The following is a 60,948-nucleotide window of genomic DNA, read 5'->3' as shown; positions in this document are numbered from 1 at the left end:
AGACTGATAACAAATTGGAGAGAGAGAAGAAACTAGTTTTACCATTGTTAGAAATGAACGTGCGTGCATGAGTTGAACTTTTAAAGTTAATCATTTGGGAGCTCATCGTATGTAGGGATATCTTTATGTTGGGTGTTCGTTACCCAGAGATGACCTGAATGTACCAACAGGGGTTGTTTCGATTTTGTGCTTCCTGTATTTTAGAGTAATGAGTAAGAAGGATCTGCAGATGCTGGTTTAAACTGAAGATGGAGTAATGATATGATTTTGGTCTGAAATCGAATCTTAACAGGGGAGGAGGAAGAATGAGTTATTTTTCCTATTTACACACATTCGAAAGAGAAATGTTGACGAGTAAACAATAGAAAAGGTTGCAATGTGTTGATATTAGACTGTCTAATTGTTGCAACATTTTATTATCATTACACCAATCACAGCTAAACCGGAGCGCACTCCAGCAAGGGAGATGAATTGAAAAGTTGATTTCCCGAGTATCAAATACTGTCAATACCATGACTGGAGTCGAATGGGAAGATGACATGTCAGAAGGAACAGACTCGAAGAATGAGTGGCCGCCTACGGCTTCCAGTTCACTTACATTTACGTTCAAACTTTTACATTTGACTAAAAAAGAATAAATCAACACTGGCTTCAGTGCAAAGAAACATCACCTAAAAAGTATGTTTCCGCTCCTTGTTATTTAACTGTGGAGACCTTTTACACTTTACCATCAATCTTCATACTGATCAGGTGAATGAGAGCTTTCAGTGTGGACATGGACACGGACACTGCCAGCAATGCCACAGGGATCCGGTACCACGGTGTTACCAGCAGTCTCAAAGATGATTTTATTCGGTTTCAATTTTCAACACATCTTCTTCAAACGCAACCAGAGAAACGGACGCTTCCTTCTTGGCAAGATAAAACGCAGGATAAAGTGGTTCCGTGAACGATGACTCAAACTTATGTATCAGAACCATGGTGTCTGCAACACCGTAAAATGACAGAATCCTGTTTTGATAGTCCAGGTATACCCCTATCCGGCTGAATCTCTCGACCTTGCCCGGCACTTCCACATCACCGTGCCAACCCAAGAATTCCTTGCCCGTCCACTGTACGCACCAGGAGAAATCATTCCCTGTGATGCAGCTATTGCTTTCAGCCCCTTTCCTGTCTATGCTTTTGTAAGTCATGCCGACGTAAATCCCTTCTCCGTGGATTTCCACTTCCCAGTAGCACCGAAACATGTAGAAGCTCTCGGTGCACAACACTTGCCGCCAGTGCTCAAACCTCTCGGGGTGCTCGGAGTAGGGGTGTAGCCACGGGGAAGTGTTGGAGACTTTACGGTTGCTGCTCACCAAGCGAAGATACCTGTGAGCGGTATTCGGGTCAAATACCAAGGTGGCAGCATCTGGAAATAAAAACAGATTCTCACAAAGAGGAAGGAAAATTATTTGTACCTAAAATTATTGCTACATTGCTAACTCGAGGTTAGACAGCATAAAGTAATAACTTTTCCTCTTCTGGAGAAGAGCATAGCTTTAGCTTAGTCTAGTTTAGAGATACAGCGAGGAAACAGGCCCTTCGGCCCACCAAGTCCGCACCAACCAGCGATCCCCGCCCATTAACACTATCCCACACACTCTCAGGACAATTTATACTTATACCAAGCCAATTAACCAACTAACCTGCACCTCTTTGGAGTGTGGGAGGAAACCGAAGATCTTGGAGAAAACCCATGCGGTCGTGGGGAGAACGTACAAACTCTGTACAGACAGCACCCATAGATGGGATTGAACCCAGGTCTCTATAAGGCAGCAACTCTATCGCTGCACCTCCTTGCCACCCTTTAAGGTGAGAGGGGCAACTGTTAAAGGAGATGCGTGGGGCATCTTTTTTTACACAGGGTGGTGAGTGCCCGGAATGCGCTGCCAGGGTTGGTGGTTGGGTCAGATATGATAATGGCATTTAAGAGGGTTTTGGATAGGCACATGGATATGCAGGGAATGGAGGGAGACACAAAATGCTGGAGTAACTCAGCAGGTCAGGCAGCATCTCTGGAGAATTGGAATAGGTGACGTTTGAGGTCGAGACCCTTTTTCAGACTCAATGGAGAGATATGGATTATGCACAGGTAGATAAGAGATGGTCCTGAAATCAGGTTCAGCACAGACAGTGTGGGTCTGTTCTTGTGCTGTACTGTTCCATACTCTATGTTCTGCACTCTAAGGTAAGAGTATGAAATAGTTTTGTCATCATCGTTAAACAGTCTCTAACAGTAATTAATCCAGAGACTTAAGTTCAGATCCCACCTTGACAGTTTTATGGTATTCATGTTGAGGGATGTGATTGTGGCAGGTAAAGTCAGCATTTGTTGCCCATTCCATTGTTCTTTGGAAAGAGTGGGTGTGCAATCTTCATGAACCACTGCTGTCTTGTTGGGTTGTTCATAAGTTCAAAAGTTATAGGAGTAGAATCAGGCCATTCGGCCCATCGTGCCTACTGTGCCATTCAATCATGGCTGATTTATCTTTCCCTCTCAACCCCATTCTCCTGCCACCTCCACATAACCCCTGGCACCTTTACGAATCAAGGATCTGTCAATCTGCGCCTTAAAAATACCCACTATCTTGGCCTCCACAGCTATCTGCGACAATGAATTCCACAAATTCCTCCTCACCTTCTTACTGAAGGTATGTTATTTTATTCTGAGGCTATGGCCTCTGGTTGTAGACTCTCCCACCAGTGGAAACATCCTCTCCACATCCACTGTATCCAGGCCTTTCACTATTCGAGTTGGGGCCTCCAAAATGTTGTTACCACTGAGGATGGAGACAGGTGATTTGCTTCCAAGGAGATAGTTGAGGCAGGGACTGTCGCAACATTTAAGAAACAATTAGACATGGATAGGACAGGTTTAGCGGGATATGGGCCAAACGCAGGCAGGTGGGACAAGTGTCGATGTGACATTTTGGTCGGTGTGGGCAAGTTGGGCTGAAGGGCCTGTTTCCACGCTGTATCACTCTACGACTCTATTGGAAATGTAAATCTAAGCAGTTCAACCGCAATTGAGCCAAACACATTCTATTAAACAATGGTTGAATTGAAAAGCACAGGAAATCAAAAATAATGTTTTAATGGCGAGGATGACTAACGGATTAATACTTCCGAGGCATTGCATTAAGTTTTAGCCTAACAACAACACACTTCATCCATTTTTTCCAAAGCGGAGTTTCAGTCACAAAAAGGAAGAGCATTAGAAGTACTCGGGTCAAACAATATCTTCTGTGGCAAAAGGTGTTGGTCAATGTTTCAGGTCAAGACCCTGCATTGGGACGAGGAGGGAAATGGAAAGACAACGTTAACAAATCAGTATGAGAGGAGAGGGGTTGGGAGAGAGGGTGATAGGTGGAACCAGATTGGGAGATGATGATAGGTAGAGTGATACAGAGATGGGAGAGGTGAACAAAGGGAGAAGAAACCTCGCTGGACATGCGAATGAGTGTTCGGGGAGAACACAGGTGGTGTGGGTTGCCCGAAATCAGAACATTCAATATCATTAGGTTGTATGCTACACGATGTATTCAAGAGAAAGTTAGATGTAGTTCTTAGGGCTAAGGGAATCAAGGGGTATGGGGAGAAAGCAGGAATGGGGTACTGATTTTGGGTGAGCAGTCATGATCATATTGAATGGCGGTGCTGGATCGAAGGGTCGAATGGCCTACTCCTGCATCTATTTTCTTTGTTTCTATTACACAAGCGTATTGTGAAATATTGTCCTTCCAATTTGCATCTGGTCCCTCAGCAGCAATGGAGAAGGTCAAGGCAGACAGGTTGACATGGGAATGAGAGTTAAAATGATATGCAAACGGGATCATAATAGACTTTGCAGATAGAATGCAGGTGCTGTGCAAAACGAGTGTACACTGGGCCTCACCAATGTTGAGGAGGGCACATCTTGAGCACTGAATGCAGTGGACCAGGTGAGAAGAGGTGCAAGTGAACCTTTGACACACACGGAAGGTTATCTAGGTCTCTGCATGCCGGTGAGGGGACAGATGATACACCTCCTCCGGGTTGCACAGAAAGAGTGCCAGGGAACAGTTGGGCCTGGGTGGGGAGGGATGACTGGACCAGGGAGTCGTGAAGAGAGTGGACATCAAAAAGGGCAGGAAGATGTGGGAATGAATGGGTTCATAGGAGATGTCATTGCCATGTCTATCTCTTGAGATGGAGACAAAGAGATCCAGAGAGAAAAAAGTGTCAGAGATAGTCCAGGTGAATTTAAGGGCAGAATGGAAGCTGGTGGCATAGTTGATGAGTTCCAGCAAGTAGCACCAATATAGTCACCAATGTAGCAGAAAACATGGGGTGGGCGGTGTGTCGGAATAGGCTTGCTATGGAGAGTCCCACCATGCCAACAATCAGACGCGTGCAGCTAAAGCCCTCACAAGCGTCCCTGGTACCTTTTTGAACTGTAAGAAGTGTGTGTGTGTGTGGGGGAGGGGGGGGGGGGGGAGGGGTGATTGAAAGAGAAGCTGTTAAGGATAAGTCTGAAGTCAGTTTGGAGAGGGGTCTCGACCTGAAACGTCACCCATTCCTTCACTTCCGAGATGCTGCCTGACCCGCTGAGGTACTCCAGCATGTTGTGTCTACCTGTCAAGGGTGAGGACAGATTCTACCAGGCATACTTGGTCGGGGTTTTGTTCAAGAAGGAAACAGAGGAAAGGCCTTCCTGATGGATGCTGGAGGTGGATGGAGATTGGATGTTACGTGGAGCAAGAGCAGGCAGAAACAATCAGGCTGCAAGGGCTGTCTCAGGTAAGAGACAGAAGCAGTGTGGTGTTGGGGCACTATGAGGCTGGAGGCTGTGAAGGGGAAATCTTCTAATCCAATGGGACCTGAAACAGTCCAGAAGATGATGTCCTAATATTCATTGGTAGGATCATGTCCAGAGGAATATATGTGGAGGTGTCCTCACCAGCCAGCCTCTGTCCCACACACTCCCTCTCCTATCTGCCTCCATCCGCCCATTGCGCTCTCCCCTTCTCGTTCCACCTACCAGTTTCCATTTCACCCCAGCCATCCCACCGCCCCTCGTACTGCTATGTGCTGGCTGTCTTTCCTCTTCCCTCCCAGTCCTGATGCAGTGTCTCAACACAAAAGGTTGACAGAGACGTTTTGCCTCCACAGATGCAGTTTGCCTATCTGAGTTCTTCTAGCTTTCTATTTTCTTTGTTCTAGATTCCACCATCTACAGTCCCTTTAGTCTTCAATGATTCAGTGATGTCCTCCACCAGTCAGCAAAGTGTTATGAGCAACGTTTATGGCAATAGACACAATTACTTAGTGCAAAGCCAAAGTCATGTTTAAAGATTCTTACATTTCAGGTATTTATTCACAAAATGCTGGAGTACCAGCATCTGCAGTTATTGTCATACTTACATTTCAGAAATTCATTTCTTATCTTTGGTTGTTTTTTGGCAAGGCAACGTTTCGATCCACGTATCACTGCCACAGTTGTTTTGAATCCCAGTTTATCTACAAGTACAAAAGAGAGTTACTACGTGGAACATCTATGTTTACTTAGCATTTTCTAATTATGCAGTATTCAGATGCATAGTTTGTAATGTTGCAGTTATATTAAAATCCTGCTGCCAAAGCATAGCCAATGGGGAGGTCTGGGGGCAAGACATTCACACACAGAACCAGGTGCATTAGGGAATGAAAATTGATCGAGATTGATGCCAATATTCAGATTTTATTGGGCAAAACAGTCATGGATTGCAACTGACAAACATGCACATTATCAGCAATTTGATCCGATGTTTTTCATCCCAATGTTGCACGCAGAAAACCCAATGAATGACCTTTAGATTTAGATAAACATAGGTTGGAAATTCAATTGCACAGCATTTTCTATTCCTGTGCTATGTGATTGATATATGTGAGTATTTTCCAATCGAATCCTGCCAAATGGGAAGTTCAACAATTCACATGTTGGCATCAGACATCCTTTGCTACCCAGGGCAATTTCCACTTCAGTTCTGACATCAAACCCTGTACAAAGCTACAATCTCCACGGATGGCTTCCTTGACCCCTGATGACCTGGCTTGCTCAGTCTCCTGATATCCAGCTGCAACGATGTCCTAATCACAGGCTCAAATGAGGACAGCACAGTGGTTCAGCTACTTGAGCTGCTGCCTCACAGCACCAGATACCCCTGGTTCGATTCTGACATCAAATGCAGTCTGTGTGGAGTTGTGCACGTTCTTCCTGTGACAGCCAGGGTTTCCTCCGTGTGCTCCGGTTTCCTCCCACATCCCATTTGCCCCGAGTGTGTAGGGAGTAGATGTGAAAGAGGGATAACATTGAACTAGTGTGAATGGATGATCGATGGTCAGTGTGGACTCGGTGGGCCAAAGGGCCTGTTTCCGTGCTGTATCTCTAAGCTAATCTAAACTAAACTAAACCAAAGTCAAATAACTGAAAGAGAACCAGGTGGGTTATTGTGATTAAGTACCCATTAATGTGCAGCTAAGGTCTTGGGCTTTATCACTGCCTTAAATTCATTCAAGTACAGCCTTCAGGTTCCATTGGAAATATAAAATAGCGTCGATAATGATTTTAGAGAACAATATTTTATTTTAAATGTTTTATTAGCATGAAAATCCTGTATGAACAGTGAAAAAATTGTGATTTTTAAAAAAAAGATGGAAATTGAGTATATCTTGTGGCAATGTTATTTTTCTACATGCCACATTGCTTATTTGAATGGCTGCCTGCCTGTAAAGGAGATATTACAGGCACGCAGAAACCCAATGATAATAATTGATAATAATTACAACCTATTGTTGGATATCTGCAGCTCTGGTTTGTGTACAACTGGCAGCAATGGTACATTCCTTTCCATTTCATTTCCTCAAGAATATTAAGAATTCCTCCACCCCTTTTACCTGACTTTATTTTCTCTCTTTGTGCTAGATTGTGACACTTGGGATGAGCTTGCATCTGAAAGGATAAATTGCAGTCCAGAAAACCGGTCTCTGCATGAAGCTGCGAAGAACTTGGATAAATATACGGAAAATGAATATCACCTCACAAAACTCATCTTCCAGTCTCGTGCACTGTATTCGATGTGCTGAAGAAATCAAAGAGAGGATGAGTGACCACTATGTGGAGTTCCTGCGCCCTGTCACAGTGGAAACAGTTGAGGCCAGTTCATTGGCTATATTTAAGAGGGAGTTAGATGTGGCCCTTGTGGCTAAAGGGATCAGGGGGTATGGAGAGAAGGCAGGTACGGGATACCGAATTGGATGATCAGCCATGATCATATTGAATGGTGGTGCAGGCTCGAAGTGCCGAATGGCCTACTCCTGCACCTATTTTCTATGTTTCTATGTTTCTAAACACTGAGTCTTCAGTTTCCTGCCATTTTAATTCTCCACTCCCACTCTGCCCGACCTGTCAGTGCTCTTCTGCACTGTTATAATGAACGCCAGTGTAAGCATGAGGAACAGCACCTCACCTTCTGTCTGGGTACATACAATACCATACAATACAATACAATATATCTTTATTGTCATTGTACAGGGGTACAACGAGATTGGGAATGCGCCTCCCATACGATGCAATAAATTAATTAGCTAGTCAGTATTAATTTAAACAACCCAATGAAACAAATTAGAACAGTTTTAAAACAGAATAAAGTGCAAGTAGATCTGTGCCAGTTCACTGTGCGATGTGACCATCCGGCTCAGCAGGACCAGTTCATAGCAGCTATGGCCCTGGGGATGAAGCTGTTCCTGAGTCTGGAGGTGCGGGCGTAGAAGGCCTTGTATCGTCTGCCCGGTGGTAGAAGTTCGAACAGACTGTTGCAGGGGTGTGAAGAGTCTTTGTGGATGCTGGTGACTTTTCTGAGGCATCGTGTGTTGTAGATGCCCTCTAAGGCTGGTAGCTGTGTTCCGATGGTCCTCTGAGCTTCCGATGGTCATCACAGCCATTGGAACTCATCGCTGAGTTCACCCATTTCTCGTGACTCTGTTTCTGGCTGTTTCTGTTACTGCTCTATTTTTTTCTTTTTAGCAGCACAGCGCTGATCTACGAAGCATTCCGAGAAATCCGTATTTCACTTCCTTTGAAGTACCTTTGCTTGTGTTCTCTCTTCGTAACATCTCTTAATAACTATCGACTAGATCAATTCATCAACAACTTATGCTCATGCCATCGCCAATCACAATTTATTAGAAAAGTTCCCTCTGCCCTATCCATCGCTCACCCCACTCTGTAACTTAAACCCAGCCTGCCACCTCTCTTCCCCAGTTCTTACAAAGGGTCTCAAGCGTGAAATGTTAACCCTGTTTCTCTTCCCGAGATGCTGCCTGACCTGCAGAGAGCTTCTATCATTTTTGAAAAAAACATTTTTTGGAAAGCCAGTCGATCTCAGGGGGTGCCGCACGATGGCTGCCTCGCCAACGGTCAAATTGATTGATGGAGCCAGCGCTGCCGTCGCAGCTGCGGCTTGCCTGCAGTCCGTCTGTCTTTTGTGTTTTTTGTTGTTTTTGTCTGAATTGTAGTTTAATATGATGTAGTGTTGTATGTTATGTTTTGGGGGGGGGGAGGGAACGGGAACTGTAACATTCTCTCTCCAGAACGGAGACGTGACCTTTGTTCTGTGTCGTGTCTCCGTTCCCGTTGCGGCCTACCACCGGCCATTCACCTGGGAACACCTGGGGCTCTGGTTCGCAGAGCCCGCGGCGCGGGCTCACCACCTGCGGCGCTGGCTGCCTGCGGATGTTGCGGGCGCGGCTGCGACTCGTCTCCGGAGGCTCCGGCGCGGGCCGCGTGGACGTCGGAAGCCCGCAGACCCCTGGATTGGGGCTGACATCGGGAGCTCCGGCAACGGCAGAGGCAGCGTGTTCGCCCGCCCCAAATCGCGGGGCTTGGGTCGGCCCGCCGCGGACCTTTCACCGTCCGGCGCGGCCTGAAATAGGCCTTTCACCGCCCAGCGGCGGCTTCAATATCGGGAGCCCCGACCGCCCCGACGTGGCAAATCCAACAGCCTGACCGCGGGACAAGACGGCAGGGAAGAGAAAAAGACATTTTGGCCTTCCATCAGAGTGAGGAGGGACTGGAGGAGACTCACTGTGATGGATGTTTCTTTTTGTTTGGTGTTAGTTGTGATTGTATGTGTTATTGCATTTTTATTGATTAATCTTATTGGTCTTATTGTTCAACTGCGGGTAATGTTTCATTTTACTACACATTTATGTGTATGTAACAAATAAACGACTATTGACTATTGACTGTCTTCGTCTTTTCCTTCTTTTGTGTTTTTAGTTTGTTGGAAAATGTATGTTTCAGTTTATTTTTAGTTTTGTATTTGTGGGGTGGGGGAAACTTTTCTTGTTCCTTTCCTCGATGGAGATGCGATTTTTTCCTGTGTCGTATCTCCGGCCACACTGTGGCCTAACATCGTGGAGTTGGCGGCCTCTTCTTTGGGACTTCTAGAGCTCCAACACCGCGGAGCCTGCGAACTTTTAACATCTTGGAGCGGCCGAGCCCTTTGCCAGGGTTGGCCTTTGGTGCTCCAACTTGCGGGTGCTGCGGACTTTAACATCGTGATGCACGCAGTCTCTGGTGAGAAACCGATTTTGGGGACTCCAAGCCGCAGGAGTTTCGACCATCCCGATGCGGGAGCTTAGCTTACCCTGACGTGGGAGCTCAATCGCCGGCTGTGGATGGTTCTACTCCCCCGACCACAGGAGGAAAGAAGACTTTATTGCCTTCCATCACAGTGAGTAACGTGGAGGAGCCTCTGAGGTGGATGTTTATGTCAATTTTTATGTAGTTGTGTGTCTTGTTGCTTTTTTGTTATGACTGTATGGCAAACCAAATTGCTCGCATGTTGCGAAACATACTTGGCTAATAAATTGCGATTATGATTATGAACTTGAGAGGACCATTTTGGATGGGAAATTGGGAGTGTCCTCATGATGGACACGTCATTTAGTTTAGAGATACAGCGCGGAAACAGGCCCTTCGGCCCACCGAGTCCGAACCGACCAGCGATCCCCGTACATCAACACTATCCTACACACACTGGGGACAATTTACATATACGACAAGCCAATTAACCTACAAACCTGTACGTCTTTGGAGTGTGGGAGGAAACCGAGGATCTCGGAGAAAACTCACGCGCTCACGGGGAGAACGTTACAAACTCCGTACAGACAACGCCCGTAGTCGGGATCACACCCGGGTCTCCGGCACTGCCAGTGCTGTAAGGCAGCGACTCTACCGCTGCGCCACCATGCACACATGCAATGAAGAGACAATCAGGGTGCAGGCATTGGCAGTGGGCTGGATCGTCAAAGGTTTGCTGCAGCCACAACTGTAAGATAATAGAACGCAGAACAGGACAGCACAGTATCAGGCCCTTCAGCCCACAATGTCTGTGCCGTACATGGTGCCGTTAAAGTAATCTCCTCTGCCTGCAGATGATCTATATACTTCCATTCCCTGTATATCCATGTGCCTATCTAAAAACCTCTTAAATCCCATTGTCATGTGTGCCACCAACAACACCTATGGCAGCACCAAAGATACTAGAGGAACAGGATGGACCACTCCGATGAAATCGCCTATACTGGTGTAGTACGCAAAGGAGCGGAACGTCCGCCATTTTAGGAAGCGAAACCCACCGTTCGCTCTGCCTCTCGCAGTGTAATCAGTGTTTTGGAGGAACAGTATGTGAGATGATGCCATTAAAATGCAGAATATATCTCGTCTATCAATTCACAGATTTTTGTTATTTTTCTTTTTAAATGTTTCTGCGTTTCTGCCTACTAAAATGGCGACATGACGTACTACGGTTATTAGGGTCGAGTGGTGTATCTTGCTCCTCTATTATCTTTGGGCCGCACACTCCAGGCACCCATCACTGTGTGTAAATAATCTGGCCTGCAGATCTCTATTAAACTTTGCCCCCCCCCCCCCCCCCCCTCCTCACCTTAAAGCCACGCTGTCTAATTCTTGACATTTCTGCCCTGGGAAAAGGGTTCTGAATGTTTACCCCGTCTCTCAAAACTTTATATACTTCTATCGAGGTTTCCCCTCGATTTCCGACCTTCCAGAGGAAACAATCCAAGTTTGTGCGACACAATCCAGTTTTGTCCAAGATGCAAGAAAATGTCTAACCATGTCCAACAATTTCCAGCCTATTAACAATAAAAGTAATCATCTACCAATTTATTACACAATACCATCCGGCTCTCCTGGGAAAGGGGAATAGTTAATACACCAAGTAACACTGGACAAGCATAATACTACGTGTAGCCGACAACAAATGAAATAATGACTGACCTTCTCGAGCAAATGCCTTTAGTTTCTCTGTGTAGGAAGTCTGCAGCAACTCAAGGATGTCCTCTGTTGATTCTGAAACAGCAGCGCTAATTCCAGTAAGTTTGTCTATCAGCCCGATGTACACACTAGGCAGCTTATCATCCGACAGGCTTTTCTTCCATTCACAAAATTCCTAAAATAAATTACATTCATAATACCTAATACAATGACGACTCTTCAATATGCTAAATGTATGGAATATGCATAGAATCTTGTCCTGAAATTCAGCTAGTTTAATTTGGAATCATGGACTGGATAACACAAATAATTATTTTGTGTTTTTTATTCTGTATTTCCATGGATTCCATTAATTGGGAATTAAGGTGGTGTATCCCTATATCACTGTGTTACAATAATCAGAATTTTGTTTAGTTTAGAGTCACAGTATGGAAACAGGCCTTTTTATTCCCACCGACTCAGCACTTAACAACGGTCCCTGCACACCAACAGTATCCCACATGCACTAGGGACAATTTCAGACTTATACCAAGCCAATTCACCTACAAAGTTTGGAGTGTGGGAGAAAACCGAATATCTCCGAGAAAACCCAAACGGTCACGGGGAGAAGGTACAAACTTCATTCAGACAACACCTGTAGTCAGGATTGAACCCTGGTCACCAGCGCTGCAAGCGTTGTAAGGCAGCAACTCCACCGCTGCGCCACCGTGCCGCCCCTTTCAAGAACAAGTGTTCAAGAACTATGTGACCACAATCCTTATTGACGTACAAAAACCATTCTTGAACGATTTAAAGGGAGCTATCGGAGATGCTGCTGCCAAAATGCGTCAAAGATCATCAAATACCTACGCCACCCTGGCCACGCTCTCATTTCCACCATCAGGAAAAAGGGGAAAAAGTTACAGGAGTCTAAAAATCATGGCCACCAGATTCAAGAATATCTTCTTCCCAACAACTAACAGGCTCTACACCTATAACCTCAACTATGACGTTTGCACTGTCCTTGGCTGCAATAAAGACGTTGGCTTTTTTTTTGCACTACTATTGAGGTTATTATTGATTGGGGGTTATAAGTTGCTTTAAATTGTTTATTATACATTATCTATGTGTATTGTGTCCATAGTTCTGTTATACTGCTGCAAGTAAGAAGTTCATTGTTGGTACATATGGCAATTAAACACTCTTGACTGTTGACTCTTCCTATTAATTTAGTTTAGTTTAGTTTAGAGTTACAGTGCGGAAACAGACCCATCAGCCCACCAAGTCCGCACCGACCAGCGATCACTGCACATTAACACTATCCTACACACACTAGGAACAATTTAAACTTATACCAAGCCAATTAACCTACAAGCCTGTACGTCTTTGGAGTGTGGAAGGAAACCGAAGATCTCGGAGAAAACCCATGCAGGTCACGGTGAGAATGTACAAACTCCGTACAGACAGTACCTGTAGTCAGGAGTGACCCTGGGTCTACTGGCGCTGTAAGGCAGTAGCTCTACCACTGTGCCACCATGACCTATTCTCCACTGTCAACAGTAATTTCATTCTGGTGTCAGCTTTAGAAGATTTGTGGCATTCGACAAATGCGATATCATCAAACACCTGCCCATCAAACATAACTCCAGGACTAAAAGAATTGGTTGCTGATCGTGGAATAGAGTGGTCTAAGGGTCTCCAGAGATGTTGCCTGTCCCGCTGAGTTACTGCAGCTTTTTGTATCTAACCACATAACAAGTGCTCAGGTCTGGTCCCAATTGTGAGCCCAGGCCGTCCACAATCCTGGTTTCCCTCACCTGTAAAAACTGCACTGTGTTCCTCTGCTTGGCCAGTGCTTCCACCTGCAGCTTGGTCTTTTGCAGCTCCGTGCACTTGTGCTCCAGGTGAATGCGGATCCCGTCAGCCTGTTTCAGTGAAGCATGCTGTTCGTTCTCCAAAAATTTGAGCACCTCTTTCTGTGCACTTTGGACAGCTTCCATGAGCTCACTGAACTGCTTTTCAATGTTGGGTTTCACCTCAGACACTGAATTCTAGAACAGAAAGTGCACTTAAACAAACAAACAGATCCAATTGTTAAAAATCAAGTGTCGTTAACTTGTCTCAAAGAACATGCCTATTCTGCATCTGAACGTGTGATTTGAAAGCTGGGTGCCTATTGTGAATGAACAAACGGGTTAAGATTACCCAAAATGGGTTTTGTCCCTGATACACTATCCAACGTAATAATGAAATACGCCCTCCCAACATTATAAATCCAAAGCAACATCTAAAAATGCTGGAAACCTTCACCAGAGAATCCGAAACATTAATTTATTTGTCCTCTGTGCAGATACTAATGGACTTGGTAATTGCCTTTATGTCATAGTTAGCAGCCACTTGTTCTAATGATATTGATGCAGTAATTGCTGATTGCAGCTCAGTGTATCGTGGGAGAGCCCATGTTGGTTATTATCATAATGTGAAACGGCACTAGCTTCATTACATTGTCATAAGCAACCAACAGTTAGCTGTCCATGAGTATCATGGTTGAGAGAGGACATAGGCTCATTACCTTGACAGGATGATAACAGCGTTATGAGTGGCTACAATGTTCCTAGATTCGGGAAAGGAGTGCTTGTGACGGTAGGTGGCAGAGAAACAAACTGGGTTCCTATTCCTAATTGCTGTTTAAAGCTCTCTTCCAGGATGTGTACATTTAGATTTAGATTTTTAGATTTAGATTTCGAGATACAGTGCGGAAACAGGCCCTTCGGCCCGCCGAGTCCGTGCCGCCCAGCGATCCCCACACATTAACACTATCCTACACACACTAAGGACAATTTTTACATTTTACCCAGTCAATTAACCTACATACCTGTACATCCTTGGAGTGTGGGAGGAAACCGAAGATCTCGGAGAAAACCCACGCAGGTCACGGGGAGAACGTACAAACTCCGTACAGACGGCGCCCATAGTCAGGATCGAACCTGAGTCTCAGGCGCTGCATTCGCTGTAAGGCGCCAACGTGCTGCCCAATGTGCTACATGGATGAATGTTTAGCATTGATGGTATTGGGCTTGGATTCAACACCATCCAATGTTCTTACATGATCATCATGGAAACCTCATTTACAGATAACAGTGAACTTACACAAGTGCCACAATGGTCCAATATGTGACTGCACCTTCAGGGAAAGTACAGAAGGGATGATGTAGATAATGATTCCCATATCTAGTAATATGTATAAGTTATTCCCATTATTTAATATTGGGTCTGTTTGTTCTCCTAGTGTTTGATAGTTGTGGCATAAGGCTTAACAAAGACAATCAACATCCCACGACAAATGTAAGTCTCCCATTAGGAGCACTTGATACAAGACTAAGTTTTTGATGGGGTATCTCATATGCAAATGCCATGGGTCGCGAGGTAAAACAAGGATTTTTAACTTACTAAGATGGAGGAGGAGTTATTCTGGAGTTTCTCAATAGCATTGTTCGCAACGTTAATTTTCTTGTCGATTTTTAGTTTTGCTTCCCGAAGTTCATTCTGGAATAACAATAATTAAAAATGGTAACATGAGACAAAAGGAGGCAGAAGACAAAAAGACATCGTAATGGGAACCTAAAGCATCTATTTTTTTTACTGATTAAATTTCACTGATTGTATGCCTTGTTCACAAGTTCACAAGTTATAGGAGTAGAATTAGGCCATTCGGCCCATCGAGTCGACGCCGCCATTTAATCATGGTTGATCTCTGCCTCTCAATCCCATTTTCCTGCCTTCTCCCCAAAACCCTTGACACCCGTGCCGATCAAGAACTTGTCTATCTCTGCCTTAAAAATATCGACTGCCTTGGCCTCCACAGCCCTCTGGAGGGCAATGAGTTCCACAGATTAACTACCCTTTGACTAAAACAGTTCCTCCTCACCTCCTTTCTGAAAGAGCGCCCTTTAATTCTGAGTCTATGACCTCTGGTCCTAGACTCTCCCACCAGTGGAAACATCCTTTCAACATCCACTCTGTCTATGCCTTTCATTATTCTGTAAGTTTCAATGATGTCCCCCCTCAACCTTCTAAACTCCAGTGAGTAGAGCCCAGTGCTGTCAAACGCTCATCATATGCTAACCCACTCATTCCTGGGATCATTCTTGTAAACCTCCTCTGGACCCTCTCCAGAGCCAGCACATCCTTCCTCAGATATGGAGCTCACATTTGCTCACAGAACTGCAAACGTGGCCTGACCAGCGCCTTATAGAGCCTCAGCATTACATCTCTGTTTTTGTATTCCAGTCCTCTTGATATAAATGCTAGCATTTAAATGCTATAAATTTGCCTTCCTTAATGACTTGCAAATTAACTTTTTGGGAGTGCTGCACCAGCACTCTCAAGTCCCTTTGCACCTCCAATTTCAGGATTCTCTCTCCATTTAGAAAATAATCTATGCCTTTATTCTTATTACCAAAATGCATGACTCCTCACTTTGCTCCGTGGAATTTCATCTGCCACTCTGGCCACTCTCCTAACATGTCCAAGTCCTTCTGCAGAGTCCTTGCTTCATCTACACTGCCTGCCCCTCCACCTATTTTTGCCCCTTCCACTCAACTAACAATGAACCATTCCTCATTTTCCTTTGATTTGTGTTTTCACACTTTACCCTTCCATATCTCTATGTCTCCCTCTCCCCTGACTCTCAGTCTGAAGAAAGGTTTCAACCCAAAACGTCACCCATTCCTTCTCTCCAGAGATACTGAGTTACTCCAGTATTTTGCATCTATCTATTTTTGTTAGATTGGTTTAGTTTATTATGTCACATGTGCCAAGGTACAGTGAAAAGCTTTTTATGATGTGTTTATGTTTTATTCTTAATTGTTAACTGTATGTTTGTGTTGTCATTTGTGAACGGAGCACCAAGGCACATTCCTTGTATGTGCACATACTTGGCCAATAAACGTATTCATTCATTCATTATTATATGTGATCCAGTCAACGAAAAGACTATTACAATAAAGACGTCTACGGTGTACAGATACAGGAATAAACTGTATAACATTTTGTGCAAGATAAACTCCAATAAAGTCTGTTAAAAATAGTTCAAAGCTTTTCAATGAGGTAGATGGGACCACACTCTAGCTAGTGAGAGGATGGTTCAGTTGCCTGATAACAGCTGGGAAGAAACTGTCCCTGCATCTAGAGGTGTGCGTTTTCAAATGGGAAAAGGGGAGAAGGGGGAGAGACCACAGTTGTAGGGGCTAACAGAGAATTGACGGGATAGTGTTTTGCAGAGGGACTTGCAGAGAATTTATGGGGTTAGTCTATTTAGAATTGGTGGGATTAGTTTATTTTTAAAAAGCCGTTAACTGCTTGAGAACGGGTCTGGTGAACAGTGACAAAGAACATCATGTAAACGCAAAGTTACAACTGGTAAGAACCTAGACATTATTGTGAACAATAATCCCTTCAGTGGTACGAAGGTGCTAGATACTTGTATGTCCTGGCCACCCTATAAGGAAGCCTGTTTTTCAGCAGTGTGTTCTGTGCGAAATTTGTTCGTTGAATATCCAGTGTCTTTTGTCTGCTTATGTTCAGTCGTTATTCTTCTCGTTCTAATTCCATAGTTTTTTGTTTTGTTAGTTGGGGCTGCACAGGGCGCAGCGGTAGAGTTGCTGCTTTACAGCGCCAGAGGCCCAGGTTCGATTCTCACTATGGGTGCTGTCTGTACAGATTTTGTACGTTCTCCCCATGCTCTGGGTGGGTTTTCTCCAGGTGCTCCGGTTACCTCCCACACTCCAAAGACGTACAGGTTTGTAGGTTAATTGGCTTCAGTAAAATTGTAAATTGTCCCTGGTATGTGTAGGATGGTGTTAGTGTGCGGGTATCGCTGGTTGGAGCGGACTCGATGGGCTGAAGGGCCTGTTTCCGTGCTGTATCTCTGAACTAAACTAAACTAGTTCTGATAGGTTCAGTTTTAGTTAAGGTCTGCAGATATTTTAATGCTTTGCTCTGATGCCGTATAATCGTTGTGCCTAAATAAAAAGTTCTAAACGCTAACACTGGATTCGGCAAATCATTGAGAATACAGTGATCCTACACTGATCCTTGTTTATGCTGATGGCCTTGCCGAGGCAGTGTGAGGTGCAGCTGGAATCTATGGCAGGGAGGTTGGTTTGTGTGATGGTCTGTGTTACATCCACAACTTTCCAATCATATCAAATTTTTGACCAATATGTGCTTGAATTGATAAATTCTACAGGTCACCCATCTGTGTTCTTTAGACATGGCCTATTGAGCTGTGGAATATCAGGTACAATGTGGAAAGATAAAGCTCTCAATATATTTAGCTCTAAGAAGCGGATTTTGCCTAAATACAATATTTTATGAATGAACACAATAAATGTTGTTAACAATACAAGGAAATCATGGTCAACTCCTCTACTCTCTTTACACAAATGACTGTGTGATTAAGCATAACTTTAGTGCCAGCTATATATTTGCCAATTACACCACTGAACAACCCCGGTGGTGATGAGTCAGCATGCAGGTGAGAAACAGAATACCTGGTTAAGAGGTGCCACAACAATAATCTCTCGCTCAACGTCAACATAACCAATGAACTAATCATTGACTTCAGAAAGGGGAAGCCAGGAGACCAGGAGACCAGTTTACATCAGAGGGGCAGCGGTGGAGAGATTTTTCAGCTTCAAGTTCCAGGGCATTAACATCTCAGGTGGCATGTCCTAGGCCCGACACATAGATGTAATCTTGAAGGTGCCACACCAGTGCCTCTACTTTCCTAGAAGTCCAACGAGATTAGGTGTGTATCCGAATACTCTCACCAATGTTTACAGATGTACTGTGGAAATGATTATTCACAAAATGCTGGAGTAACTCAGCAGGTCAGGCAGCATCTCGGGAGAGAAGGAATGGGTGACGTTTCGGGTCGAGACCCTTCTTCAGACAGATGTCAGGGGGGCGGGACAAAGGAAAGATATAGGTGGAGACAGGAAGATAGAGGGAGATGTGGGAAGGAGGAGGGGACGGGAGGAACAGAGGAACTATCTAAACTATCACAGTCTTACTGTGGAAATGATCCTGGTTGCATGGTAGCCTGGTTCCACTGCACAGGAATGCAAGAGGATGCAGAGAGAGTCGTGGACTCTGCCAGGTCCATCACAGGCACAGCTCTCCTCCCAAAGAAAAATATTTGCATGAGGCGCTGTAGGATAGTGCTAGTGTACAGGGCGATCGCTGGCTGGCAAGGACACAGTGGGCCGAAGGGCCTGTTTTCAGGCTTTATCTCTAAAGTCTAAAGTCAAAAGATGGCCTGGAGCTCTGGACTTATAGGAAAAGGTGGAGTGGAAGAGAAATAGGTAAGATTACAGGCTGGGCATCTGAACCAGGAAGGCATGAAGTGTGCAGGTGGGAAATAGTGTGGTTTGGAGACACAGCCACTGACCTAACCACAATGCTGGCACATTGAGACTAAGCAAAGCATTTCTGGCGCTTGGTCTCGCCAATATATAGGAGCCCACACCTGGAACAGCGGATACAGTAGATGAGGTTGGAGGAGGTGCAAGTGAACCCCTGCCTCACCTGAAAGGACCTTTCAGGGTCCTCGGATAGAGTCGAGGGAGGAGGTATAGGGACAGGTGTTGCATCTCATGTGGTTGCAAGAGAAGGTACCTGGGGAGGGGGTGTGTTAACCAGGGAGTTGGGAGGGAACGGTCTCTGTGGAAAGCGGAAAGGGGTGGAGATGGGAAGATGTGACTGGTGGTTGGATCTTGTTGGAGGTGGACAAAATGTCAGAGGATTATGTGCTGTGTGCGACAGCTGAAGGGGTGAAAGGTGAGGACTAGGGGGACTCTGCCCTTGTTGCGATTGGGGGGAGGGGGAGCAATAGCTGTGCTGTGGGGTACCGAGGAGGCATGTGTAAGGGCTTCATCTATGAAAGAAGAGGGGAACCCCTGTTCCCGAAAGAATGAGGACACCTCAGATGTTCTGGTATGGAACACCTCACCTTGGGAGCAGATCTGGTGGAGAAGGGGGAATTGGGAGTCGGGGATAGAGTCTTTGCAGGAGGCAGGGTGGTAAGAAGTGTAGTCTAGATAGTTGTGGGAGTCAATAGATTTATAATAGATGTCAGTCGATCGTCTATCTCCTGCGATGGAGTTGGCGAGATCAAGAAAGGGGAGGGAGGTGTTGGAGATAGTCCAAGTGAATTTGAGTGCTGGATGGAAATTGGTGGTGAGGTTAATGCAGCTTTGAGATGCCTGCTGAAGGTAGTCCAGGTCTGAAAAGCATTTGCAGTGCAGGCATCGCTGCTACTTGGTAGCCCATGAACTAAGTGCTCAATGAGAAAACCATCCAAACACTGCCCAATAATGCAGCTGAAAGACTAGTATCTTAGGACAGTATCTAGGACAATAATTGAAGTTGGGATCAAGAATCTGGCCAATTCAATTAATTTATACTTTATTGTCACCGGTAGCTTGTACAGTGACATACTGAGTAAAATACAAAGAGCTGGAGTAACTCAGCAGGTCAGGCAACATCTAGTGAGGGATTGGACAGGCGATATTTCAAGTCAGGACCTTCTTCAGTCTTTCTAGTGCCTGAAGAATGGTCCCATCTCAAAACGTCACCTATCTGTCTCCTTAACAGATGCTGCCAGACCTGCTGAGTTACTCCAGCACTTTGTGTTTGCTCCAGATTCCAGCATCTGCATTTCCTTGTGTCTCCAGGTTCAAATACTATCCTCTTATCTCACTCGGCCACTAAACCAGCTCAGTTTAATCCTCAATAAACGCAGCATCTGCCCCTCTTCAAACTCTACTTCATGCTCAAATCCGGAACTCTGGTAGAGGTATGAGTGAGGTTTAGTTTAGTTTATCGTCATGTGTACCGAGGTACAGTGAAAGGCTTTTGTTGGGTGCCAACCAGTCAGAGGAAAGACTATACATGATTACTATCGAGTCATTCACAGAGTGCAGATCCACGATCGATGTAAGAAGAAACAAAAAAAGAACATTCAAAAAGCTGCAGATGCTTAAGGTCTGAAACAAAAACAGAAAGCGTTGGGAGTACTCGGCATGTCAGGCAGCTGCTGTCTAAAGAGACTTTTCCAGGACTGTTTGTCAGAAGCAGCCCAACAAAACCTTCCCACCGAGCCAGGCCAGACATCCCCCATGCCCCAGAAAAGGAAGCAATAACTTGCTTTAATGAGCTGTCTTTCATAACAGTAAGATTTCCCTAAGTGTGTCAGAAGGAACTGCAGATGCTGGTTTAAACCAAAGGCAGACACAAAGAGCTGGAGTAACTCAGCGGGACAGACAGCATCTCTGGAGAAAAGGAACAGTTGACATTTCGGGTCGAGACCCTTCTTCAGATCGGGTCTGAAGCCAGTCTGAAGAAGACCCAGTCTGGAGAAGGGTCTCGACCCAAACGTCACCTATTCCTTTTCTCGAAAGATTTCCCGAAGTGTTTTATGACCTAGTTGTATAAGAAAATAACTGCAGATGCTGGTACAAATCGAAGGTATTTATTCACAAAATGCTGGAGTAACTCAGCAGGTCAGGCAGCATCTCAGGAGAGAAGGAATGGGTGACGTTTCGGGTGGACCCGAAACGACACCCATTCCTTCTCTCCTGAGATGCTGCCTGACCTGCTGAGTTACTCCAGCATTTTGTGAATATGACTTAGTTGTAATCATTATTTAGTACAAAATAAACACCCATAAAGAGTCATCAGAAAATGATGAACTGCGGTTAGGAGATCTGTGGTCAATGTTGGCGAGAGTGACAGAAATATTGCCCCTGCACTCCTTCAAGGCAGTGCATGGGATCTTTGACCCAGCTTACTAAAAAGAAAATGGGGAAGTAAATGTTTTGGACATAAACCCCCTCCTGAAATTGACGGATTCATATCTCCTCGCTAAAATGTAAAGTATTCAGTGCAGACCTGTCAGATGCACATTCCTTCTGTTCCAAATCATGTCCAAACAAATACCATTGAGGCGGAAGTCTTTAACAAAGAATAAGAAATGAAACCCAGCTGCAGTTCTGAATTACCGTTCCAGAAATCATTTGTAAAGGGAACAGCGCATTTCACTGAATGGATATTTTGTGTCATGATTTTGATTCAATTTGGATGCAGATTTCAAGTTAAGCATCTCTCTTACTACTTTTTTTGATCCACATCTACAACAGGAACAGTAATAAAGTACATATTAATTTGCACAAAGGGTGTGTAAAAAGATTAATTGATCATGAGTTAGATTCTTAAGGAGGAAGTATATTAACTTATTTCACTGGGTTTCCAGTTTTCGGATGCCAGGAATGGATTAGTTTGCTTGTCCTCCCTGTCACCCTCTCTATGTTACCACGCTCTCACTGACCTCTTTATCAGCCCTTGCCCTTGCGACGGGCATTGTCTCGTGATAAACGTGGTTCTCCACAACACACTCCTTACAGATACAGCTCTGATCATTCGTACAGAAGAACTCCAGGTACTCGTCATGCAGACTGCATTTTCCCTGTTCGATGTCTTTCATTGGGTTGATCAGCTTGTGATTCTTAAAGGCGGTGTTTTCAAGGTGAGGTCTCAAGTGATCTTCACAGTATGAAACCATGCAGGTCAAACAAGACTTTGTAGCCTTTAACTTCTTGTCAATGCAGGAATCACAGACCACTTCATCAGGATCAGGGACAACAGTGTCGCCGTGATCGTCTTCACTTGAGCTCCTGCTCTCCAACTCAGTGTTAGCTTTCTCCTCAGTCTCCTCCTGCGGTTTGCAAGTTAAATCGTGCTCACGCTCCTCACTTGGTTGCAACTCGGCCTCCTTCTCCTCACACCCAGGCTGACAGCTTTGTTCCGCCTCAGTCTCTTGCTCAGCTTGCCGTTCGGGCTCTTGTGATCCAGCAACGTCCCTCTTCCATTTCTCCACCATGCCAGTCAGAGCCGTGTTTGTCTGCAGCGGCAAGCCCGGGTCGAAGGTCTCCCTGCACTGTGGGCAGCTGTGGATGTGAATCATTTCCCAGAAGTGCTCGAGGCAGCTTTTACAAAAGTTGTGTCCACAAGATGTAGTTACAGGAGATCTGAACAATTCTAAACAGATAGAGCAAGTGAGCTGCTCTTCGAGTATGGAGGAGGCAGGAGCAGCCATCGAAACTAAACAGGAGATTAAGGCAACGGCAGCTGTGAGCTTAACCTGAATCACGCTCTCAAAGTGAACCACGCCTGAAATATGCAAGAAACAGAATGCCTGGATGTGGTTAACTCTTTCCATTCTTAGTTTAGTTTAGTTGAGAGATGCACTGCGAAAACAGGCCCTTCAACCCACTGAGACCATGCTGACCTGACTAGCCATCCCCACACACTAACACTATCCTACACACTTGGGACAATTTACAATTTTTTTACCAAAGCCAATTAACCTACAAACCTGTTCATCATCGGAGTGTGGGAGGAAACCGGAGTACCCAGAGAAACCCACGCAGTCACAGGAAGAACGTACAAACTCCGTACAGACAGCACTGGTGCTCAGGATCGAACCCGGGTCTCTGGCGCTGTAAGGCAGCACCTCTACCGCTGCGCCACCGTGCTGCCCTATGTTGACTCTGTTTTAAATGGTGAGAATAGCTCGACCAGAATCTGTGCAATAACAGGGGTGGTGTAAGAATAATAGGAACATACAAAATGAACATTAAACTGTGGCGCCCTCTATCCCATTGTACTCAACATCCAATTGAGGATGTTCCCTAGCCAATGAACAAAGAAACAAAATCAGTTTTCCTAAATGCTTTCACTTTCAATCCTGTAGTTAAAGGTAATTTTTCAAGTTCAAGTTCTGGGTCTGGAGAGGGTCCAGAGAAGGTTTCCAAGAATGATCCCAGGAATCCCAGGAATGGGTACGTTAACCTATGATGAGCATTTGATGGCACTGGGCCTGTACTCGCTGGAGGTGAGAAGAATGAGGGTGGACCTCATTGAAACGTACAGCATAGTGAAAGGCTTGGATAGAGTGCATGTGGAGAGGACATTTCCACTAGTGGGAGAGTCTCGGACTAGAAGTCATAGGCTCAGAATTAAAGGATGTTCTTTTAGGAAGGAGAATTTCTTTAGTCAGAGGGTGGTGAATCTGTGGAATTCTTTGCCACAGAAGGCTGTGGAGGCAAAGTCAAAGGATATAATTGAGGCAGAGATAGATAAATTCTTGATTAGCACTAGTGTCAGAGGTTCTGGGGAGAAGGCAGGAGAAGGTGGTTAGAAGGGAAAGATAGATCAGCCATGATTGAATGGCAATAGACAATAGACAATAAACAATAGGTGCAGGAGAAGGCCATTCGGCCCTTCGAGCCAGCACCGCCATTCATTGTGATCATGGCTGATCATTCTCAATCAGTACCCCGTTCCTACCTTCTCCCCATACCCCCTGACTCCGCTATCCTTAAGAGCTCTATCTAGCTCTCTCTTGAATGCATTCAGAGAATTGGCCTCCACTGCCTTCTGAGGCAGAGAATTCCACAGATTCACAACTCTCTGCCTGAAAAAGTTTTTCCTCATCTCAGTCCTTGTCCTGGACTCCCCCAACATTGGGAACATGTTTCCTGCCTCTAACGTGTCCAACCCCTTAATAATCTTATACGTTTCGATAAGATCTCCTCTCATCCTTCTAAATTCCAGTGTATACAAGCCTAGTCGCTCCAGTCGTTCAACATATGACAGTCCCGCCATTCCTGGAATTAACCTAGTAAACCTACTCTGCACGCCCTCAATAGCAAGAATATCCTTCCTCAAATTTGGAGACCAAAACTGCACACAGTACTCCAGGTGCGGTCTCACTAGGGCCCTGTACAACTGCAGAAGGACCTCTTTGCTCCTATACTCAACTCCTCTTGTTATGAAGGCCAACATTCCATTGGCTTTCTTCACTGCCTGCTGTACCTGCATGCTTCCTTTCAGTGACTGATGCACTAGGACACTAGGACACGGTGGCGAAGTAGACTTGATGGGCCGAATGGCCTGGTTCTACTCCTATCACTTATGATATTATGATAAAATATATAGTGGAGTCTTCTTGAGTTTAGCACCATCCTGATGTTGATAAAGAAATGGAAAAACATTGAGGAGGCTATAAATCCAACTCTTTCCTTTTTACGTTTCCACCAGCTCCCATTTGCATTTTTCTGTGGATGCTGACATTGCAATTGGGGCCAAAATCCAATTCCCCTCCCTCTCTACGTGCCTTCACATTCTCCCACATTTCATTGCAAACGCTGTCATTAGAGATGTAACACATAAACATAACTTCTTTTGGTTTTGAATGTAATTTTTCAGGCTTCATTCACGAAAGACCCCTGTGCTGACTGGAGACCACATTAAAGATTGAACCCAATATGACATCCGGACTTTCACCATCAAATGTAATATCTTATAGTCATAGTCATAGAGCATGAAAATAGGCCCATTGGTCCAACTTGCCCACAACGACCAACATGTCCCATCTGCACTAGTACCACCTGCCTGCATTTGGCCCATATCCCTCTAAACCTATCCTATCCATGTACCTGTCTAATTATTTTCAAATGGTGCGATAGACCCTGCCTCAAATACTTCCTCCGGCAACTCATTCAATACACCAACCACCCTTTGTGTAAAAACGTTATCCCTCAGGTTCCTATTTAAACTTAAACCTATGTCCTCTGGTTCTCGATTCCCCTACTCTGGGCAAGATACTCTGTGTGTGTTAGCCCATCTATTCCTCTCATGATTTTGTACACCTCGGTAAGATCAACCCTCCTCCTCCTGCACTCGAAACAAGAATCCCAGCCTGCTCAACCTCTCCCTACAGCTCAGGCCCTCAAGTCCTGGCAACATCCTCGTAAATCTTCTCTGCACCCTTTCCAGTTTGGCAACATCTTTCCTATAACATGGAGGCCCAAAGCTGAACACAATACTCTAAATGTAGCTTCACCAATGTCTTATATAATTGCGAAGGTAGACACAAAATGCTGGAGTAACTCAGCGGGACAGGCTGCATCTCTGGAGAGAAGGAATGGGTGACGTTTTGGGTCGAGACCCTTCTTCAGATTTATATAACTGCAACATGACCTCCCAATGTCTATACTCAATACCCTGACTGACGAAGGCCAATGTACCGAAAGTCTTTTTGAAACGTCACCCACCCCATCTGCCTGTGACGCCACTTTCTAGTAACTATGTACCTACTTCTTCTTTGGTCTATTAATGGAGGGGTCAAAAATCCCAACACATCTACAATTGGTCCTTTGTAAAGACATATTCTGCCAGTTTATCAGTCTGTGTACTTGCTATAACAATGGCTCCCTTGCTTTAAAATTCTCCAGATGATTACTCTCCAGATGGTTCCAGCTATCCTCCTTCGCGTTTCAAATGGCTACCTACCCTGCTGCAAATTGAAAGAGTTGAGGTATGGGCGTGAGGCTTGCTGCTTTACAGGTTGTATGAGGATGCACAGCAATCTATTAATGGCATCTATGAGTGCTCATGGACAGGTAATGTTGCTTGACCAGTGATAGGAATGTGACTTGGATAGTGTACGAGAACAGCAAAGTAGTACATGGTAGTGCACAGTACACTACCATGTACATGGTACATGTACATAGTACATGGTAGTACATGGTAGTACATGGTAGTACAAGGTAGTACAAGGTAGTACAAGGTAGTACATGGTAGTGCACGGTACATCTGATCATTGACCCTGACCCTGAACACTCACTGAATTTTTTCGAAAATCCAACTCCTCTGGCTCTCCAAGCAAAACACAAAGTGTTGGAGTAAATCAGCAGGTCAGACATCATCAATGGATGGAATGGATAGGGGATGATTCCCATTCAGGACTCTGAAGAAAGATCCTGACCTGAAACATCACCAATCCATTGCTTCCACAGATGCTGACTGACCAAGAATGATCCTGATTCGAAACGTCACCCATCCACTTCCTCTACCGATGCTGCTTGATCCTTTGGACTTTACTTTAGACTTTAGCCATGTAGCATGGAAACAGGCCCTTCGGCCCACCGAGACCGTGCCGACCAACGATCACCCCGTACACTAGCACTATCACTAGGTCTTCTGTTTGGCCACGGGCGACCGGCTCGGCGGGCTCCCCTGAATATGCAATCCACTGCGACTTCCGTTCCATTCCCATCCGTTTCATTCGGCCGAGCAAGCGACCGTCCTGGGACCGTCAGCCATGCGCGACGTCAGGAGAACATGCAAACTCCACACAGACAGTACTTGAGGTCAGGATCAAAACTGGCTCTCTGCCACTGTGAGGTAGCAGCTCCATCAGCTGTGTCATTGTCCCACTGTGCCACTCCTATCCAATGGGTTGAAATTGGACATTGGACAATGAAACTCAAGCAGTGCTTTACCCGCCAGTATCTTGCTTGAATTCACCCAGAGAGTTGGGAACTTGTGGAATTCTCTGCCACAGAAGACAGCAGAGGCCAATTCACTGGATGAATTAAAAAAAGACTTAGATATAGCTCTTGGGGCTTGCAGAATAAAGGGATATGGGGAGAAGGCAGGCACGGGTTACTGATTGTGGATGTTCAGCCAGGATCATAATGAATGGCGGTGCTGGCTCGACGGGCCAAATGGCCTCCTCCTGCACCTATTGTCTATGTTTCTATGTTTTCTATGTTTCTATGAATGTTGCAATCTTGCTCTTTAACATTCCTTGCCGTACAAAGCCATTGCTCAAAGGCCTTACCACAAGCATGCAAATTGAGCTTTGATGACATCATAAGGCTGAGATTTATTCACAAAATGCTGGAGTAACTCAGCAGGTCAGGCAGCATCTCGGGAGAGAAGGAATGGGTGATGTTTCGGGTCGAGACCCTTCTTCAGACTGATGCCAGGGGGGCGGGACAAAGGAAGGATATAGGTGGAGACAGGAAGATAGAGGGAGATCTGGGAAGGAGATGGGGAAGGGAGGGACAGAGGAACTATCTGAAGTTGGAGAAGTCGACGTTCATACCAAGGCTAAGATCCTTGTGAAGATACAGGGAACAGCAAAAGGAGGAATCACTATCAAAACACAAAGTGCTGGACTAACTCAGCAGGTCAGGCAGCCCCTAGAGATGGATGGGTAGGTGACGTGTCGGATCAGGACCCATCTTCAGACTGATCGTACTAAGGGGGAGAAAGCTGGAAAAGAGAGATGGGGGCGGGACAAAGCCTGGCAAGTGATAGGTGGCTGGATGAGAACATGGTCAAACAACAGGAATCACAGAGGGGCAGCAGAGAGAGGGGTGGTCACACAGAAGTCCCATCAGAGGGGGAACTTCTTCAAAGTGGTCCGACTGTGAGGGAATGTTGCAGTGGAGCAGTACAAGGGAGATAAGCCAGTGTGGCTCGTGAAGTAACGTGAGGAGAGGATGAGAAGCCAAAGAGGCCATTCAAGCTAAGCACCTTTCATGACGGCCAGAAGTTTTCTCCGGACTGCACGAGAGAGGTTTGGGACTCCCCTATCCCTGGGCACATCCCCCCCACCAAACGCGCTGGCATAAGACATCTACTATCAGCAGAGTCACGTGGCGGCGCCTAACGGCAGCGGCTGACTAGCAGTCTGTCCGTCTTTTTTTTCCCTTTTTTTGTTGTGTGTCGGTGTTGGGATGGTTTTTATATATATTTTTTTGGTTGTGTATGTGTGGGAGGGGGTGGTGGTGTGTGGGGGGTGGGTGTGGGGGAACTTTTCTCTTCCTCACGGCGCGGGGTGCGGCTCGGCTGCGGGGCCTAACATCGCCCGCTGCGGCTCGGCCGCTGGACTTTACATCGCCCGGTGCGGCTTGGCCGCTGGACTTTGCATCCCGGTGCGGCTTGGCCGCTGGACTTAACAGTGCCCGGTGCAGCTCGGCTGCGGGGCTTAACATCACCCGGTGCAGCTCGGCTGCGGGACTTTACACCGCTGGTGCGGCTCGGCTGCGGGACTTTACACCGCTGGTGCGGCTCGGCCGCGGGGCTTAACATCGCCCGGTGCAGCTCGGCTGCGGGGCTTTTCATCGCTGGTGCGGCTCGGCTGCGGACTTGACATCGCCCGGTGCGGCTCGACCACGGGACTTAGCTGCGCAAGGCTTGGTCGCGGGCCTTTCATCGCCCGGTTCGGCCGCGAGACGTTTCAGCGCCCGGTGCGGGGACTGTGCGGGTCGGTCGGGGACGAGCTGTCTGTCCGTGGGCGTGGGGAAGAGAGTGGAAGTTTTGTTGCCTCCATCACAGTGAGGGGGTGTTTGGAGTCACTGTGATGGACGTTTGTGTTGGGGCTATGTGTCTTGTGTTCTTTTTTTTTTTTTCTATGACTGCTATGTAGTTTCGTTCGGTACTTCGGTACCGAACGACAAATAAAGCTCTGTTATACCTGTTATACTGTTATGCGTCTCTCTTCACACAGCTAAGTGCCACTGACTTTCACACTGGGTGTTAGACAGCATCGGGTGAAAGAAGTCTGTCATTTAACATCATTAAACCTTCTTTACTGTGATGTTTGGTGTACTGTGTGGGGTGGGATGACCCGTTGCTCCTCCCGTGCAGCAGGTGGCGCTGCACAGGGTAAAGGGAGATGTTTTGTACATAGCTATCTTGGCTGTACACAGTGTGGAGTGTCCAGTCAGATTGTGGGGTTGCAGCCATTTTAGTTGTCTTGCTGCCAGCATTGAGTTACTGTAATAAAGACTTCTGTTGTACCTTGAAGACTCGCAAAGTTTCATACAGGCACAGAACAAGAACACAAAATTTTACTGTACAAAACAAATGGTTTCCTTCTGCCATTCATACCTTTAGTTTAGTGTAGTTTAGAGATAGAGCGCGGAAACTGACCCTTCAGCCCACCGAGTCCGCGCAGACCTGCAATAACCATACACTAGCCTTATGCGATACACTGGGGACAATTCACATTTATACCAAGCCAATTAGCCTACAAACCTATGCGTCTTTGGAGTGTGGGAGGAAACTGGAGCACCCGGAGAAAACCCAAGCAGGTCACGGGGAGAACGTACAAACTCAGTACCCATCCCCATAGTCAGGATCAAACCCGGGTCTCTGGCGCTGTAAGGCAGCAACTCTACTGCTGCGCCACTGTGCCGTCTAAATTTAGGACCACATTCCAATGCATTTCCAACTCCCGGTTCTGCTAAGAAAACCATAGAGGGAGAACTGAAAATCAAAACCAGGTGACGTTAAGAGTTTAATTTCTATTAGACTACAAGCTCCAGAGATTTCAAGGGTATTTCACATCTGTCGATTTAGCCTAAGATATCTTCTGCTGTGGAGCCATGAGCAGCATGCTTAATGCAAGCTGATGATTCCACATGAACGCAAAGCCAAACCTCGGCCTTAACTGATGGACCAGCCGCCAGGTAAAGGCGTCAAAGCCAAGACCAACCCTGGCCACTGCAAAACATAGTGCTTTCAAAGCTCTGTGGCACTTTGCTAGCCATGGCTAACTTCAGGGACGCGAATTGTCAATTCCACGGAATTAAATCTGTTCTAACTCCCTGCAGATTTAATGTACACGGAAATCCAAAAATGTTCTTCAAAGTAACTACTTTCTTCCTGATTCACATTGATGAATCATTCATTGTGGCAACAGACTGGCCACGGGAAGTCATTTGAAGACTATTTTGGGATGGCTTGAGGCATTGATTTGATGTATTATAACATTTCGCAGCATTCAACAGTTTGGAGAAAAACAGGTTTTTTTTAAGCAATAACAACATACTTTATGTATTACGTGCAGGGGGCATTCACAATGGGAAGGGAGGGGTTCCTAAGCAGGGTGACAATGCCCTTCTCCCCACCTCCCCCCAATTCAACCTGATGAGGTGATGCATATGTAGAGGGTTCTTTCCGACACAGAGAACAGTGAGTTCCAGGAATGCATGGGCAGAGACTGGTGAAGCAGTCACCAAGACCATTTCAGTGTCGACACAAGCAACTAACCCTCAACTACTAATTATTAATTAATTATAATTGTAATCAAACCGAGAGAGGACTACAAGCCAAGTGCTGAAAAATGGGATTAATATAGAAGGATGCCTGCTGGTCGGCATGAATGTCTTGGGCCAAATGGTCTGTTCCATGTTGTATGACCCTATGTACTTCAAGATTATGCATGCACGATCTACCATATGATGCCAAATTTACAGTTTAGCACACACCTCAGATTATGTGAGTTACAAACATGGTATAATGCAAATGCGTGTTGTTAGATGACTGAATAAATGGGCATCACGGTTGGCAGTGTGGTGCCAATGAAGACCAATGTTCCCAGGGGGCACAGACTGTGGATTGGGCAGTAATGCATCAGTTCAGTTCAGTTTATTGTTACGTGTACCGAGGTACAGTGAAAAGCTTTTGTTGCGTGTCCAATCAAAGATAGAGTGAAGGTCACCAAAGAGGTAGATAGTAGTTCAGGACTGCTCTCTGGTTGTTGTAGGATGGTTCAGTTGCCTGATAACAGCTGGGGAGAAACTGTCCCTGTATCTGGAGGTGTGTGTTTTCACTTTTGTACCTTTTGTCCGATGGGAGTAGTGGAGAACAGGGAGTGGCCGGGGTGCGATCCGTCCTTGATTGTGCTGCTGGCCTCGCCGAGGCAGCGTGAGGTGTAAGTGGTGTCAAAGAGAGGGAGATTGGTTTGTGTGATGGTCTGGGCTGTGTCCACAATTTGCTATAATTCCTTGCGGACTTGGATGGAGCTGTTCCCAAGCCAGGCTGTGATTCATCCCAATAAACTGGTATCAGTTGGATTGATGAAACCTATGCCCCCACCCCTCCTGCTCCCCAACCTCTGGTACACTTAGCTTCTCAACAAAAAGAAACTAAACAATTAACTACAAGAAAGGAGAAGATCCACTCGAGGCTGAATGACACAATAACCAAGGTGCAAGCAACAGAAAAACCAGTCTAAAAACATCAGATAATCTTGATGTACTGTTGTTCGATAAACGTATTAGGAATAGAGTGCGTGCAGATAGTTTATATTTCCTGAAAGGATCATCCTACTTGCCCTAAAGCATTCAAACACATATTATTTGATGAAAGTAAAGATGTTTCTTTCAGCCCACAAACTTTAGACAAATCTTTAATCCTGAACATTGGCATTTTGAGGACTTCCAAGTTTATAACCCTGGTTACAAATTAGGTCATGTTTAGAAATAGGTCACGCTAATACAGTGTTGTGGTGAAGTTTGGATTCTGCAGTATTCCCATTGATCCCAAAAGAGGAGCCATTCTGTCAGTCTTTAGCTGAGCCACACTTTGACTTGGGAAACAAGGGCACATCTGTCTTGGGCATCTTACAGCCACGAAACAAGCAACTGAAGTCATCTAAAAAATGCAGATGCTGTAAATTTGAAATAACAAAAGAAAATGTTAGAAACACTCAGCAGGTCAGGCAGCATGTGATCCAATTTTGGATTCAAGACAGAAAAACGTTAGGTTGTGTGAGTTAATACTGGAAAATCTGAAATGTGTTTTGCACAAGAATCACTAATCTCTGAACTGCATAGACCATATCTACTCAATCCTGTCACAGATTTTCTCAGGCCTTTGGATTCTGAAGACAACACCTGCATATAAACATTAAATTACAAAGATAATTATATAATACTGCAGAGTGTTCATCTATAGCTATAGCTACTCTGCGCTATCAGTGTGTTATCAAACATCAGTCTGAAGAAGGGTCTCAACCCGAAACGTCACCCATTCCTTCTCTCCCGAGATGCTGCCTGACCTGCTGAGTTACTCCAGCATTTTGTGAATAAATACCTTCGATTTGTACCAGCATCTGCTGTTATTTTCTTATACTATATGTTATCTACACAGAGTTTTACACTTGCCATGCCATTTATGTTAATCTAAGTATTCTTGTCCATATGTGGCTTTCTATCTCACTATCTTGAAACCACCTGCTACCATTTCCAAATAAAATGTAGATTATGCTGTACCACCAGTCTGCGATAACATCCTTACTCATCCTAGAACGAGTCGTGAATATGGAAGGTGAAAATACGATGTTTCTCCACACTGACAAAAGCACACAAGCAAAGGGGATATCAACTTGTACCAACCTTAACAAGTTCATATACCCCGTCGTGGGTTAGTTATATAAAATGGTTCAAGCCATGAAGGTAACTTAAGCAGAATACAAATCAAGGGTCTCAACCAGAAAAGGTCTACAACCTTTCAAATGAGGTTGTAGAGTCATAGTTATTGACATACAGCGTGGATGCTGCCTGTCCCGCTGAGTTACTCCAGCATTTGGTGTCTATCTTCGGTGTAAACTAGCGTCTCCAGTTCCTTCCTACATGAATGGTTAATGGAGTTTAATGCAGATAAGTGCATTTGGGAAGTCTAACCAGGGCAGGACCTACATACTGATTACAATCCTGATCTGATCTGCAGCTGGCTTCTGAAAATTCCCTGTTGAGACCAGCGGAAACTTAGTTGAGGCAAGCAAAAGGATCAGTTACTTGGTACTTGGGTCGTGCTTCCAGCTCTGTGGTGACATCTAGTGGGAGGAGGTCAAACCCTCACAGGTGGAAACGCCTCTGAAACGCATGGGCTTTGGGAGGCTCTAATGGTTAGCAACTGACATTTGTAGATTTGTGTCAGGTGCAGAGATGTATTTCATTTCTCTCAGAACCAATGTATTGATTGTGTAGAATTTTTGCAGTAGGAATACTTTGAACTACCGTGTGCAGAGAAGCAGAGCTCTATAGACCTGCAGGACAGGCTGCACCTTCAAGCGCAACATTTTCCCTTTCAAATGAGGTTGTGGAGCCATAGTTATTGACATACAGCGTGGAAACTGGCCCTTCGGCCCATCATGTCCACACCGTTCTTCAACTATACCCATCCTAGTCCCATTTTCTCCCCCCCCCCCCCGATTCCCATCAACTCCCCCCATCCCCCACATGTCATCCAGCAGGGACAATTTACAGCAGCCAATTAACCTAATGGTCGAGATTTGGGGGGAAATGGAACACCTGAAGGAAACCCACGTGGTCACGCAGACTTGTTGCCACGTGGCACAGAGAAAAACCGACCTGGCAACTATGTAATGTGGCACGTGCTCAACGTCAGCTCCCATTAAACTAAAAGCCAAGTATTGGACTGTCCGCATGTATCCACAGGTATCTTCACAAAGTTGTGAATCAAAAGTTTTGAATTCTTTCCATTCTCATTGCCTCATTGCATTTCAGATTGCTTAAAGATTAATTGAAAGCATTATTCTTATCTCATCCCTGGTATTTTTGCTAATTATCTTAACCTAGTGAGATTAACCAAGAACTCTTGCTTTCCCTTTCTCTCTCTGTCCCTCCCCCACCCTATTTTCTGACTAATTTCAATGTCCGCCTGATTGATTTTACTGTTCGTATGCCTCATTGTCACCTTCCCCTCAGCTAACAATGAACCAATCTACATTTCCTTGAACATTGTCTGCTTTGATCTGTCCTTTTCACACCTTACATGCCCTTTGTACCCTTCCATATCTCCAGTTTCTCTCTCCCCTGACTCTCAATCTGAAGAAGGGTCTCGACCCAAAATGTCACCCATTCCTTCCAGAGATGCCGCCTGTCCCGCTGAGTTACTCCAGCATTTTGTGTCTATTTAACTGCACTTATGGAGTTGGGCCATTGGAAATGGTCTGATATGAACTCGGAAATGAAACCATATATGATCTAAATGCTACGTGGATAAACATGTACTCAAATGTGTTGAGCATGACTTTGCACTGCAGTATAAATAACAATGGGTCTACTTTGATATAACTATGGTAAGTCATTGTTATATTGCATGGCATTATCCCAGACCATCCTTATATTTAAATGAAGTTAAATTGCCCAGCAATCTTTAATAGGTAATAGTTTTGCATAGGAAGCTGGAGAATTTTGATCAACTTCATATCATATCATATATATACAGCCGGAAACAGGCCTTTTCGGCCCTCCAAGTCCGCGCCGCCCAATGATCCCCGTACATTAACACTATCCTACACCCACTAGGGACAATTTTTACATTTACCCAGCCAATTAACCTACATACCTTCATTAACTTCATTCACCACTTAGGATTTTCTTGAAACTGAGAAACATATTAGGAATATAAACACAAGTTCTTTCTGTTTTTGTTGAATATCTAACAACAGGAACATTTTGATTGATTGGATGAACTCCAGAATTTACTTTAATGTGAGAACTAAATGATCACTTAACAAGGAGAGTGAGTGATAAATTGCCCATCATCTTAGCCATTGCAGTTTCGTGGCACAGTGGCGCAGCGGTAGAATTGCTGCCCTATAGCGCCAGAGACCCGGGTTCGATCCTAACTGTGGATGCTGTCTATACGGAGTTTGTACATTTTCCCCATGACCTCATTGGTTTTCTCTGGGTGGTCCGGTTTCTTTCCGCACTCCAAAGACGTACAGGTTTGTAGTTTAATTGGCTTCAGTAAATTGGAATTTATCCCTATTGTGTAGCATAGTACTAATGCACGGGGTGATCGCAGGTCGACGGGCCTGGTTCCACGTTGTACTGTATCTCTAAGGTCTAAAGTCATTATAGTTGCATCCTTCACTGCCACTGTAAAAAGTAAACCAAGATGCAAACTATTGTGGAATTACGCAGTCACAGACTTAACTTCATATCATTGAGTCTTCAGTCAGCAAGCTGGATCCCAAGCAAATAGGTGCATAAGACATGGGAACCCGAACACCTCCCCCCCCCCCCTCCCCTTGAATATGCTCCACCTTTCAATAAGATAATCCAAGATACTCCAAAGACGTACAGGTATGTAGGTTAATTGGCTGGGCAAATGTAAAAATTGTCCCGAGTGTGTGTAGGATGGTGTTAATGTGCAGGGATCGCTGGGCGGCGCGGACTCGGTGGGCCAAAGGGCCTGTTTCCACGCTGTATCTCTAAATCTAAATCGGTGATCCTTTGTCTTCATCCCACAGTTCTATCTTCCCCCAATTACCCTTGATCATCTTCAAATCTAAAATATTTACGTGCCTCAGCTGTGAATTTACTTAATAACCAAACCACCTGACTTTTTAAGGAAACTCACATTTGGAAGGTGAAGAGGGAGTGAGTGTGTGATGTCACGAGTGTGTGATGTCACGAGCGTGTGATGTCACGAGCGTGTGATGTCACGAGCGTGTGATGTCACGAGTGTGTGATGTCACGAGTGTGTGATGTCACGAGTGTGTGATGTCACGAGTGTGTGATGTCACGAGTGTGTGATGTCACGAGTGTGTGATGTCACGAGTGTGTGATGTCACGAGTGTGTGATGTCACGAGTGCGACTGTGCATCAGAAAGAGCTAATGTGTATTACTGCGGGAAGTGGATAAATGTTTGAAACAAACAATATCAGGAAATTGTTTTTAGATTATTTTGGCCTTTGTCTGTGAGTTTATATGCACTTTGAATTAAAGTCGCAATCCATCCTAAAGTAGTAGATTCAAAGTAGATATCTTTATGTATCCAGCTGTACTTCCCATGTTGTTAATTGTGGCACGGTGGCGGAGTGGTGGAGCTGCTGCCTTACAGAGCCAGAGACCTGGGTTCGATCCTGATTATGGGTACTTGTTTGTACGTTCTCCCCAAGATTTGCATGGGTTTTTTTCCGAGATCTTCAGTTTCCTCCCACACTCCAAAGACGTACTGGTTTGTAGGTGAATTGGCTTGGTATAAATGTAAAATTGTCCCATAGTGTGTGTAGGATAGTGTTAATGTGCGGGCATCCGATGGTCGGGGCGGACTCAGTGGGCCGAAGGGCCTGTTTCCGCGCTGCGTCTCTATACTAATCTTTCTATTCCTTTTAATTTTCTCAATCAGGTGTAGACAGCTTGGTTCTGAACAAGGGCTGCTGGCAGATCACCAAGTTCTATGACTGAACTTTTTAATCAGTTTTAAACTTATGTCTTCAATCATTGAAACAAATCACTCATTTCACTCATTTGATCTTCGCACATGATTCACTCACCTTTAAAGTAGGACACATCTAATCAGGCTTTCTCAGAGACTGCCCTTGGATTGGATTAGAAACTTCCCCTAATTTCCCCTGATGTACAAGGTTATTTCAAGGGGCAATTAGGTATCAACCACAGTGCTGGGTTTGGAGTTTTGAAGTTATTGATAGTAGTTTTGAAGTTATTGATAAACTGCCTTATCTTCAACATCCAAGATCACAATGAACAGTATCCTTAGTAAAGTACCACGCAATCAGTGAACTCAGCACCATCTTGTGGCAACCTGCCGCCAATGGTCTGGAGATAGACACAAAAAGCTGGAGTCACTCAACAGGTCAGGCAGCATCTCTGGAGAGAAGGACTAGGTGATGTCTTGGGTCGAGACCCTTCTTGAGTTCTGACCACCCGCAGGGGGACTGATCCCTCGCTTCAATGAAGAGCAGCAGAAGCTAAAAACTAACCCAATCTTTACTGCCCTGTTTACTTTGGTTGGAAAATGATATGTTCACCGAGTGCCTCCACTTCTGAATGGAGAGATGAGAAATATAGATGTTCATCATCTCCACTCAAATCCCATGTTAAATGACTGTCTACACAAGTGCTCTTATTAAAAAAACAAAATAAAAGGGCAAGTGGCAATGACTGTCGACACAAGTGTTTCCCTAGGGACTATTATGTGCTGCGGAATAAACCACCCAGGAAATCCCCCGCTACTGTACATCAGACTGACACACTCAGGCTCAGTGTATGACTGGCATGCCTACTGGACGAGACACAAAATGCTGGAGTAACTCAGCGGAACAGGCAGCATCTCTGGAGGGAAGGAATGGGTGACGTTTCGGGTCGAGACCCAACGTATGCCTACAGGGCTGTTGCTTACACCCTTCCGTCTAGTTGGTGTGAGATTTTTTTTTAGCAAATAGATTTAAATATGCACGCTTAACATCCGTGAATGTTAACACTTAAGATAATGCTTGACATCCATTTGTTGAGAGGGCAAGGTTGTATAAAAATCGGGTCCATATTACATCATAGTTTAGTTTAGTGATACATTGCAGACACTGGCCCTATGGCCCACCGAGTCAGAGCCGACCAGCGATCCCTGCACACCAGCACCTCGTCAGGATTGAACCCGGGTCTCTGACGCTGTAAGGCAGCAACCCCTGCCGCGATCCGGAAGGTTAGATTGTAAGGCAGCAACTCTACCACTGCACCACCGTGCCGACCCTATTTTCTTCAATATTAAAGTCGAACATGGGCAGTGTGCTACAATAAAAGAGAGAAATGTCAGCTTGCATTAAGAGAAGTTATTTTACCTCAGTGTGGACCTGTTATGAAAACAAGCTAAAAACTGTGTGCCATATATCAATAAAGTCACCATTAACACATATCAGGTACACAGGTAGGAGACAAAATAAGAATTCAGTCTGAAGAAGGGTCTCGACCCGAAACGTCACCCATTCCTTCTCTCCCGAGATGCTGCCTGACCTGCTGAGTTACTCCAGCATTTTGTGAATAAATACCTAAGAATTTAATTGTTCTGTTACTAGTATATGTGTTTGTGTACTATGTGTGTGTATGTGGGGGGGAGGGGGGGGGACTGTAAAATTGTAAATATGTGTCCCTTCCGAACGGAGACCCGACCTTTGTTTTCTGGGCCATGTCTCCGTTCCTGCTGCGGCCTACCATCGGCCCAACTCCTGGAGCTGGCGGCCTCCAGGGCTCCGGTTCGCAGAGTCCGCAGACCGGACTAACCATCAGCGGAGCCGGCCGTCCTCGGAGGCTGCGGGAGCGGCTGCGACTCGCCTTAGGCTCGGGCCGCGTGGATGCCGACATCGGGAGCTCCGGCAGCGGCAGCGTGTTCGCCCGCCCCGGGTCGCGGGGCTTGGGTCGCGGACATTTCACCGTCCGGCGCGGCCTAAAATATGCCGCGGGATATTTCTCTGCTGGGCGGGGGCTTCAATGTCGGGAGCCACGACCGCCCCGACGTGCAGCAACAGCGGCAGCAGCAGCGTGTTCGCCCGCCCCGGATCGGACTTATCATCGGCGGAGCCGGCCGTCTTCGGAGGCTGCGGGAGCGGCTGCGACTCGCCTTAGGCTCGGGCCGCTGCGGACCGTCCGGCGCGGCCTGCAACCACAACAACCTGACTGTGGGAGAAGACGGCAGGAGAAGGGAAAGACATTGTGGCCTTCCATCACAGTGAGGAGAGGACTGGAGGAGACTCACTGTGATGGATGTTTCTTTGATGGATGTTTCTTTTTTTGTGTGTTTTTGGGGTTGTGTCATTTTAATGCCTATTTAATGTTTTTATTGTTGGACTGTGGGTGACTGAATTTCGTCCAATTTGGATGACAAATAAAGCTATCTTGAATCTTGAATCTATATGACAATCAAACACTCTTGACTTGTCTCTCTTGACTCTTATTTTGTTGATTCACTAGAAGACCAGTATTTAATTCCTAATTTCCCCTGATGTACAAGGTTATTTCAAGGGGCAATTAGGTGTCAACCACAGTGCTGGGTTTGGAGTCACAGGCAAGCCAGACATGGCAAGGATAACAATTTCCTTCTTCAAAGGACGATAATGAATGCAGGTGAACTTTTACAGAAATCCAGTGGTTTTATGGTGACCATTACTGATAGGAGTTCTTTGCTACTTTCCCAATCAAGTCCACATGTGAAAGTTTCCAAGATTTGCAGCATTTATGTAGGATTCCGTCATTATCTGGGGAACTGCAAATAGAAAGGATGCCACAGTGCACTTTACAGTTATCCCTACTCCTGGAATGATCAAGAAGTAGCACCAGGATACTGTGATGAAAGATTCCCACAGCAGCATCCTACGCACAAAATGTGCTCCACCATCATCTTAGTTAGGGTGAGGTATGATCCAGCTATGGGATGATTCAACTAACTTCAGATTTAGGAGGGCTGCACTGAGCCAAATACAGGTGTGCCAAGCTTGTAGCATCATACCCAAGAAGACTTGAGGCTGTAATCGTTGCAAAAGGTGCCTCAAAGTAAAGGGTCTGAAAACTTGTGTAAATGTGATATTTCAGTTATATCTTTTTAATTTCTTTGCAAAAATGTCTAAAATTTCTAAGTTTTCGCTTTTTTATTATGGGGTCTTGAGTGTAGATTGATGATTAAAAAAATGAATTGAATCCATTTTAAAATAAGGTTGTAACGTAGCAAAATGTGGAAAAAGTGAAGGGGTCTGAATACCTTCTGAATGTACTGTGTCTGTCCGCTGTAAATGGATTGATTGTAATCATGTATTATCTTTCCACTGACTGGCTAGCACGCAACAAAAAGCTTTTCACTGTCCCTCGGTACACGTGACAAGAAACTAAACTGAATGGTTGCATCACAGCCTGGTTCAGCATCCTCGAACCAACAGGAACAAAGAAGGCTGAAGAGAGTGAAAAACATGGCACGGTCCATCATGGGTACTGACTTCCCCACCATCGAAGGAATGTAAAGGAGGTACTGCCTTTAACAGGCAGCGAATATCCAAGACCCACACCGTCCTGAACATGCCTTCATCTCGCTACCATCAGGAAGAAGCGACAGGTCTCTGAGAACTGAGAGGTGTCTGAGGGCGGCACGGTGGCGCAGCGGTAGAGTTGCTGCCTTACAGCGAATGCGGCGCCGGAGACTCAGGTTCGATCCTGACTACGGGCGCCGTCTGTACGGAGTTTGTACGTTCTCCCCGTGACCTGCGTGGGTTTTCTCCGAAATCTTCGGTTTCCTCCCATACTCCAAAGACGTACAGGTATGTAGGTTAATTAACTGGGTAAATGTAAAAATTGTCCCTAGTGTGTGTAGGATAGTGTTAATGTGCGGGGATTGCTGGGCGGCGGGCCGAAGGGCCTGTTTCCGCGCTGTATCTCTAAATCTAAAAATCTAAACTGTGACCTCCAGGTTCAAGAACAGCTTCTTCCCAGCATTTAAAAAAAACTCCAAATAAAAATGAGTAGATATTGGGCATAGGTATAAAATATGCCTAATATCTTGATATTGATTTGTTTTCTGTATATAGTGAACAATATTCACAGTGGAAGCAATATATTTTTAGGAAAACACATTGATGACATTGAATGAATGACACTGACATTGCATATCTTTGAGATTTTAAACAGGTTTTAAAAATAATTTAAATTTGTAAAGGACTGTCAGTTGTGGAACTCTCTCTGAAACTCCACACTTTCAAAATGATGGCCATTATATTCCTAATATTGCAATTCCACTTCCAAAGTTCTGCTCTGAAAATGTCAACATTACCAAATGTTATTTTTAGAACTCACTGTCAGGTTAATTTGACTAGGAATAGTTTTTTTAAAAAAAGCTATTAAGCCCACACAATTAATTAAACTGTTCTGTGCGCATCCTGTGTTTAAAACTTTGCGCTTCAGCCTGCGTTGATCAGTAAAGCAACTCTGTTTCTTTAATGCACAAGGACATGTAAAGGAGGTGGGATTTGCCAGCACCTGTGTGTGGGCACACATGTGAAAGTAATTCCTTGTAGTAGTGCAAGCTATTCACAGGGAGATGGTCGGCAATAGTTCAAAGCCAAAGGAACAAAAAGGTTACCCGTCATAAAGTGATGGCTTTTGCCAATCTTGAACTTTTATCCTTAACCCATAAATTTATGTTCTTACATGCACATGGGTGGCATTTCAAAAAATCCTTCAAAGAGATTCTGCAGCCAGTTTACATCATCTTGCCTCGTTTCCCAGTGAATAGTACGTTTGGCATTGTGCAGGCCGCAACCAATGTGCAGACAGCAAGGAATCTGCAAGGCAGACGTAACGCCAAATGATCACCTCCAAATCTTCCTTTTGATGAATGGACGTTTCCCCTCAATGACCTGCGAGGCAGAGCGAGCATGATACTGGACTAAAGAATCTGCCATTTGAAGCTCTCTTCACGAAACGCAGAAGCTTACGATACCTGCACAAAATGGTCAAGCAAAGATCAAAGACATATTTCAGGCTTCATCTCCACTGATTGATAGGCCTGGCTTTTTAATTCTCCTCTTTTACTATTCATTAGTTCGGCAGCATGTCATTGAACCAGACAGAACAACAACCATCAAATCAGCTCTGGGCATAAGAGTCAGGTTTGTGAATTCACACTGATTTACCAGCCAACGCATACCAGTACTGCGCTGAATTCTCCCTAGAGTAGGCCTATAATGGCCCACATGGGCTGGGATTATTTGGATTACGTCTGATCTAAGGCTTTTGGAGACATTAGAGGCTTAACCCGGATTAGTGCAGATGAATGGTAGACTTGAAAGGAATGCAATCAATAATTTCACTAAATCCTTTCATCAGAATTAACAATGTATAATGGTGGCCTCTTCAAAACAGTGGGCCTTCCAAAATAACAAAGGGATAGTTGACTCAGTCAGCTTATAGCATTCATGGTTGCCCTCTCTTCTTCTTATTTTGGGAGAACTCTGGTCAATCGAACATCCCCCGCAGCCTTTAATCCCCCCCAGTCACCTGCAACAACTTATCAAATCATTGGAAACTATTTGCAATTTCGCTACCATGATATGGTTTACAGGCCACACTGTTAACAGTTACACTGTTACAGTTAACGCCACACTGAAGCTCATTTCACACATCGCTTTTCTTTATTCAACCTTCATTCACTTGCTTAATTAGACTTTCCAAATCGATGCAACTTAAAGCTTCGTTCAAAATTTATTTCAGAAAAGGCTTATTGTTTTCACAAAATTCTTGCCACATACACTAGAGATACACCATGGAAACAAGCCCTTCGGCCCACAGAGTCCGACTGACCAACGATTAGAACTAAACACCAGGGACAATTTACAAATTTTCCAAAGCCTATTATCCTACGAACCTGTACATCTTTGGAATGTGGGGGAAGCCAGAGCCCCCTGGAGAAAACCCACACATTCACAGGGAGAACGTACAAACTCTCCCGAACAGACAGCACCCGTAGTTAGGATCGAACTCGGCCACTGTGCCATTGTGCCACCCCTCCATTCTCCTGCCCCCCCCCCCCCCCCATAACCCCTAATCAAATCTTGTAGTGTCTTTGAGTTTGATTATTTTGTTGACAGTGCTTTTACATCTTTTATTGAGGGGCAGCAATCTTAAAACGAAGCAGCAGAATCTGGTACAGTAATGAATCAAGTCATACCATAAGATACCCAGCGTTCTTAAAGCCCCACTCACAGTTGTTTACACTGCAATTGGTAAACAGTAATGAGACTGTGCAAACCATAAACTGCCGACATACATTGAATAACAGTGGTGAATATGAAATTGGGCAAATAATTAGTTATATCTATCCATAGTTATAAAGTTAGGCAAAGACAATCTTCTAGAGTACAAAGCTGCAAACTGTTCTTGACATACCTGAGATAGGTAGTTCAGGCACCAATGATTTTAGTAAACGATATGTGGGTTTCAATTATTTGGTCTGGCATCTGTCTTGGTAATTGTTCAATTAACATAATTATCTTCATCATGTTGAACATCCTGCTTGCATATACAGTTCCCACAAACGTTATCATCATTATCTAATCATTTTAATGAGTAACTACCACAAGTAAAAGTACACAATGTGCTTGGCACCACTATTACATATAATGAACTCAGAAGCGGTCTTTACTTTGGTTACGTTCTAGCACTCCATCTTCTTGTGTATGTTTTCATACTGACATGCATGCTGAACTTCTTCACTTCTAACTGTTAAACTATGCTTCCATCTCTCTTCTTCTTTTCCTTTTCCGGCCTTGCGTGGTGAATCCCCCCACAGCTTTCCCATTTCAGGCCCATATTGTGGGCTCGCATGCACCAGAATATGTCATTTGCATACCAAGACCATCCGTGACACACCGCTGGCTAATGGCTGATAGAGTTATGGGGTCATAGAGTGAGACAGCGTGGAAACGAACCTATCAATCTCCTCTTTAAAAAATACCCAATAATTTGGCTTCCAGATTCCCATCTGTGGCAATGAATCACACAGATTCGCCACCCTCTGACTGAAGAAATTCCTCCTCATCTCCATTCTAAAGGTATGTCCTTTTATTCTGAGGCTGTGCCCACTGATAGAATCTCCCACTAGTGGAAACAGCCTCTCCACATCCACTCTTCCCAGGCCTTTCACGATTTCATAAGCCTCAATGGGTTACTCCTGTTACTCTCATAACCCTCGTTACTCCTGTGTTAGGACATTTCAGTTCATTTAAAATTTATACAAAGAATTGGGATGAAAAGTGTGCAGATGTGGTTGCTAATTCACCGATGACACAAAGGTAGGTAGGGGAGTAGTCTGCAAAGAGGACAGTGGAACATGGATAGGTTAAGTGAGTGAATAATAAAATGAGTATCACATGAAAAACATGAAATATAAATAAGAAACATTTTATATAAACGTTGAGAGATTGCTGAACTGAGATGCAGGTCACAAAACGATAGTTTGGCAGGTACAATAAGTAATTAGGAAAACTAACAGTCTATTATCATTTTGTCTGCCCACAACACCTGCATTCTGAAAAAAAAAAGAATAATTAGAAAGAAGTTCATGAAGAATGTGTAAACATTTCACTTTAAAGAGGCAGAGAGATTTAGGGAGGAATCTCCAGAACCTAGGGCCCAGGATGTCAAAAGGATTGCAGTCAGTGTTGGAACAATTGAACTTGAGATGCACAGAGTTGATGGAGCACAGATAGACAATAGGCAATAGACAATAAACAATAGGTGCAGGAGGAGGCCATTCGGCCCTTCGAGCCAGCACCGCCATTCAATGTGATCATGGCTGATGCCAGACATGGGGATGTGAGAGTAGATTCAATGAAAAAAACCTCAACTGTACGATTAGCTTCTGCATTAGATTTAGCATCTTAAAAGTTTTCTTGATGTTTGTTGTGTTCAAGAGCCTGATGTTGGGAGGAAGCTGTTCCTGAACCTGGGTTTTAAAAAGGTGTGGCACGGTGGCACAGCAGTAGAGTTGCTGCCTCACAGCGAATGCAGCGCCGGAGACTCAGGTTCGATCCTGACTACGGGCGCCATCTGTACGGAGTTTGTACGTTCTCCCCGTGACCTGCGTGGGTTTTCTCCGAGATGTACAGGTATGTAGGTTAATTGACTGGGTAAATGTAAAAATTGTCCCTACTGTGTGTAGGATAGTGTTAATGTGCGGGGATCGCTGGGCGGCGCGGACTCGGTGGGCCGAAGGGCATGTTTCCGCGCTGTATCCCAAAATCAAATCAAAACCTTCCATCACAGTGAGGAATGCAGGGAGCTGCTCTGGTGGATGTTTATGTTAAATTTTGTTCTATGTGTCTGTGTGTCTTGTTGCTTTTCACTTAGTATGGCTGTATGGTGACTCAAATTTCACTGTACCTTAACTGGTACATGTGACAATAAACTGACCTTGAAACCTTGATTCCGCACTGTATCTCTAAAGTAAAGCTCTCTCCTCTTTCAGGTTCTGACTGGTCTCACGGACATATTCAACACTTTGAATTTTTAATACTAAAGATCGAAAGCAGCTTTGGATCTCACTTGGATCTCACTTTGGATCTATTAATCACAGCGACCTTCATGATCTCTCTTGGGTTTGTTTTATTATTGTCACGTGTACCGAGGAACAGTAAAAAACTTTGTTTTGCATACTGTCCAAACAGATCAGATTTCACAATTGACTGTAATACAAATGTATTCGAACATATAATACAAGCACTGCCAGGGATGGTGGTGGAGGGAGATATGATAGTGGCATTTAAAAGCCTTTTAGAAACCTGGCAGGTTATAACAGCACTCAGTAGCATGTTGCCCTGTAGTTCGTGATAGTATTCACCAATAGACTTATACACCGATCAGCCAAAACATTATGACCACTGACAGTCGAAGTGAATAACATTGATTATCTTGTTACAATGGCACCTGTCAAGGGGTGGGATGTATCAGGCAACAAGTGAACAGTCAGTTCTTGAAGTTGATGTGTTGGATGCAGGAGAAATGGGCAGGAGTAAAGACCTGAGCGACTTTGACAAGGGCCAAATTGTTATGGCCAGACGACTGGGTCAGAGCATCTCTGAAACGGCAAGGCTTGTGGGGTGCTCCCGGTCAGCAGTGGTGAGTACCTACCGACAGTGGTCCGAGGAGGGACAAACCACAAACCGGCGACAGGGTGTTGGGCGCCCAAGGCTCATCGATGCGCGAGGGCAACGAAGGCTATCCCGTCTGGTCCGAACCGACAGAAGGTCGACTGTGGCACAAGTCGCAGAAAATTAACGGTGGTCACGGGAGGAATGTGTCACAATACACAGTGCATCGCACCCTGCTGCTTATGGGGCTGCACACGGAGGACCAACAGCATATTAGGCAGGTGGTCATAATGTTTTGGCTCATCAGGCAGGCACGGGTTATTGATTGGGGACGATCAGCCATGATCACAATGAATGACGGTGCTGGCTCGAACGGCCGAATGGCCTCTTCCTGCACCTATGTTTCCATAATGTTTTGGCTGATCGGTGTAAATGCTCCGTTCAAAGGAAGAGGTAGGGATAAAAAAACGTTAAATGTACCAGCAGGACATAAATAATCACATAAACAGTTTCAGAATATTCCAGCTAAGGATCATGAGTGAACCCAGCAATAGTCCCAGGCCTTGATACTGGTGTTCAAGGGAGACTGGAACTAGGTTGACATGCTGAGCAATACCAAGAAACAAGGCAGCAGAAACTGGTGAGATCCCTGTTTAAAAGTTACCGCACAACTGCATGGGCCTCACGCACGGCAGTGCAGCGGTAGAGTTGCTGCCTTGCAGCGCCAGGGACCCAGGTTTTCGATCCTGTCTTGGGGGGTGCTGTCTGTACAGAGTTTGTATGTTTTCCCCCTTTGACCGTGTGGGCTTTCCCCAGGTGCTCCGGTTTCCTCCCACACTCCAAAGACATACAGGTTTGTAGGCTAACTGCCTGGAGTAAAGATTGTAAAATTGTCCCTAGTGTGTAGGATAGTGCTAGTGTACGGGGTGACTGCTGGTCGGCATGGACTCGGTAGGCCAAAAGGCCTGTTTCTGCGCTGTATCTCTGACCTCAACTAAACTATGTTTATACTTCAAAAGTCAGAGAAATTGCTCACAGGTTGAAAGAGATGCATTATCGCTGTCATCAGTATATTTTATGTATTATGCCAAGATTATGGGCCACTGCACCGATTACACTTTGCCAACGATATATATTTTTTAAACCTTTTACTTGCTGTTTGCGAGAGCCAAGGAAATGAAAGAGAAAAACTTCAATGCGGTCGACTTGGTTTCTGGCCTCAGGCCATGAATGGCCCAGACCCTTCTGAAATACAGCTGGTTAGACAATAGGCAATAGGCAATAGGTGCAGGAGGAGGCCATTCGGCCCTTCGAGCCAGCACCGCCATTCAATGTGATCATGGCTGATCATTCTCAATCAGTACCCCGTTCCTGCCTTCTCCCCATACCCCCTGACTCCGCTATCCTTAAGAGCTCTATCCAGCTCTCTCTTGAATGCATTCAGAGAATTGGCCTCCACTGCCTTCTGAGGCAGAGAATTCCACAGATTCACAACTCTCTGACTGAAAAAGTTTTTCCTCATCTCAGTTCTAAATGGCCTACCCCTTATTCTTAAACTGTGGCCCCTTGTTCTGGACTCCCCCAACATTGGGAACATGTTTCCTGCCTCTAACCTGTCCAACCCCTTAATAATCTTATACGTTTCGATAAGATCTCCATCTTGAAACATTATGTTTCAAATTTCAAAATTCTAGAGGCAGCTTGCTTTTATTTTGATTTAAAGTGAATCTTTCACAATGTCAATCAACGGCTGTGGTTATTTTTGCTAATGAGGGTGCGGGTGGGGAAACTCCCTTTCAGACTGCCGGGACAAGGGCCTGGCTGGATAGTCTGTGTTATTCTCAAAGGAAAATAGACACAAAATGCTGGAATAACTCAGCAGGACAGGCATCGTCCTTGGGGAGAAGGAATGGGTGACGTCTTTTCAGACCCGAAACATCATCCATTATAGACAATAGACAATAGGTGCAGGAGTAGGCCATTCGGCCCTTCGAGCCAGCACCGCCATTCAATGTGATCATGGCTGATCATCCACAATCAGTACCCCATTCCTGCCCTCTCCCCATACCCCCTGACTCCGCTATCATTAAGAGCTCTGTCTAACTCTCTCTTGAAAGCATCCTGAGAATTGGCCTCCACTGCATTCTGAGGCAGAGAATTCCTTCTACCTGCCTGTCCCGCTGAGTTACTCCAGCATTTTGCGTCAATCTTCAGTTTAAACCAGCATCTGCAGTTCCTGCCTACACATGTATTCTGTTTTGTCAGAAGCACCATCGTTCAGATGTGACATTATGTTGAGCTGCCACTTGCTGGCGAAAAGGTTCCACAAACTGTCTGAAGAATTGTGGGGAATTCAATGATGCCTCGATCAACATTCCTCCCACAACAAAAAGCAGCGTAATTGGCCATTAACCTCACTGACATGGGTTGGATTATGCAGCTGTGTTTCCCCTTTGTTTAGTTTAGAGATACAGCGTGGAAACAGGCCCTTCGGACCACCAAGTCTGCACCAACCAGTGATCCCCACACATTAACACTATACTATACACACTTTACATAGAAACATACAAAATAGGTGCAGGAGGAGGCCATTTGGCCCTTTGAGCCAGCACCGCTATTCATTGTGTTTGGCTGAGGCCTCTGATTTCCAACAGCCACTCGTTGTTTGTGATGATGGGGATTGGAGCGGTCCTGATGGGAGGACGTGTGGTCTCACACCCTACGCAAAGCAGCCACTGCAGTACGGACATTATTATATTTGAAATGCTTCCAATGTTTCTGAGACGCGACAATATACAAAATAATTTCATAGTCGGCATGGAAATCATTCAACATTGGCATTAGAAATAAGACCACTCGGACAGCAGCAAGAGCAGATCATTCATGCTTACTTTGTGTTTCAATAAGATTATGGCTGATCTTTCACCTCGGTGTCACTTTCCTACACTAACTAACCTTACCCTTTGATTCCCTTAATATCTTAAAATCTATCACTCGGTTTTAATCTTGAGCTCTTGGGGTCAAGTTGCACATGGTTGGTCTAACTTCAGACAGTAGTCGGAAGAAAGACAAAGTTCCCAGTTAGAGACTGGAGTAGGGACCAGAGTAAATACTGTCCCAATATTGCAGTATGTAGGTGGATACAGTATACACCACCCATCCACTTGTGTCCTACGTGTGGGCGTGCCTTCCGGGCCCAGATTGGCCTCACCAGTCACTTCCGGACCCACAGTCACCAATCCTCCAACTGAAAGTGAAGTCATGGTCATCTTCGAACCCGAAGGACGAACAACAACAACAGGTGGGATAAATAACTATTCAGTCACTACTGGATGGCAGCCACAATTTACTAGCAACTTAAAGATTATTGAGTTGTGGCAGAGTGACGCAGCGGTAGAGCTGCTGTGTTACAGCGCCAGAGACCCAAATTCGATCCTGACTATGGGTGCTGCCTGTACAGGGTCTTTTACCAAAAGTAGGGGAAATCAAGAATCAGAGGACATAGGTATAAGATGAGTGGGGAAAGATTTAATAGGAACCTGAGGGGCAACTTTTCCCTTGCAGAGGCTGGTAGATATATGCAAGGAGCTGCCAGATGAGCAACAACTGTTAGCCTGGCTGGCAACAGCCAGATGCCCAGATCCTAAAAATGAATAATAATTAATAACAGACACAAAATGCTGGAGTAACTCAGTGGGACAGGCAGCATCTCTGGAGAGAAGGAATGGGTGACGTTTCGGGTCGAGACCCTTCTTCAGACCTTAAACCAATGTCCTCTGGTTCTTGATTTCCCCTAAGTTTGGTTAAAAAAAACCCTGGGCATTCACACAATCTATTCCCCTCATGATGTTATCCACCTCTGTAAGATCACCTCTCTGCCTCCTGCACTTCAGACTGAAGAAGAGTCTCGACCCGAAACGTCACCCATTCCTTCTCTCCAGAGATGCTGCCTGTCCCGCTAAGTCTCTCCAGCATTTTGTGCCAATCTTCAGTTTAAACCAGCATCTGCAGTTCCTTCCTACACAATAACTAATTGGAATGAACACAATTAATTGAAGGAAGTTATTTGCCTGAAATCTAGTTGCCTCTCTTGGAGTCATTCCCACGCCAGTGAAAACTGGACAAGTAACGGTTTAAATTCAGCACGTGGTCAACAGGTAACTTCCTCATGGTCACTGTCTGGAAACTGTAGGAAGCTGGGACTTTACACATGGACTTCATGAGGCATTTAATGTTCACGAGCAATTGGAATGAGAGTGACAAGAAATTCGAGATGTCAGTGTTTGTATAATTGGTCTTTCATCTGCCAAAAACGGTCATGGTACAAAAATCTGCACAATTCTGTTGAGTTTTTGAAAAAAATTCTGCTTTTGTTACAGATTTCCAGTATTCCCACCATACAAGTCCACTGGCAACTGATAGTCCAGCACCTCCTTTAATCCAGACAAAATTACGAGCATTGCATGTGGCACACACTCTTACGACTCCATCCAGGCAGAGGTTCACCTGCACCTCCTCCAACCTCATCTGTTGTATCCACTGTTCCAGATGTCAACTTCTCTACATCGGCGAAACCACACGCAGGCTCGGCGATCGTTTCGCTCAACACCTTCGCTCAGTCCGCCTTAACCAACCTGATCTCCCGGTGGCTGAGCACTTCAACTGCCCCTCCCACTCCAGTCTGACCTTTCTGTCATGGGCCTCCTCCAGTGTCATAGTGAGGCCTACCGCAAATTGGAGGAACAGCACCTCATATTTCGCTTGGGCAGCTTACAGCCCAGCGGTATGAACATTGACTTCTCTAACTTTAGATAGCTCCTCTGTCCCTCTCTTCCCCTCCCCCTTCCCAGTTCCCCCACTGTCTTCCTGTCTCCACCTATATCCTTTCTTTGTCCCGCACCCCTGACAAGGGTCTGAAGAAGGGTCTCGACCCGAAATTTCACCCATTCCTTCTCTCCAGAGATGCTGCCTGACCTGCTGAGTTACCACCATTTTGTGATACCTTTGATTTGTACCAGCATCTGCAGTTATTTTCCTGCTCATATTCAAGGTGGGCAAACTGTGTTTCAGCGACAGGCTGGAGATTGAGGACACAAGGTACTGCAGATACAGTTGATGCTGGAATCTTGAGCACAAAACAAAGTGCTGGAGAAACCCAGCGGGTCAGGCAGCATCTGCGGAGGGAATGGACAGACGACGTTTCAGGTTGGGGCCTTGCTTCAGATTGGGGGTTGTGCTGCTAGGGGTTTGGGCTGTGCTGCTCGGGGGTTGGGCTGGGAGAGTGGACCTGAGCAATGTGCTGGAGACGATGAGCTTGAAGGCAGATGGTGAACAATCCATTCACCTGACAGCACTTTAGACTTTAGAGATACAGTGTGGAAGCAGGCCCCTCAGCCCACCAAGTCCGCACCAACCAGCGATCACCCCATACACTAGCACTATTCTACACACGAGGGACAATTTACAATTTACCAACGCCATTTAATCTACAAACCTGCACGTCTTTGGTGCAGGAGGAAACCGGAGCACCCGGAGAAAGCCCATGGTGTCACAGGGAGAACGTACAAACTCCATACAGACAGCACCCGTAGTCAGGATCGAACCCGGGTTTCTGGCGCTGTAAAGCAGCAACTCTACCCACTGTGCCGTTGTGGCAGCCAAGTTCAAGGCTTGTAGTCTGGTGATTTACTGAGAAGACCAGGTTATCCCGAGAATACTCAACAATGGCCAGGCTAGCGCAATACGGTCCAAGTTCCCTTGCAATATTTCAAAAGGATCAGTGCCCAGGGAATGCCAGTGCCCTGTGTGCCACGACACATTCATCAAATGAGAGCTGTGGGGCTGACTTCAAGGAAGACCTTCAGTGTCCGGTCAACCTCATTTCCAAACCTCAAGTACTTTGCAGCACGAGGATAAAGGTGACTTTGTTGCAAAAAAACATTGATAACAAAACAACAGAGTTATGTCAGTGAGTTTCGAGCGATGGTGTTGTGAACTCTTTAAGCATTCCTTTAATCCCTTGGTTGAAAGAGGCTTCAGGAGAGCTGCACTGATCCATGGAGCACTTGTAACCAAAGCACTACTGACACGGAATAAGTTTTGAAAGCAGTATCAGCGTGCTTTAATGAGATTCATTGCTGAATCATTATACATTGCTCAGGCATAATTTAAATGGCAACCTCAGGCATTATTAAGATTGTTGATAACGTAATTAACATTAGCGTGGGACTGTGTGTCGGAACTATGCTGCCGATTCATCTTATTTGATAACCGCTAACACATACAAAAGACCTTGCTCACTTGGGAATTTCCACACACAACACTCCATTACACAGGAATGGCCAGGTTAACATAGTGTCCTTCTCTCTATTTATCAGTACAGGCTTGTCTTGCAAAAATGGACCTAAAAAGAGTTCATTGTTCATTTCTAAATAAGATCTTAACTCTGCAGTACAATCGTTATCGCAACAAAGAGTTGTTTAATACCAACTCTTCAAAACATCCCAGGAAACAAATAATCATAGAAGTGTGGCACATTATTTCGCTCTTGATCAGCACAAATCTCTGTAAAATTAACACAATAGTCGCCATGGCAAGGAAAAGACTGTTTCCCCAGAAAGTCGAGTCAATTAAATTTGTACTGGATAAAAATAAAATACCCTTGTTTCAGGCAGAATCTCTGGTCATTGAGATTAATGGCCGTCATTAAATCCAACCGAAAGTTTAACAGCCGTATTGTGTAGGAGATCTCTATTCTAACCAAAACAAACGATGCGTTTATTTAGCAATTTTCACGGGGCTCAAAGAGCTAAACAGTCAATGAAGGTACTTTTGAAGAGACTTCTTTGGCCTCCCTTAGTCATGGCTGACCATGGGTGACGCATCCTAGTTGGCTGCTTGCTCCACACCTCGGCTAGAGCAGCGTCCCTTGTGGCTGAAGAGACCAATGCGGGAGTGACCGTCTCTGTGGCAAAGGTCACATTTGTGTGTGGTCTCTGGTCTGTTGAAGTTGCTGCGCTCCTTTCTGCGTGCCCGCTTGTCTGCCGCTGCGTTCATCACTTTCTCTTCCCCCGTTTTGAGATGTTGGTTCAGGGTACCTCTCCACCTCGTGCGGTCAGCTGCAAGGCTCTCCCAGGACTCCACATCCATGTCGAGCGCCTTCAAATCTCTCTTGCAGACATCCTTGCAACGTAGCTGGGGGCGGCCGATGGTTCTCCTCCCAGACATCAGCTCTCCATAGAGGATGGCTTTTGGAGTACGGCCATCCTCCATGCAGTGGACATGGCCCAGCCACTGCAGCCTGCGCTGCCTGAGTAGAGTGTACATACTCGGAAGGCCAGCGCCAGACAGAATCTCGGCGTTTTGGAGAGTAATCTCTGTGATAATGTAGCAGCTCATTTACAGCTCGCAAACTCCTGCACAGCAATGTGACATTGAGGAATTAATGTGTAGGAAGGAACTGCAGATGTTGGCTAACACTGGAGATAGTCACAAAATGCTGGAGTAACTCAGTGGGACAGGCAGCATCTCTGGAGAGAAGAAATGGGTGACGTTTCAGGTCACGAAATTAATCTTTTGTGGCAGTGTTGACTGAGAGACAACCATTATCTGGGACATTATGAATAACTCTCCTGCTACTCTTCCATCACAGAATCGTTTATTGGTGCTTTAGTTCATCATCTTGGCTGAAAGATACTCCTAACCTCAAAGCAAATGGAGGTGAAAGAAATAAGTGTCATCCCTCTTAGCAAAACACAAAATGCTGGAGGAACTCAGGGGGCCTGGCTGTTTCAGTGGAGGGAATGGACAGGCTATATTTAGTTTAGTTTAGTTTATTGTCACACGTACCGAGGTACAGTGAAAAGCTTTTGTTGCGTGCTATCCAGTCAGCGGAAAGATAATACATGATTACAATCGAGCCATTTACAGTGCATAGATACTTGACATGGGAATAAGTGCAAGGTAAAGCCAGCAAGGTCTGATCAAGGGTAGCCCGAGGATCACCAAAGAGGTAGATCATAGTTCAGAACTGCTGAACAACCCTTGAGTTTGAATGTTTTCCTTGTGACTGTGTGGGTTTTCTCTGGGTGCTCCAGTTTTCTCCCACACTTCAAAGACGTACAGGTCCATAAGTTAATTAGCTTTGGTGAGGTGCAAAATTGTCCCTAATGCGTGTAGGTTGGTGTAGCGGATGATCGCTTGTCGGCGCGGACTCGGTGGGCCTAAGGGCCTGTTTCTGCGCTGTATCTCTAAAGTTTAAAGTAAAGAGTCGGAACCCTTCTTCGGAAAGAATAGTGATGACCTGAAACATCGAAGGTATTTATTCACAAAATGCTGGAGTAACTCAGCAGGTCAGGCAGCATCTCAGGAGAGAAGGAATGGGCGACGTTTCGGGTCGAGACCCTTCTTCAGACTGATGTCAGGGGGGCGGGACAAAGGAAGGATATAGGTGGAGACAGGAAAATAGAGGGAGATCTGGGAAGGGGAGGGGAAGAGAGGGACAAAGGAACTATCTAAAGTTGGAGAAGTCGATGTTCATACCACTGGGCTGCAAGCTGCCCAGGCAAAATATGAGGCGCTGTTCCTCCAATTTCTGGTGGGCCTCACTATGGCACTGGAGGAGGCCCATGACAGAAAGGTCAGACTGGGAGTGGGAGGGGGACAGCAAAAACCTAACCGCTGCAGGAACTCCACAGGTCAGGCGGCATCTGTGGATGGAACATCGTCTGCTGTAGAAGGGTCCCGAGCCAAAACATCCCCCCCCCCCCTTTGCCTCCTCCGCCCTCTCCAGTGTGCACACATCCCTCCACACACTATCCTGTCCCTATCCCGTCCTCTTTCTGCTCAACATGCACCCCTCCCATCTCCAAGGCCCCCATGTTCCTTGTAGTCCCCCTCTCTGTCTCCCAACTGTCTGTTTCCACCCATATTCATCCCCCCCCAGATTTATATTTCACCCCTTCTTTTCATATATGACTCCCTTTTGTCTCCTTTTTCACCTCAGGCCTTTGTCACTATATCCACCCATCAGAGACCAAACATAGACTCGGTGACCATTTTGCTGAACATTTACGCTCGGCCCGCCTAGGCCTAGCGATCTCTCGGTTGCCAACCATTTCAACTTCCCTTCCCATTCCCAAACTGACCTTTCTGCCCTGGGCCTCCTCCATTGCCAGAGTGAGGCCACACGCAAACTGGAGGAACAGCACCTCATAGTTTGCTTGGGCAGCTTACACCCCAGCGGTATGAACATTGAATTCTCTATTTTTATGTGACTTCATCCTACACACCTCTCCCCTCTGCCCCCCTTCCTTCCCCCCCCATCATTTTACCAGTTCCACTGTTCTCCATGTTGCTTCGTTTGAGATCACACCTTCCCCAGCCAACAATAGACCTACCAGGGCACTGTCCTGCCTGAGGTCATCTGTGGCTGACCTTGATTGGTCACGGTATTTTCTAGCCTCCTGCTCTTCACCCCCCACCCCCCCCCCCCTTCAGTCCAAAGAAGGATCCCGACCCAAAACTTACCCATCCTTTTTCTCTAGAGATACTACCTGACCCGCTGAGTTACCAAAACACTTTGTGTCTAATCACCAATTACTTGCTCGGCTTTTCCCATCTCCACCTCTCTTTTCTAATTTCTTCTCCCACTCCATTGTGTGTAAGAAGGGTCCCGACCCAAAATGTCATTCTCCCCATTCCATCCACAGATGCCTCCTGACCTGTGGAGTTCCTCCAGCAGTTAGCTTTTTGCTGTCCATTAGACTATTTGTTGATTGGCACCGTCAGTACCCATTCATTTTTCCCCATTCAGTACCATAGGGACTACATTCAGATTCTAACCTTCAATCTGGAGAACTGAACTGAACTGAACTGAACTGAACTGAACTGAACTGAACTGAACTGAACTGAACTGAACTGAACTGAACTGAATAGAATAAATTTTATTAGCCAAGTATGTATACGTACAAGGAATTTGCCTTGGTGCTTTGCTCGCAAGTACCAACACAATATACAGTAGACAACTAAGAATAAAACATAAAACATTAAAACATTGAGAATAAAACATTATAGTTTAAACATTATATGTAGAACGAAATAAAATATCAGAGCAAAAGGAGGCCACAGTCTTTTGGTTGTTGAGTAGAGCTATTGCTCCTGGAAAAAAAGCTGTTTGTATGTCTGGCTGTGGTGGCTTTGACAGTCTGGAGTCGCCTTTCAGAGGGAAGTGCTTCAAAGAGTTTGTGATGGCAGTATAGAACTGGACCACCATTGCCTGTGGCAGATGATGCCAGGTAGCAAGAATCACAGCGTGGAGATAGAAGCTAAATAAGGGGTGAGGGGAAGCGAGATAAAATGTCATTCTAACATTTGGTCATGGGTAAAGGAAACTGTTCAAAGCTAATTGGGGGTTCCATCAAATAAATTCCAGTGGCGAAGCATCGCTAATTATGTGGCATAATGAGAGATCCATAAAAATCAGAGACAAAAAGGGATTTTGCAGCATATTTGACGAAGATACATTTCAAAGGCTGCACGAGAGTGCATGATAATAATTAGCTGCTTCAGCAAACCAAAGCAACCAAGTGGAATCCGACTATGATTTTGTGATTCCAAGATGAACAAGCTATGAGAATGAAAGCCATCCCTGCCTGCAATAGCAGAATAGAAAGTAATAGAAGGACCACTCCCTCCACAACCAGTTCCGATCCAGACTGCCCCCTCCCCAGGCACTTTCCCCAGCAACTGCAAGAGATGTAACGCCTGTCCCTCGAATATTAAAACAACAGAAAACAATATGAGAGGAAGCACAGGGAAATAAAAGCAGCGGACAAAAACATAAGGGAAACCCACACAGTGACAGAGAGAAGGTGAAAACTCCTCAAACACAGCACCAGAAGTCAGGTTTGAACCCAGGTCACGGGGGCTGAGAGCCAACAACTCTATTAGCCACAGATAGACGCAAAAAGCTGGAGTACCTCAGTGGGACAGGCAGCATGTCCAGAGAGAGGGAATGGGTGAGACCTGAGACGTTTCAGGTCTCAACCCGAAACGTCACCCATTCCTTCTCTCCAGAGATGCTGCCTGTCCCGCTGAGTTACTCCAGCATTTTGTGTCTATCTTCGGTTTAAACCAGCGTCACCATTTCCTTTACACAATCTATTAGCCCTGCCACAGTGCAAATAGTGTAAGCTTAGTTCTCCGGGTTTGAAACACAAATAGATTTCCTCAGTATCCATTTGGAGTCCTGCAAGTGCTGGAGAAATGCAGCAGCTCACGCAGCATCTCTGGAGGCGATCGCCAGGTGATGTTTCAGGTAGGAACACTTCTTGCACCTGTTGGGCTGCTCCGACTACGAAATTCAGCCTCAAATGTCGGAAAATGCCCCACGCACTCTCATTCCAAATACTCTAGGTATTGAGTAACTTAAACAACAACTTTTAAAAGAAGGCTGTGTATGAAGGAACTGCAGATGCTGGTTTAGACTGAAGATAGACACAAAAAGCTGGAGTAACGCAGCGGGACAGGCAGCATCTCTGGAGAGAAGGAATGGGCGGTGTTTTGGGACGAGACCCTTCTTCAGACTGACCTTTAAAAGTTTAAAAGTTTAAAACTTTAAAAGAGTTATTTTACCTTTGTGAGTTTGGAGGAGATGGGAATATTCTTCTTTGCTCCTCTGAATGTTTTTGATCAACAGCTGCCACAGTCATGTTTCCCTTTCTTCCTGTGCATGATGTGCTGATGAGCTCCATTTCACCATCGCCGATCTCCAGTCTGAAGAAGAGTCTCGACCCGAAACGTCGCCCATTCCTTCTCTCCTGAGATGCTGCCTGACCCGCTGAGTTACTCCAGCATTTTGTGCCTACCTTCGATTTAAACCAGAATCTGCAGTTTTCTTTCCTACACATTGATTGATCAACACCTTCGCTCAGTCCGCCTTAACCAACCTGATCTCCCAGTGGCTGAGCACTTCAACTCCCCCTCCCACTCCCAGTCTGACCTTTCTGTCATGGGCCTCCTCCAGTGCCATAGTGAGGCCCATCGGAAATTGGAGGAACAGCACCTCATATTTCGCCTGGGCAGCTTGCAGCCCAGTGGTATGAATATTGACTTCTCCAATTTAGATAGTTCCTCTGTCCCTCTCTTCCCCTCCCCCTTCCCAGTTCTCCCTCCATATTCCTGTCTCCACCTATATCCTTCCTTTGTCCCGCCCCCCTGACATCAGTCTGAAGAAGGGTCTCGACCCAAAACGTCACCCATTCCTTCTCTCCTGAGATGCTGCCTGACCTGCTGAGTTACTCCAGCATTTTGTGAATAAATACCTTCGATTTGTACCAGCATCTGCAGTTATTTTCTTATACATCTCATTGCTCTTGCTGGAACTAAATATGATGTGCTAACTGTGTGCCAACTGTAACTATATTCATGTGCACATTTGATACTTGCAAACAGTCAAACTCTCGACACACTCTTCTCTTTCAGTTCTTCAAAACTTTCTTTTACGGTCAGATGGTCATAAGGAATAGGAATAGAATTAGGCCATTCGGCCCATCAATTCTACTCCGCCATTCAATCATGGCTGATCTATCTCTCCCTCCCAATCCCATTCTCCTGCCTTCACCCCATAACCTCTGACACCTGTACTTTTGATAAACCTTGGAATTTCAAAAAAAGCTAATATAGCTTTTTTCCCCAAAAAAATAAACGTTATTTGCAATTTAAAAAAAACAAAAACAAAAACAATGCAAAAACTCTTCCAACATTTGAGTCATAGAGTGATACTGTGAGGAAACAGGTTCTTTGCCCCAACTTGCCCACACCGGCCAACATGTCCCAGCTACACTAGCCCCACCTGCCCGTTTGGTCCATATCCGTCCAAACCTGTCCTATCCATGTACCTGTCTAACTGTTTCTTAAACGTTGGGATAGTCCCGGCCTCAACTATCTCCTCTGGCAGCTTGTTCCATACACCCACCACCCCCTGTGTGAAAAAGTTACCCCCTCAGATTCCTATTAAATCTTTTCCCCATCACCTTAAACCATTCTCCGTGTTTATACTGTTTAGTGTTCTGTAAGAAAATAACTGCAGATGCTGGTACAAATCGAAGGTATTTATTCACACAATGCTGGAGTAACTCAGCAGGTCAGGCAGCATCTCAGGAGAGAAGGAATGGGCGATGTTTTGGGTCGAGACCCTTCTTCAGACTGACCCTTCTTCAGTGTTCTGCTCGATACTGTTCACAATCTATCCTTATACGTGTACACGTTGCCACTCTTGTGGCCCCCAGTGTTCATATCCTTTCCCTTGTTTAAGGGGTGTCTCCACCGGACCCTGCCCTCCCCCCCCCCCCCCCCCCCCCCATTGTCTCACAGCAGAAGGACCCTGGACATTTGCAGCTCTCAATTGCCTAGATTGCTTTTCTTGTAAAAGCTTAAGAAGAACATTGGCCATAAACTGTAATCTTTGGAGAATTTTTCCCATTTCATGTGTTAAGGATTACACAAGGAAGGATGGCCTATAATAATATTTGGGATCCAAAAAGCCGAAGGTAACATTATTGTGTGGGACTCTTCAGGTTTTCTGCACAGTTTCTGGCGTTTCCACCAGATGGCAGCAAACACCTGAGCTAGTTCTACCATACATGCAAACTCCAAGAGGCACCAAATTCAACTCAGCAGTACGAATGTTGATTTCTATAATTTCTAGTTACCCCTACACTCCCTCTCCATCCCTCCCCCGCCCTAATCTTCAAACTATCCCCACTGTCCGCATCCTTATATCCCGCCGTTAGCATCTCATCCCCAGCCAACAATGGGCCATTGTGGGCTCCACCCTTCCTTGGTCATCTGTTGCCGGGCCCTGCAATGTTCGGGCTTTTTCTTACCTCCAGGTGCCTCCCCTCTATTTTCATTCTGAAGAAGGGTCCCGACCCGAATCGTCACCCGTCCTCTTTCCCCAGAGATGTTGCCTGACCCGCTGACTTACTCCAGCGCTTTGTGTCTATCCCCCTGAAGATTGTTGTGAGGTATTCACTACAGGACAAATGCTGGGCCACTCCTCATGTGGACCACATGAAGCTCTCTGCTGCCTGGGTGTGGACACTTTTGCAGGAGACAGAGGGAGCCAATGAGTCTGAAGAAGGGTCTCGACCCAAAGTGTTAAATATTCCTTTTCCCCAGAGATGCTGTCTGACCCGCTGAGCTACTTCAGTTTTTTGTGTCTATCTTTGAGCCAATGGCACTGTTCAAGCAACTAAACCCGAGCCTGCCTCTAAGCTGTGAAAGGCAAACTTATATTGTGTCTGTCCTGCCCACCCACATCCTTTTCCCCTTAGTCTGGTTTAGTTTAGTTCAGTTTAGTTTGAAGGTACAGCATCTCAGGAGAGAAGGAATGTGTGACGTTTCGGGTCGAGACCCTTCTTCAGACCCAAAATTATTGGGTATTTTTATGGCGGAGGTTGACAGCTATTTGATTGGTAAGGGTGTCAAGGGTTGTGGGGTTGAGAGGCAAAGATTGATCAGTCATTAGACTCAAGGGGCCGAATGGCCTACTTCTGCTCATATAACTTATGAACTTATTCCCATTAAGGTTTAGGTTAAAGAATTTCTCGCTGGCAGCCTGCATTGATTTTGCATCCTACCTCACCTCCTTCCTCCCAAACCCCTCCTTTAGCTACCCACCCTGCTCTGTGGCAACTGCTCTTCCTTCCAAGGGGAACGCCCTTGTCTGAAAGCAATGGGTTTGTGCTGAAATCTTGATGAAAGGACAATGTTACAAGAACATTGGGGCAGCGCAGTAACGCAGCGTGTCGAGCTGCTGCCTCACAGTGCTAGGGATCCGCGTCCCATCCTGACCTCGGACGCTGTTTGTTTACAACAAGGTGGTGGGGTTGCAACTCACAATGCAGGATCGTTGAGGCCACAGGAAGACACAAAATGCTGCAGTAACTCAGCGGGCGGGACAGGCAGCATCTCTGGAGAGAAGGAATGGGCGACGTTGCGGGTCGAGACACTTAGACCACTCTATTCCACGATCGGCAACCAATTCTTCCCCAATCCAGGATTAACAAGCCCATCCCCATTCCAGCTTCAGGATCATGGACTCTAACTTTCCACAAATATTGTGCATCCGCCCAGACTCCCACTGCCACACCTGGATGTTCCCTGTGTGGCATCCATCAAAGGGTCTGTTTTCCAGTTGTGCAACACTGGGGCGGCACTGTGGCACAACTGGCGGAGCTGGTGCCTCACAGCGCCAGAGAACGGGTTCGATCCTGACCTCGGCTGCTGTCTGTGAGGAGTTTGCATGTTCTCCCTGTGACCGCGTTGGTTTCCTCCAGGTGCCCCGGTTTCCTCCCACATCCCAAAGAAGTGCAGCTTTGTAGGTTAATTGGCCTCTTTAACGTAGGTTAATTGGCCTCTTTAACTTGCCCCCCTCGTGTGTAGGAAGTAGAGATGAAAGTGGGATAACACAGAACTAGTGTGAATGGGTGATCG

The 60,948-nt window shown here is 45.5% G+C and overlaps 1 protein-coding gene across 1 annotated transcript; it reads right to left on the bottom strand.

The window, feature by feature from the left end:
• Positions 1-833: 833 nt before the first annotated feature.
• Positions 834-22,622, bottom strand: LOC144594460 (tripartite motif-containing protein 16-like). Its single transcript, XM_078400954.1, has 6 exons — positions 21,732-22,622; positions 14,792-14,887; positions 13,159-13,392; positions 11,366-11,537; positions 5,446-5,541; positions 834-1,411 (listed from the first exon to the last, which is right to left on the bottom strand). The coding sequence occupies exons 1-6, from the start codon at positions 22,620-22,622 to the stop codon at positions 849-851; spliced, it is 2,052 nt and encodes a 683-aa protein (XP_078257080.1). The 3' UTR covers positions 834-848.
• Positions 22,623-60,948: the final 38,326 nt, after the last annotated feature.

The sequence above is a fragment of the Rhinoraja longicauda genome, chromosome 6, assembly GCF_053455715.1.
Source record: "Rhinoraja longicauda isolate Sanriku21f chromosome 6, sRhiLon1.1, whole genome shotgun sequence".
Taxonomy (NCBI): domain Eukaryota; kingdom Metazoa; phylum Chordata; class Chondrichthyes; order Rajiformes; family Arhynchobatidae; genus Rhinoraja; species Rhinoraja longicauda.
This window is presented reverse-complemented; position numbering and strand designations above follow the sequence as displayed.

Coding starts and splice junctions, on each gene's coding strand:
- LOC144594460 (XM_078400954.1), bottom strand. CDS start 22,622: ATGGAAAGAGTTAACCACATCCAGGCATTCTGTTTCTTGCATATTTCA. Junction 14,888..21,731: donor GGGCAAGGGCTGATAAAGAG/GTCAGTGAGAGC, acceptor TTGTTATTCCAG/AATGAACTTCGGGAAGCAAA. Junction 11,538..13,158: donor ACACAGTGCAGTTTTTACAG/GTGAGGGAAACC, acceptor AATTTATTTTAG/GAATTTTGTGAATGGAAGAA.